General features: G+C 39.1%; 1 protein-coding gene across 1 annotated transcript; it reads left to right on the forward strand.

Annotated features, from left to right (window-relative positions):
* Window positions 1-875: 875 nt before the first annotated feature.
* On the forward strand, window positions 876-49,546 carry LOC120525836. Its single transcript, XM_039748449.1, has 5 exons — window positions 876-1,017; window positions 37,815-38,108; window positions 41,428-41,529; window positions 41,971-42,005; window positions 46,056-49,546. Exons 1-5 carry the CDS (start codon window positions 966-968, stop codon window positions 46,176-46,178), a joined length of 606 nt encoding a protein of 201 aa, XP_039604383.1. The 5' UTR covers window positions 876-965; the 3' UTR covers window positions 46,179-49,546.
* The last annotated feature ends 22,543 nt before the right edge of the window (window positions 49,547-72,089 follow it).

Genomic DNA, 72,089 nt, shown 5'->3' on the forward strand with positions numbered 1-72,089 from the left:
TTGGCTCCAGGAGGACAAACCAAAAATGTTGTATATAAAGAAGCTCTATAAGTCACATGTAGATACATAATTATTCCAACTACAGCAAATTCAGCGAAGCGCACGAGGTCTGCTAGTATATGATAAATGTCAAATAAGCAAGGTCAGGTTTACTGTAAGTCAATGTTGTTTAATAATATAATGTGTAAACTTAAGGGTGAATACTTTTTATAGGTGCTGTCGGGTGCCCCCATTAAGATGAACTAGCTATTCGCCTAGGGCACAGATCATAAGGGGGGGACCCAGCTGCACGGGTTAACTACCAAACAGTCAGTTGGCGCACTAATAAGCTATGCCTAGGGCGTAAAATAACTTAGCACCGGCAATGGGTACTGTATATCATTAAATAAGAGCTCTGCACATTGAAGCTTGTGACAGCTCTAAATATAGAACGGTGCTATTAAAAAACAATGGTTGTCTGCTTATTCAGAGACTATGGTAGACTGCCTCCTACCTGGAGTCTGATGGTGTCTGGTAGACTTCAATCACATGCAAGCTTAAGAAGGTTTTTGGTACCATTATGGGTTGTTTTAAAATCTAACCATAAGCAACCCATTTGAAGAGACAGATTTCTAGTCCCAGATTTCTCTCAGTTGATAAGATGTAGTTGGATCCATAAGTTAATTTTATTGTTTTTAGTGACACATTGTTTTAATTAGGCCCAACTATTTGCTCACCCTCTCTGATCAAACATGGAATCAAACAAAAGAAGGAAGAAGGAAGTATGGAGCTGATACTGTCAGAAGGTTTTCAATACATTATTTTGTTTGTGCTCTATTTATAACCCATGACTGGTCAGACAGGTTTACATTTTATTCATTCCTTCTTAAGACACCTTTCCACCATGAGATCTGTCTTACTGAGACTCTCGCTGGTCTGCGGTGCATGTAGCTCTCACCTTCTGAAACGTATCTGCTGCTCCAAAGATGAAACTTCATTTTATTTTCAGTACGCTTGTAGTGGCCCATGTAATAACTGGTGAGTATGGTATTTTTTCGCACACTAAAGTATGATATTCTTATATTTAAACTGTGCTCATATTTGAAATTGAAAGAAATTTTTTGTTTACTTATATCGAGGTAAAGATTCTTTGACTTTCATTTTTATTAGTGAAATCAGTAAAGTGGCCAGCAAGACTGTATTGCACCTAAATCAATTTAATACATTTAAAGAGAAATATAAAAATGTAAGCAAAAGATGATTGTAAGCATTTTTAACTTTAAAACATCTTAATAATATGTGGGCTATTGTCGGTGTACTGGACTGGTGTCCTATTTAGGGTTGGTTTCTGATTTGTATCCGATGCAGTCAGACTCCTCACTACCCTGAAGTTGATATGTAGGTTTGAAAATAAGTGCATGGACTGTTATGCTCTGTGAAAGACGCTACATAAAATAAAGATTGATATTTATTGCGTTGATCCTGATTCCACTGCATTTTCTACTTCCTTTATTTAGTTGTGTCCATTCTAAGTTTGTTACCTTGTGATTCATTAGGTATTCATGATCTTGAAGTTTGTCTTGTTTGAATTGTCTTTTTGTTTTGCTTTGTAAAAGGATTTTCAGTGATATGCACTGTAAAGAGTGTTACATAACTTGTAGAAAACTGACACGGTTAAAGTACCACAGCTATTCTTCTAGAAAGTCTTTGGAATGAACTGGCTTAAACAAATAATTTTAAGTGTTGGAATTTTGTGTTATGAGTGACACATCAGCTGATGTTATATATATTTTCACTAGATATAAATAATGTATGTGGTAGGAACTGTAGAATACAGTAGAATACATCTGGTTAGAGGCTCTTGTGAGCAGTAATATACAAGCAGCGCAAATGTGGTGACAGCTGAGACAAGACATGATGTATGAGCACCAATGAGACATTCTTTTATTTATTGCAAAATTTGCTCAAATGTACTTAATTCTAAATAGCAGTACAGCCCTATTTTTAAGGAGTATTTGTTCTAATTCTTTAGACATTTGTCTCATTAACATTTTATATGGTTACCTTCCCCTTAACTGCCCTCAAGAGAGCATAGAGACAAACAGACAACTTGAAAGTGGTCTGGCATGCCTCTGACAGGGAGGGCTACATACACAGGTACGTCAATCCTTCCATTCATTGACTAAACTTATATAATCCAATTTTAGGATCACAAAAAGCCTGACCCGGAAACATCAAGACAGAAACCATCACTGCATGGGACATCAGTCCACCCCAAATCATTTGCATGCACTTACACTAGTCCAATGTATAACTGTCAGTAAACTTGAATAAAAAAAATGGACTACTTGATGATTATAGATGGGAGAGAATTTAATACATACATGTAGAGATCTAAAGCCCAAACATATATGGGCCATGTTTCTAGGCTGTCCAGCTGTATTTCAAATAGAATCCTGTTTGTAAAGAAGTCCAAAGGCATGGTTTCCAGCTTCAGTATGATTGGGAGTCCAGGAGTAATGTCTTAGGGTATTTTCTGAGTATCATACATCATACATGTTGAAATAGTGTCTCCTCATATATCAATAAAACAGGCAGCATAGTTAGCCTTCCCTGTGCTGGATTTTAATATGGTAAAATGATTCATCTGGATGTTGCATTTAGCTGTAGCATTCATTCTCAGAGTTCATGTCTTGCTAGCAGTAGGCAGGTTTGTTTAAATCTCTACCACAGCTTTGCTTATTGGGGGTAGACATGATCATAGACAACACCCTGTTTTGGTTTTATTTCTGCATACCGAGGGTGCTGTAGGAAAAGCTGAGTGAAGGGTTGGAAGCTTACTGGGCTAAAGCAGAAATCATAATCGCTTAAAATGACATGCAGGATGTTTGGAATGCACTGGGCAGAATCACTGGACTCCAGGTAATACAGGGCTCAGGTGCTGGAGGGGTATGTAAACCAAGCCTATACCCTGAACCACAGCAAATAGCCAGTCCACCTCTGACCATCTTTCTGAGAAGTGATATCTAATGGCTAAGTGAGAAAACGACTGAAGACAACTACTACCTGTTTAGTCTTTCACTAGGACTCCAGAAAGTGCTGCTGCTGTGGACGACATCCTGAAGGTTCCTGTTTACCTAATGATTACAGACCAGTGGCCTTATGCCCTGCAAAATAAAGACCTTTGAGCAGCTGATCCTGGGCTTTATTATTCCTCTTTTGAAAGAACACCTGGACCCAACAGACTTTAGCTGGTTGACAAAAATTGGAGTGGAGGATGCAATTACCTGTCTGCTTCACAAAGTTTATTCCATTCTGGACAAAGCTGGCAGAACCATGTGTGAACGCTGGCCCTGGCACAGACAGACGGACAGCATATTTTCACCCACACACCGTTTATTGACAATAACATTATTTACAAATTGCTCACGTGCACCCCCAGTGCCTTCTTGCACCGATTTCCCCAATGTCCAGGCCCACAGTCTCTGTGCCTTCCTGGCCGCCTCCCATCCTCTCTCTCCAGCTCTGTCTGCTTCCTCCCGACATCCTGGTGTGGCGGAAGTGCCGGGCTCCCGGGATAAACAGGCACTGGGGCGCCACCTGGCGGTGGCCACGGGTCCCTACAGGGCTGGGCTTCAAAGCCCCCTACCCGAGGCCCCCTGCATAACCAGGATGGACGCCCCCACTCGGTCTGGAGGAGGCACACGCCCTCCTCTGGTCCTCTCTAAGGCGCCCCGCCGGGCTCCAGCCCTGGCCGAGGACCACACGGGATAAACCGGCATCGGGACGCCGCCTGGCGGTGACCACGGGCCCCTACAGGGTAGGGCTTCCATGCCCTCGACCCGTGGTCCCCAACAGAACCAGGACGGACGCCCCCTCGCGGTCTGGAGGAGGTACAAGCCCTCCTCACGTCCTCCTGGGCGTCCCGGCCGGGCTCCAGCCCCAGCCGGGGACCACACATGACAATTATATTTTCTGATTTCTCCAGTGCCTTCAGTTCTTTCCAGCCGTCTCTGTTAATGGATAGGCTCAGAGATATACATGTGGATGAGCCTATGGTATCCAAGATAATAAAGTATCTGTCTGACCAGCCATTGTGTGCAGATCAAGGACTGTATCTCTGATATGGATGTGAACAACACTGGGGCCCCATAAGGAACAGTCCTCTCTTATTTTCTCTTCACACCTCAGATTATAAATATAACACCAAGTTAACTAACAGGGTGTATTGGTAAAGGGGAATAGAGTGAATACAGGAGTCAGCTAGAGAACCTGATAGATTAATACATACAGTAGTTACATATATATAATGCTTTTCTAGACATTCAAAGTGCTTTACAGTGGAGAGCCATTTCAGTCACCACTAGTGTACAGGTGGTATAGCTGCTTACTAGCTTGGTTTCTTTGTGCAGAAAGAATTGTCTGCAACTCAGCATCAGCAAAACTAATGAACTGCTTATTGACTTTTGCCCTACCAAAGAGCCTATATATCCGATCACTATTCAGGGAGTGGATGTGGAGGTGGAGCACTGCTAAAATTCTTGGGTGTCTACATCAGGCTGGACTGGTATCAGAACACAGATACTGTGCTCCTTAATGTGGGTAATGACATCCTTTACATGTTCTACAACTCTGTGATGGCTAGTGTGGTTTACTATGATGTGTTTTCTTGGTGTTAATAACATCTTTTCAAGATAGGTCCACCAAATCAACAAGCTAATTACATGGGCAGGCTCACTTATGGTATTCACTCTTGACCCCCTGAAGGTGGTAGTAAAGGAGAGAATGAAGACAAAACTGAGTGCCATTATGAACAATTCTGCACATCCTCTCTCTGACACACTAACACTGAGTACTTTTTGCCAAAGAATCATTTAATAATTTAATTAATAATAATTATTAATTGATTTAATAAAAGTGTGTCAAGAAACATCATGGAGCTCCTTTATACCTGCAGCAATACACCTTTATTGTGTCTCACGGTGACTCCTCTCTCTTGTTGTTTGTAATAATGTTTCTATAGTTCATAAGCTTCTGTAAAAGCTAAGTTTTCATTTTGGACTATCTATAGAACAGATAAACATGCTATACTTTCAACTAATATGTCCATGACTCTAGGAGGTAGTGATGGGCAGATGAAGTCCTGTGAAACGTTTAAGGCTTTTTCTTAATTATGCAAAAAAAAAAAAAAAGATCCAAAGTTTCAATAATCGTGACAACTGGTGGATTAAAGAAATCGCAGCAGTAATAAGTTTGACACAGCGAGTAGCCAAAATTCACATACTAGCGCAGACTGACTGCATTTTCTCAATTGGACATATGCACTTAAAGCTTAAGAACACTCTCTGTGTCCATTTTGATCGTATGATAACTGCATTGTCATTAAAATGCTACAAAAAATAAATGTAGTATGGATAACAATTTTCTAAAATAAAATACAATACTTTTTAAATGTATTGTCCTAAAGATGAAAGTTGTTATAGCGACCATTAAGGACACTTGAACACCGCACCTGTGTTCGCTTAACTTGAGTGTCAATGGTTTCTTGTAGGGGCGTCACTAACTTCACCATTTATTAGGGGCTCCTATCCCCACCCCGATAAAACCATTACATTATCATAATAGCATGTTCAAGTAGAGATGTTGGAGAGTGGAGGATGTGGGGGTAATCTCCCATGGAGTTTATACACCAAGCAGTTGTGGGGTTCTTATAGAGTTTCTCTACTGTTAAAGACTGCAATCAGAATGCTAAACAAAAGTAGCAAAAGCTGGGCTCTTGAAGATCAGGGGCTGGGAGCAAATGTTCATTCAGTGGGTAGATGGCAGGGGTCAGATTAATCATTAGCTAAACGCTTGAGATAACAGGCTAAATCCCTGGAAGCCCACCCCCTAACAACACCACTGGTTTCTCACTCATAACATCACTCTTATGGATGGTTCACTTAGGAGAACACCTTATAAGTTCCAGTACAGAAGAGCTGTATGGCATGATATGTAATTTCAAAGCAGTCAGACCGCCTCTGGTGCCTTAGTGATGTTCAAAGCTTCGGACATCATCAGTCATGTGGTAATGAAGCTTCATTCAATACAAGCTTCAATACCCTGTTTTGACACAGTGTGCTTCATTAAAGCAATACAAACTTTGAAGCATTGGTGTCAAACATCCCCTTGTTACTATCAGGTACTTTTCCTGGGACAAAGAAGCTAACTGATTTCTTGGGGCCCCAATATGACACATAGAAGTAGGGCTGGGACCCCAAAAATCTGTAAATGGCCTTGAATATTAGTATAATAGCATACCAGTTATTCACATTTTTGGGGCTCCTTACATTAACTATAAAGCAAACCACTGATCTTTGGTCTATAATGCTCGCATTTCTCACTAGTGGACCCTAGATCTGTGCCCATTCATTTTCTTATCTTTGTTTCATTTCAGAAGTTTCCTGCACCACTCCCAAGCCACATATAAGTGATCTTTGGATTACAAAGACACAAATAGCTTTTCATCATGGAGAACAATATTTGATCTCTCATCACTCTTTGGATGGGGTGACTCAAAAGTTGCAAGCAGCACACATTCCATGTGAGTGACATCAGTCTAAGCTCCCTCTTAGGTCCCATGTTCCTATGTGCAAATAGGAGGTTTCAGTTTGCCATACCGTTCATCCATTGACAGCAATTTCTACAAGCCGTCCTTTTCACCTTTTTGTGTATCAATCCTCACCCTTTCATTGAGTAATTTGTACTGATTAGGCACGAAGGCCAGCACTTACGGATAAGTACCAATAGTGGGTTTAATATGCAGAGTCAGGTAGTGGTTTGACAAAAGAAACATAACAAGCTGATCCTTTGAAAACAATAGCAAAAATAAAATGCAGCACACATACAGAAGTAAAGGAGTAAAAAACAAGACATGTTCACAAAGGAGAAGAAAACTAAACATGTGAAACAAGAAACTCAAAATTGGGTCAGTGAAAGAATGGTTTTAAATGTGAGAAATTGGAAAGTAAATTATAGCAGTCAGTCCAGAAACAGGTTTAAGGAGACACAAAGTAATTGTCGTCATCAACAAACAGGGGTCCTGGCTGTGAGCATGATTTAGTACAAGATATGGCAATCATAAGCTTAAAGAATGTTGCTCTAACAGGTTTGGGAATTTTTAAAGGACTGAACAGCTTAATTCAAAGATATAACTATCTCACCAGAATTGTACTTCATTTTGGATAACTAACAGCTTGTGGAAAAGTGAAAATGGTATTTATGCCATATTCTATGTTGACAGTGTATATTTTTTCTTTTGGACCCCTCCTATTTTAGTGAAAAAATTGAAAATCTAATCCAACACTAAAGTACTTAAACAGAACATGTAGCAGTGATGGTCATACAGTTGCCACTGGTAGGGTAAGAGACTGAGTATAAACTGGCAAAGAGATAAAAGGAAACGGACATTTTGGCAATGTCTCCTCCAATTCATAAACAGAAATTGGATAAACAGACACATTTAAGGGAGAAAATTTTTAATCTCTTGTTTTCATACAGAATGGAGAAAGCAAAGTTGGTGACCAATGTTGGAAAGCAGCAAACAATATCAAAATCTCCATGACAGCTTCTCACGTTTCTTGTGCCGCAAAATCAACACGTCATCATTCAGTTATATGCTCTCAACTTTCCAAACACTTGTATTTTTACTAAAATATTGTTAAAAAATGAACTCTGCTAACCACTCTTGTGAACTGAAATGAAACATGCTCAAGCATGACCAATCATTTGAACTAGTAGACTTGCTACCTCATTCACTGGTCACAAGTCAAGTCCACTAACAGCTTATTCATTTGCTGGCATTGAGCTTCATGTGATATACAACTCAATGTTCACCGAGTGATACATACTGTAAACCTCAAGATTAAACTAAAGAAAAGTGAATGAAAACATTAGCAGGAAAAGATTGTGCCTCGTACTTGTGCATATCCAAGATGTTTCAACAAGTAGAAGATCAACTCACATGTGCTGTTTCACAGACCATTGCTCAATAATCCTGAGGCATTCCAGTTGCAAATATGAATATAAACGTAACAATGGGAGTGCTTTCCATTTTCATTAATGAGAGTGTTTTCCAAAAGTGGTTTATTTAAAAGTATCGTAGCAAAAATCCGTGTGTTTGGGATATTGTGAGCATACAACTGGTTAGCTTGACATGAGGGTTATGTGACTTGAGTAATGTGAGATTTCTTCATGCATGATTTTGATATTGTTTGCTGTTGTCTAGTGTTTGTCACCAAAGATGCCTATTGAATCAGAAACATTGTTATCTCCATTCCTTACAAGCTACATGGGCTAATTTCCGCAACATTTTCTGGGAAAAATAAAGATAGATCTATCTATCTATCTATCTATCTATCTATCTATCTATCTATCTATCTATCTATCTATCTATCTATCTATCTATCTATCTATCTATCTATCTATCTATCTATCTATCACAATGTTATTTTTGGGGTGGGCTATCCTTTTAAGCCTGACTTACAGTATTTTCACTCTAATTTCTATAAAGTTGCTCAAGTGCACTCACTAGCGGCCTGCCATTTTGGTCTGCTAGTTCAACACGTCTTTTGCAGAGCAGGGATTGGGTAGTCTTGCATTCCCAGCTCAGATAACCCATCTTGGAAACTGAATATTTGGTGTTTCCTTCTCAGCAATAATAAAACAAGCAATTAGTAAAAAAAAAAAATGAGACAATGTACCAACTAAATTAGAGGACAGAAAAATAGCAACAAGATGCTGCAATGATCAGAAATGTGCAGTTTGTATTGTATAAAGCATTATATATCACATTTGTGGTGTTTTAAAGGATGAAGGTTTTTAAGACATCGACCACTTAGAGGCAAAATCTGATTATTAACATGCCAGTCTGAGTTTGTACTCTTTGATAGTACCAAATGGTTAACTTTAAATTGCCTAAAACAAGACATTGTGTCAAAATGAAAGAACTTAAAATGACACTGTGAGAAAAATGCAACACAAGATAGAAATCACAGGAGTGCCAGCACTACACATAGACTGAAATACTCAGGCAACACGTTCAATTACTATTTTCTGATTTGCTTAAAGAAAAAATGTGATACCAACTTCTCTGGATAGTAGAACGATTGTGAGATATTTATAACAAGCTGAAGAAAAACCTTTAATTACCACTTTAAGGATGTAAAAAGGTAATATTTACTCTGTAAAAATGTCAAGAGAGGCTAGGTGTTAATAAACTATTTGAACATTTTAATCAATGCTAAGGCTACTTGTAAAATACTGTAATTATGTAAACAGTGGCAGTATAATTGGAGACTTCATTGTTTATTATTGTTTATATTATGTTTGAGTGCAAAAGAGAAACTGCTGAGTGTCGTATTATTGCTAATGTTGGACAAATCAATAGATATTACCTGATGTCACATAAAAGCACAAACATACTTTAAAACATTTTTTAGCGGATTAAGCAGCCCAAACAATGAGTGTACATCACCGAGAAACAAACGCATTACTCAAGTTATGAGTTAGTGACGCAGAAAGAATAAATGCTGGTATGGAGGTATTGTGGAAATAAAGCCCATAGCAAATAGGGAGGTTGTGTAACAAAAGACAAAGAGCGCTTGAAATGAGGAAAACAAAATCATTACTGCCATGGTGTATTGTTTCAGCCAAAGAAAGGAGCTCAAGTTCTTACAAGTAAGTTGAACAGATACAATACAATACAATACAATTCAGTTTATTTTTGTATAGCCCAAAATCACACAGGAAGTGCCGCAATGGGCTTTTTAACAGGCCCTGCCTCTTGACAGCCCCCCAGCCTTGACTCTCTGAGAAGACAAGGAAAAACTTCCTAAAAAAAAAAACATTGTAGGAACAAATGGAAGAAACCTTGGGAAAGGCAGTTCAAAGAGAGACCCCTTTCCAGGTAGGTTGGGCGTGCAGTGGGTGTCAAAAGAAGGGGGTCAATACAATACAATACACAGAACAGAACAAATCCTTAATACAACATAATAATAACAATTTTAGAAGCACGTAGCAGAATTCAACAGTAGATGATATCACATAATAAGATTTGGATATTTTTAGAGTCCTGGAGACCTCATCCATTAAGCCGCCTCCCCATTTGGCCATTCCACGGCTGAAACGTTGCTCGGCCAACCAATCCAATGAAAGGACCCCTCTTTCCCATGATTCCTGTGATCCTCCATCAGGGATGACTTTACCACAGGCAGGCAAACAACTTGTCAGGCGGGCCGTAGCACCAATTGCCACATTTAAGTACCGAGAACAGAAACAGAATACGTGAGGGTTAGTATTCAATTATAACTATCATGTTACTTATGTTTTAGTGCTAATGACTGACAACAGAGACGCAGTATGTACAGTTAATCAGCAGCTCTAGTCAGAATATGCTAAACTGAAGTAGTTAGTCTTCAGCCGAGATTTAAAGGCTGAGACTCAAGGGGCATCTCTTATTGAAGCAGGAAGACCATTCCACAATTTAGGGGCCCTGTAACTAAAAGCTCGACCAGATGTATGTTGATGCAGTGTTATGGTGAAGGAAGGCCTTTGATATTGACCATGTTCTTTTAAGTTGATGATGGGGAGCAGCTGAAGATTAAAAGTGCATTTATGCTAAAATTCAAATACAAAGATACGGAAGCACTTATGAATTTCTTCATAGTGTCTGCTTGTGCACTTCCATTATTAGATATGAAAGTGATATCTATTTTATTTGTAAAAGCAAAGCCAGTTATGGAAAATTTGCAAAGTTACCTAGTTAATGTACAATCCTTGATAATCCAAATGTGATTCTTGTGGTCTACCTACTTCCTTTGTGTATCCTCTTGCTGTGCACTCATTTTAAATAAGAACGACAGAGCATGGAGCAGTCATTGCCAATGCAGAAATAACACGATGAGCATTGTAATGGAAAAAGGTGCACACATGTACAATTGAAATCAATCTCGGCGACTTGAACAATATTATAAACTGCAATGACTATCTTTTCCCAGTGCTTGATGATATTATACCCTAGCTGGCTGGCACATGATACCTGTGACATGAATGCTGTATCAGTATATTAATCCATCAGGATTCAGTGGGCATCACATCTTAAACCATTGATTGATCTACAGTCATTATGTACCAAATTCTGGTCTAGTCAAGGACAACAGAGGAAAATGGCAGAATGCTTCTTGCAATCTTACACCTGGACTGTGAATAAAGAATGTAACTCCACCTGCTCAAAAAGAACACCTTGGACATCAGTTACTTTGAACATTGTCTCACTTTTGATGGCAACAAGCTAGATCCAGCCAGCCTAACTGCCTGGAAGGACAGAGAGCCACCCTCTGGCAAACAAGAACTTGACACAATAGGGATGGTAAATTACTTGTCAAAACCTGCACCCTGTCTCACCGAGTTTAGTACTCCCTCCAGGCAGTGAATTTAAATCACCAGCATAACAGAGAATTCAAAGATGTGAAAGACCAATAAGGGGTTATAACTCCAGATACATGCATCAAAATTGGGTGTGGTGCTCTACTCCTGATGAGTAAACATTTTGGCTATGCTTCCAAACTTCACTTATAACACAGGTATGGGTTGACTCCAGTCCTTAAAGCCAAAAGTGTGAATAATAAACCTTTTCTATTTATTAAATCAGGAGGAATGCCATAAAGATATCACACTCCATGATTGGTAAACAGTGATATGTGGTGGGGTTCATCGCTGGTGAGGCACTGACTCCTTCAGAGTCAGATTTACAAATATATGAACCTAAAAGAATAGCTTATTTACAATTCAACTGGTAGCATGCACATTGACTACTGGTTATGTTTCATATCTCATCAGCATTCTTTAAATACACGTAGGTAAGGTACATATTTGGCTAAGAAAGGACGTTACATTTATAGTGGTGAGAGAGAGCAGAGAGAGCGCATTTGCTCTGCACCCTCCATGTGTTCTAAAGTAGCCATTGCAATTCCACAATTCAAACTCATTCAATACAAATGAAAGTACAGAGTGCTGTACAAAAAAAAACAGCTTTCAATTTTGACCATAATTGAAATATTTTGTTGTTTTTCAAAGCTTTTAATTCTGATTTTTAATCAATTTTAATACAGACCGTTCAACAAAAGGATAACAAGAAAAACAAAAGAATATTTTATTTACGGTCAAAATTTTGTTTTTAAATATTGGATTGTTTATTCTTAGTCTGATCTCATTTTTTATAAAATTGAAAACCTTTATTTGTAAATGAAGCCCATGCACCTATCCTTCTCCTTGAAAATCTCCATCACTTTCTTGTCCTACTTATTTTCCTTTATTTTTAAAAATCTTAATCTTCCATTTTGGCAGTCAGTGGGAACAAAAAAAAATAAACGGACAGCTACAGTGCACTTGACTTTCTGATATTGCTAACTTATTGATGCCCAGAGCTTCTGCGTAAAATAGCAGCAGGAACAAGCACCTGTTGGGTTCACATCCGCTCCCTTCAGGGTGGCACGGTAATTACTGTCTGCCTCACCTTGTGCCTTCTCACTGCGGTTTTATGTCCGATCTGCAAGACTAAATATGTCACACACATTCATTAAATATATTAGCCAGACTGTGGAAAGTCAGGGTGTATAATAAACGTGTCTGCAAAAATTATATTGGCGACATATAGAGAGACAGCAACAGGCACGCGCCAATTGAATGCATCAACCCAGTGTGTGAGGGACAGCGCAGTCCGAGGTGAGATGAGGCTTGTCGCTGCCACATCTTGCATTCCTCCTCTGTAATTGAACAGGAAATGTGCCAATTCAGCGATTTTGACTATTTAAATTATAAAAATTATTGGAATCATACAGAAAACAAATTTATAGTACAGACCAGTGGACACATTTATTTTATGTCATAATTATTCGTTTTTTTACTTTCATGAGCCTCACCTGCTTCCCCTGACCACACGTCCCTGCTGGTAAACACTATTGGTCTGGGGTGTTTTCAGTGTTTGTAAGCTACCAGTATTAGTGAACTTTTCATGTAGGTATAAAACAGAATCACTCCCACAAACTAATGGTATTTGATATTTATACTACATTGAGAGCTATTGTGCAATAATAATGTTATAAACACTTTTCCATTGCAGATCTACTTTAATATAAGGACATATGTCTGTCTGTGTGCCCATCCAGTTGCTATGTCTCTGCTATCCAACAGATGGCGCCTTACAAACATTAGCACCACTTTTTTTTTTATTATTAATTTTATTACAATTCATACATAGCAATCAAGTTTTTACAAAAAGAAGAATTATGTTAAGAACAGATCGATCCCCACCCTGAGAGAGAGAGCAAGCCAAACTGCGTAAAATTTAAGGCTTGTAAACATACCTAAATTAATAAATTCTCTGTGCTTTATAAACTTATTTTAAAATATTACTGATTAGATCCTGCCATGTTTTGAAAAGAGTCTGTACGGATCCTCTAACTGAGTATTTGATTTTTCCAATTTCAAATAATATAACACATCAGTTTCCCACTGACTTAAAGAGGAGAGTTTGGGTTCTTCCAGTTTATCAGAATAAGTCTGCGTGCCAAGAGTGTAGTGAATGCAATCACAATTTGTTTGTCCTTCTCCACTTTAAGCCCCTCTGGAAGAACCCCAAACACAGCTGTTAATGGGTTAGGAGGGATTGTGAGTCCAAGGCTGTCTGAAAGGTAATTAAAAATTTTTGTCCAGAATAATGTTAATTTGGTGCAGGCCCAGAACATGTGACCCAGTAAGGCTGGGACTTGTTGCAGCGTCGCAGGTTGGATCATGCCCTGGAAACATTTTGAGAGTTTTAGTCAAGACAGATGTGCTCAATATAATTTTAAGTTGTATAATTCTATGCTTTGCGCATATGGAGCTCGAGTGAATTCTCTGCATTGCTACTTTCCACTCCTTTTCTGATATATTAATTGAGAGATCTTTTCCCAGTGTCCTCTTGGATCTTTGAAAGGAAGGGATTGTAAAATGATTTTATATATTGTAGAGATAGAGTCTATTTCCTTGAGATTGAGCATTATTTTTTCCAGTGGATGAGGGTGCAAGATGAGGAAAATCTGGAAGGTTCTGTTTAACAAAGTTCCTGATTTGAAGATAGTGAAAGAAATGTGTAGCTGGAATGTTAAATTTGGAATGTAATTGTTCATAGGATGCAAAGACGTTGTCTATATAAAGATCTCTAAGCAAGTTAATTCCAAATTTTTCCAGATATTAAAACTGCATATGTTTGTGAAGGTTGAAAGAGGTGGTTCTCTTGCAGAGGTGCCACAGATAGAAGCTTCTCCGTCTTAAAATGCTTTCTACATTGGTTCCAGATTCTAAGTGAGTGGAGCACAATTGGGTTATTAGTGTATTGCCGATAACGTGTGTTTATTGGAGCACAGAGCAAGGAATACAAAGAAGTACTGCAGGATTTTACTTCTATTGCGGTCCAAGCCTGTGTATGTTCTTCTATTTGTGTCCAGGTTCTTATCGACTGTATATTTGCGCCCAGTAATAAAACTGGAAGTTAGGTAGAGCCATGCCTTCTGCCTTTTGTCTTTGTAGGGTCGCTCTTTTGATGCGTGGATGTTTTGAATTCCAAATAAATGAGGTTATTGTTGAATCTAATTGCTTAAAGAATGATTTATTAATGTATATTGGGATGTTTTGAAAAAAAGGAGCTTAGGAAGAATATTCATCTTAACAGTGTTAATTCTTCCAGCTAGTGTGAGATGAAGGGTTGACCATCTATGCAAGTCTTGTTTAATTTTTTCCATGCAGACGACGAAATTTTGTTGATAAAGAGCTTTATGTTTACTTGTGATGTTTACCCCTAGGTATTTAAACTGTTCTGCAATGATAAAAGGTAGGGTGTCTAATCTAATATTATATGCTTGAGAATTCACTGGAAAGAGTACACTTTTATTCAGATTAATTCTGAGACCAGAGATCTTTTGAAATTCTGTGAGTGCTGCTAAGACTGCAGGCACAGAATTTTCTGGGTCCGATATATACAGTACCATATCATCTGCATATAATGAGATTTTCTGTTCCAGTCCTTCTCTGCTAATCCCCTTTATCTGATCAGTATTTCGACAATGTATTGCCAGTGGTTCAATGGCAATAGCAAACAGCAGCGGTGACAAGGGGCATCCTTGTCTTGTGCCACGTTCTAGTTTAAAGTAGTCTGAGCAAATGTTGTTGATGCAAACTGAAGCTTCTGGGTTAGTATACAGTAATTTAATCCATGCACAAATGTTCGGGCCAAACCCAAACTTCTCCAATGTAGGAAAAAGGTATTTCCATTCAATCATGTCGAATGCTTTTTCTGCATCCAATGATAATAATATTTCTAGGGTGTTTGATTTAGTTGGTGAGTATATTACATTAAACAGGTGTCGAAGATTTGAAGATAAGTGTTGGACCCTAATAAATCCAGTTTGGTCTTGTGATATTACAGAGGGGAGCACTTTCTCCATCCTTCTAGGTATGATTTTAGAGAGTATTTTAACGTCGTTATTCAGAAGTGAAATTGGTCTGTATGATGCACATTTTACAAATCCAATACCAAATAGTATGTAACAGAGACATAGAGTTGCAACCGGATGGACACACTGCACTGCAGACATTAAATATCGAGCTCTGTGTTGATTGCTTAGATTTCAACTCATCTTAGACAAGTAGCACTGCTAGTACTCATATACAGTGGTGATGAATGATTTTTCTTCTTACAAAACATAGATACTAAGCATGCACCTCAAATACTTGATAAATATCTTGTTTTACTGACCTCATTCAAGTGATGACTTTGAGGATAATCCATAGTTTGTACAGAACTTCTAGTTAATAATACAATAACTTAATGCAGGAAACTATTCATTTAAATCAACAGATGTTAATATTTTGCGATGCAGTTAAATCTGTTTTAGACATGATATATAGTTTTATAAAAAGGATTCACCCACTTGGAAGCTTTCACGTTTTATTGTTATTGTCATGGTGTTTTATATTTATAATTAACTAGCTGAAATACCCAGCGTTGCTCGGGAGACAAAATAATTTTTTTATTTGTTTGAGAAAAACATAATTAAAAAAAACGCAACTTTAAAAATAAAAATAAATTAACAAACAATAAACCTGGGTTTGCTTCCCGGGTTCTCCCTGCGTGGAGTTTGCATGTTCTCCCCGTGTCTGCGTGGGTTTTCTGCGATGGGCTGGCACCTTTCCCAGGGTTTGTTTCCTGCCTTGCGCCCTGTGTTGGCTGGGATTGGCTCCAGCAGACCCCTGTGACCCTGTAGTTAGGATATAGCATGTTGGATAATGGATGGATGGATAAAGACTCTCTAATGTGCTTGTCTTGCGGTCTTGTATGTATGTTATTATCCAGCTGATGCTCTGAACCGGCCAACTTTATTTAATTTGAAAAGTATTAGGGGCGTGGTGGTGATCAAACATAAAGAATGCTGGCAGTCACCTCCAGTTCGCCCTCGTGTTTGTTTTAATTGTTTGAGTAAAACAATTAAAAAAAACACATTGTTAAAAATAAATTAACAAACAATAAGACTGACTAATGTCCTTGTCTTGCGGTCTTGTATGTATGTTATCATCTAGTTGACGCTCGGAACCGGCCAACTCAATTTCATTTGAAAAGAAACAGGAGCACGGTGCTGCTCAAAAATAAAGAATGCTGGCAGTCGCCTGGTATATACTAACTGTGTAAGCCGCATGGGATCCTAGAAAGTATTTAAATCGTCAGAACTACTCTGGGCATCTCTCTGCTAGAAGGATTCATGTTGCCGAAGTCCTTGCATCATTTGTGCATTAGCAGCTAAGCAACTGTCTTTCTTAGGAGGTTTCCTTTTGCCGGTGTGCAGGCTTTGCTTCTGTATCCTCGGAGCTGGAGGCCTCACCCTGACTCTACGTCTTGCTTCTGGGCCGGACAGACACACACACTTCCATGCATAGGACTCTATTTAATTTCAAAAGCAACAGGGGTGCGGTGGCGCTCAAACATAAAGAATGCTGGCAGTCGCCTCCACTTCGCCCTCTGGTGGTTGTTCCGAGTGTCAACTGGATGATAACATGCATACAAGACCACAAGATCACCCCCCACCCTACCCAGAAGGGGGTGGGTTACAGCTGATTTCACCCTACAGTATTTTTAGTCGACCAATGAGGAACACGTGTACCAAGTTTCATGAAAATCGCTCCAGCCGTTTGGATGTGATGCTGGAACATACATACACACATTAACTTTTATATATATTGAATAATACTATAATTGTACTATAATACGTGATCCCTCGCTATATCGCGCTTCGACTTTTGCGGCTTCACTCCATCACGGATTTTAAATGTAAGCACATCTAAATATATATCACAGATTTTTCGCTGGATTGCGGATTTCTGCGGATAATGTTCTTTTAATTTATACTGTATGCTTCCTCAGTTGGATTGCCCAGTTAATTTCATACAAGGGACGCTATTGGCAGATGGCTGAGAAGCTACCCAATCAGAGCACGTATTACATATTAAATGAAACTCCTCAATGATATACGATGCGCTTCCCGTGCTGTGCTTGATTGTTTGCTTTATTTGTCTCTCTCACTCTCTCTGCGCCTGACGGAGGGGGGTGTGAGCAGAGGGGCTGTTTGCACAGAGGCTGTTTGCCTAGAGGATATGGACGCTCCTCAAAAAATGCCACTTTTTCGTGGTGCGTCAGCATACTTAAAAGCACGTATTAATTTTTTGATTGTTTGCTTTTCTCTCACGCGCTCTCTCTCTGACATTCTCTGCTTCTGACACGCATTCTTTGAAAAGGAGGATATGTTTGCATTCTTTTAATTGTGAGAAAGAACTGTCATCTCTGTCTTGTCATGGAGCACAGTTTAAACATTTGACTAAAGGGTGTTATTTCATGTCTAGAGGGCTTTAATAATGTTTAAAGTGTGGGAGAGTTTATAAGGGCTTAAAATATATAAAACTAACCATACAAACATATGGTTTCTACTTCGTGGATTTTCATCTATCGCGGAGGGTTCTGGAACGTAACCCCCGCGATCGAGGATGGATTACTGTATTTGAACTGAATTTTTTCCATTGATTACAGTGGAGCTGATTACTACTAGATCAAAACCTATAGTGTGCACAGTTGGCTTATGGTGTATGTCAGAAAACTAAGCAAATAACTTATTACTAGATAATGCACAGATGTAATGGAAACTTAATGTAAAAATATTTACAGTTATTTCTCATTGTGCCAAATTTAAACAGACAGTAATGCCTGTTTTCAGAACTTCTACATCATTGTGTACTTGTTTGTCTTCTTCACCCAAAAGCATCTTTGGCTATGTCCCAACTACTACTTTTTGTTTAAAATGCAGACATTAGTATCCATTTTTGCCTTTCATCTACTGTTTTTAACTCCCAAAAAAGGAGACTTTTGAAAATACTCTCCACAGCATATACTTCTGAAAACACTGTCTCAGGGTTACAATGTGACCGACTCTAATCAAAACTCTGATTTGTTCATGCTTATTAGATGATCCTTCTCTGATTTGGTCCTTCTCATTACAATATATCATTCTTTGACTGGGAAACCTTTATGGAAGATAACCAATTCCAATATATCAGATATAGAGGAGTTGCTTTCCATGGCACTTGTGTTGCTTATCCATATGCATCTAAATTGCTTTTGTACTTTTTGAATGCTGCCTGCATGTGCAAAAGACAAATAACTGTTGCAAATCCTGTGAATGCTAAGGCTCGTTGTATGTGAACGCTAGTAGTGTGGACATAGATCGCAGCCATAATTTTTAAATAAAAACATAGTATCCACTTGAACAAGCCATTCATATAACATTTTTACAAAACAAGGTTTAAATAATTTTCTGAAATCAGTTATGTGCAAGGTAATATGGTTTGTATTATTAATTTAAGATCTTTAGTATTTAATTAAAAAAGTAGATACGGAGTAGAGGATCCATCAAATCATTTCTCTCCATACTGGTATATATTATGGATTGTATGGGTGCTCTTAGGCTTAGGCTACACGATAGCCTAACTGCAGAGGTGTATTTGGGAAAGAATGGTTGTAGTCCTCCCCACTACCCTGTCACACATGTGTATCCAAGGACCTCCTCACTGACTCACTCAAGATATGTGATACCCCACTCAGGCGAGAGCAGGTGTTGTCACTAACTGGTTCTTCATCTTTTCTCCATGCAGTTCCAAGCACTTAACCCCTTCCTTTAAAATCCATATGTTATAAAAAGCCTGGTTGCCCAGAAGGAGGCATCTTTGAGACCCAACAAGGACCTACGTTTATGGCTTTTAATTGCCAGAAACCCTTTGTTTTATTCTTTGCCCATGGGAATTCTTGTTTTTATAAAGGCATTCCAGTGACTATTTAAATTCCAGCCAAGAAATAAATAGGACTACCAGGTCAGTGTCCTAACTATTCTCCACAGTCATACTCCTGTCATTTCCACTCCCAGCCACAACCATCATAAAACTATATCACATTACTCCTAGTTAATTGGGAAATCTGAAACCCTATAGGATCTTGAGTGTCCTCAAAGTATCTCCGTCCACACTTAAATGACAGAAAACAAGTATGACAAAGGTATTTGGCTACACTAGGCACACGTGAATTGGCAGAAAAATCCTTGAAGGGGTGGTAATGCCACAGGTCACATGATTTATTGCAGAAAATTAGTGACTGTTAAATGATTTGCTTTTTGTGAATGTATGAAACATTCAAACTTTACGAAATGCAATTTAGATGCACAGAAGCAAACAACACAACAAGCGCAATGGAAGGCAACTTTTCTATGTCTGCTATTTAATGTATGGTTTCTTCCGTGAAGGATGACCAATCAAGGAAATAGACATTGCAATGAGCAGAATCCACTCAGGGAAGGGCTGCAAAATAAGCACCAACAAATAAGAGAGTTTGCATTTTTGAAAAACTGCATTTTCACTTATCCACATTATATCATTAAGACTATGTTCTCATAAGTGTAAGGCTTTATTGAGCATTTTCAAAAGTCTTAATCATTACCAGGATAGTGTGGACGACAGGCAGAAATGAAGGCAAATGCTTGCGGTTTGACACAGAAACTTTGTAATGTGGACAGAGTCTAAGGGCATGGCTACCCTAATTCATTTCACAGGATGTTTTACCTTTGGAAATAAGACTGAGTGCCTGGTGATTTTTATAGAGTTGTTACAAATGAAGACATTCTTAAGTAGAAAGTTGAAATTATTAAAAAAGACATTTGTGATGTCTTCACAAAAGAAAATATTAAGTTTTACATCAGCTTTCTGTTTTAATTTTGCATGCTTTGCTGCATCTACTTTTAGTTTTTTGTGTCTGGGCTTATGAAAATCAAAGTAGTTTAGGTCACAGAAGATATTTCTGTGGGGCCCATGGTCATTTCTAAGCAAAGGTTTGGATTTACTGATAAAGCTCGATAACACCATGTGGTAAGAGAACCCAGTGACAAGTGCTGACATTTTGTAATTTCACTGCTTGTTCAAGTATCACTGCATATATATATATATATACAGTATATATATCTATACTAATAAAAGGCAAAGCCCTCACTCACTCACTCACTCACTGACTCACTGACTCATCACTAATTCTCCAACTTCCCGTGTGGGTGGAAGGCTGAAATTTGGCAGGTTCATTCCTTACAGCTTCCTTACAAAAGTTGGGCAGGTTTTATATCAAAATTCTACGAGTAATGGTCATAACTGGAAGCAATTTTTCTCCATTTACTGTAATGGAGATGAGCTTCAACGCTGTGGGGGCGGAGTTTCGTGTGACATCATCACGCCTCCCACGTAATCACTTCGTACATAGAAAACCAGGAAGACCTCAAAAAAGCGCTGAAGAAAACCTGCATTATATAATTGAGAAGGCAGCGAAACAATAAGAAGTGAGCGAGTGACATATACAACCATATTCATGAGTTCTGCTACTTCGGAAACAAAGCACGATGTAAACCTACACTTTAAATTAAGTTCATAGACAGGCTGCGCTGGCGTTTGTAATTTAGTGCCTGCCCATATAAGGCCGTCCGTCAGCGGCAATCCAATAGCAAACTGCCACGGGTAAATATTCACGGGTGAAGGACTGTGCTTATGGAGAGGAAGATGAGATGGTCAGGGTGGTGTTTGACACAAACTCAGCGAAACTGCGAGAGAAAGTTTTAAGTGCCAGGACTAAGGTAACATTAAATACAGCCATGGACATAGCACGAGATGGCACCAGCACAGCTGGGAACCTTCGATGCATGTACACCGGTGGCTCACGTGAACTGACGCAGTGCACAGATAAAAGGCAACAGTTCCAAAGAGCTGAACAAAACCGAATTACACAATTGAAAAGGCAGCAAAAAATATGAAGCGTCTCATACATACAAGCATATTCATAAATCCAACTACTGCGGAAACAAAGCACACGTTGGAAAAAGTCAATGTCCCGCTAAAGGAAGACAGTGTAAAAAACCCGTGCATGCAGTGTGTCAGGTCTCAGATAAAGAAGAAGACGAGCTGTTTATTGATGCAGTAAGAAACGAATCGATGAATGAAACCTGTCATCTTAACAACGATTGACAAACACGGAATGTAACTTGAACACAACACATCCTACAAATACGAACCTGATTGAAAGAAATAATGATAATCAAATCCTTGATGACCGCAACACTCAGTAACACTCACAAAACAAATACTGTATATTGACAGTCATGTTACGTTATTTTTAAAATGTTCCCTTTTCTTTTTCTAGCTTTTTTAACACACTACTTCTCCGCTGCGATACGCGGGTATATATATATGTATATATGTATATATATATATCCCGCTCTACATACTCGAATAATGGATACTTTATTCGCCATCAATGATTGTTTTGGTAAAGCCATACTCAGTGTATTCATTAGATGAACGGTAAAAATGTAAGAGCGAGGGGAGGATGACTCATTGAGGCATGCAGGCTGTAGTGCGCGTCAACTCTATCTGAATTGCGCGATCACATTTGAAAAATATATCTTTTCAAGTTCTATTTAGTCCATATGTGTCAAACTCAAGGGCCGCGGGCCACATCCGGCCCGGCGTGTAATTATATCCGGCCCGTGAGATCATTTTATATACTGTTTTATTGTTATTAATGGCCCGGGTATATGAAGCGCTGGTAACACAATATACTACAGATCCCATAATGCAGCGCTTCAGCTGCCTTGCTGAACACTTACCGCGTTAATCAAGTCTACCTTATGATGCTGCAAGTTATTGCGAAGCTAGAGTTATTGCGCACTGAGTTTGCATGGCGCTTTGGTGACTTTGAAGAACAAAAAGTCCGTCTACATGCGGCTCGAACCTTGTGCATGTTTGGTAGCACATATCTGTGTGAGAAGCTCTTCTCAGTGATAAAGACTAACAAAACAGCACACAGGAGTCGCCTCACTGATGAGCACCTGCAATCCATCCTGAGAATCTCCACAACACAGAACGTCACACCAAACAGAAACGAACTTGTGACCAAAAAAAGATGCCAGGCGTCCAGCTCTAAAATGACATGTGAGCAAAGACAACTGAATGATTTGATTTGTTATTGCACGTAAGAGCGGGAGTCAACCGTTTTAACAAACAGCGTATTGCACACATCGAAATAGCTGTGTGTGTATATATGTAGATATATATGTATATGTATATATATGTTTATATATGTGTGTGTGTATGTATGTATATATATATATATGTATTTGTGTGTATATATGTGTGTGTATGTATGTATGTGTGTGTATATATGTGTGTATATATGTAGATATATATATAGTATATATATATATATATATATATATATATATATATATATATATATATATATATATATATATATGACAACAACACTCATCACTCACAACAGTGACAAAACAATTACATTGACAATCAGGTTACGTTATTTTCAAAATGTTTCCTTTTCTTTTCATTGCTTCTTTAACACACTACTTCTCCGCTGCGAAGCGCTGGGTATTTTGCTAGTATATATATATATATATATTATTGTGAGATGTGGTCGGCTTGTCATCTCGGCCAATACCCCTAGGCCACCAGATGGAGCCCTCCCTGCAGTATGGAAGTGCCCCGAAGACCAGCAGGGAGTCATGGACTTTGTAGTTTTTATCCTCAGCCCTGCTGGGTACCACAGGGGCCGCAAGAGGGAGCTGTAGGGAGGACCAAAGACTTATTTGTGCCCTATGACCCGGAAGTTCGTCAAAGGAAGAGCGAGCGGGCTTAAGAAAAGAACATTTTACCTCACCCGGAAGTGATACAAGATTACATGGACTGGGGATTGGGAACACTTCCGGGTCAGGGAATATAAAAGGCTATGAGAGCTCCCAGACGGCGAGCTGAGCTGGGTGGAAGGGTGGCAACGCGTCTGGGAGCTGGAGGATAGGTTTATTGTTTATTATTATTGTTATTGTATGTGTATAGTAATTGTATATAATAGTAATATAGTAATAATGTAATTGTTTTGTCATTGATATGAGTGTTGCTGTCATATCTATCTATCTATCTATCTATCTATATCTATATCTATATCTATATCCCTGTAGGGGCCCGTGGTCACCGCCAGGCGGCGCCCGATGCCGGTTTATCCCGTCGCGGTTGCGGTGGGGCAGGAGCCCGGCGGGACGCTTGAGGACGGAGGAGGCGAGTGCCTCCTCCAGACAGAGTGGGGGCGTCCGCATGGTTAGGCAAGGGGCCTGGTACAGGGCTTTGAAGCCCAGCCCTGTAGGGACCCGTGGCCACCGCCAGGCGGCGCCCGGTGCCTAATTATCCGGGAGCCCGCACTTCCGCCACACCAGGAAGTGCGGGGAAGCTTTGTGTGCGCCGGAGAGCTGCCAGGAAGGCAGCCGACACTTCCGCACGCTGGGCGTGGCCAAGGAGCAGATGGCGGAAGCACCTGGGGCTCATCCGGGAGCCTTATTTAGGGCAGCCTCCCTCCAGTCGGTGGTGGAAGTCGGGAGGAAGCAGGCGGAACTGGAGAGAGAGGCGGGGAGGCTGCCAGGAAGGCACAAAAGACTGTGGGCCTGGACTTGGGGAGATCGGTGAGAAGGCACTGGGGTGCACGTGAGCACAATTACTGTAAATAATACTGTAAATAAATGGTGTGTGGTGACAATATGATGTCCGTCTGTCTGTGCCGGGGCCAGCTTTCACAGTGGCGTAGTGTGCGGATGATCCGTCTGGTACAAGGCGGGGACCTGCTTCAAAATCAAATATTTCTGTGAGCGGCCCGGCGCGGCAGCGGACCCCACACACTGGCGCAGGAAGCGCTTTTACCCGGAAACGCCGCCGACCGAAGAAAGGCCATCCCGGTGCGGAGGAGGAGCGGACCTCGCTGGAGCGCAGCGGGCTCCGAGCAGCGTTGTTGCGTGGCTTCGATGAAGGCCACACCGAGGCAGGGGCCTCAGCCGCACGGGATTCGGGAGGTGAGTACCCTGCCCTGCGGGTTGGATGTACCTTGTTCTCCGCGGGGAGGGGACGAATGCTGTCGGCGCGGCGGCGGCCGCTGAGAAGACCGCGAAGTCGAAGCGCAGCGCGGTGCGGCGAAGAGCACGTCTCCGCAGCCAAAACAGGGAGACAAGATGGCGCGGGCTGGAAGTCCCGCCAGCTGACAGGCACGGGATTGGCCGGTGTGTCTTGCGTGCCGCCGATGATTGGATAGAGGCGGGCCCAAGGAACGCCAGTCTCGTGCCAAACCGAGACCCGATTGGGCCAGAGGGGTGGCCCAGAGGAGGCAGGCGTCGCGTGGAGCTGATGGACAGGTAAGCCCACCGGCGTCTGTCTCTATATATATATATATATATATATATATATATATATATAGCGCCCTGCGCTTCAAGCCGCAGCTGTCTCCTGTCTCCTTTGCTCAGGGCCCAGACCGGGTGCGGTTCCTCCGATAGGAAGCAGCTGTCCCCTGGCGGCTGGGCGAGCCGGGGTGCAGCGGCAGGCGGAATCCATCGAGGAAGTCAGGGGCTGTCGGAAAATGCGGAGACCGGCAGGACACTCCGGGTGAAAAAAATGGATGACTCCTGCTCCGCGAGGCCAATAGTTATGCCGAAGGCGGATGCACTTACCCTGGGGGCTGTCGCCGGGGGCGTGCTGCCCTTCGGTTGTGCCGTCGGACCCACGATATTATGCTTCAGGAGGACAAGGGCTTGCCTCCTATCCTGGTTCTATCTGTTCAAGTTCTATTGCGGTCGGGGCAGGAATTTTAAATATAAGTGGCCACCGCCAATTTTTATTTAGTCGACAGAAATATGTTTGGTAGGAATGAAAGGTAAATTTAGTCAGCATTGCATACATCTTTCTTCACCGAGCATAGAAATTTAAAGAAAAAGTAAATTCAACTTGCATTCCTACCAAGCATTGCATATTTCTGTCAACTAAATACAACCTACTTATATCCAAATTCGAGCTACTGAGCTGTCGCCTGCCTGACTGGATATGTCAACCTCGCTTTGCTCTTACTTTTTTACCGTTTATGTAATCATGGCTAGTCGCGAAAAAATTAGAACATAGAAGGAGGATCACACTGAGTATGGCTTTACCAAAATAATTATTGATAATTATAAGCTTTATTCATAAAGCTTCAATTGGTGATCTTTTTTTCTGCGTTAACCTCATATTTTTTAATACTTCTTTTCAAACCAAGGGGTGCGAGGGTAAAATGAATCAGGAAGCGCTGATTTATATATATTGAATATACTGAAATAGTTTTACTGTCAAATAATTCAAACAATACGCGGCACATGTTTCACCCTAATTCTGGGCTCATCAGGCGTACACACTCACTGCACCCTGTCTCGGGAATCGAACCTCAGATGTCAGCGCTAGAGGCTAAGCTTCTCGTGGTGCACCACGGCGTGTGTTTCGTTTATTTGACAGTATGTAGATCGGGGTGTGTATATATATATAAAAAATATATATATATATATATATATATATATATATATATATATATATATATATATATATATATACACTAGCAAAATACCATGCCATAGCGGAAAAGTAGTGTGTTAAAAAGTAATAAAAAGAAAAGGAAACATTTTGAAAATAACATAACATGATTGTCAATGTAATTGTTTTGTCACTGTTATGAGTGTTTCTGTCACATATATATATATATATATATATATATATATATATACAGACACACACACACATATAAACATATATATATACATATCCATACATATATACATATAAACATATACACATATATATACACACACATACACATATATGTATACATACATATATACACATACATCCATCCATCCATTTTCTAACCCGCTGAATCCGAATACAGGGTCACGGGGGTCTGCTGGAGCCAATCCCAGCCAACACAGGGCACAAGGCAGGAATCAATCCTGGGCAGGGTGCCAACCCACCGCAGGACACACACAAACACACCCACACACCAAGAACACACTAGGGCCAATTTAGAATCGCCAGTCCACCTAACCTGCATGTCTTTGGATTGTGGGAGGAAACCGGAGCGCCCGGAGGAAACCCACGCAGACACTGGGAGAATATATACACATACATCTACATATATATATACATATCTACATATACACACATACTTATACATACACACACACACACACACACATATAAACATATATATACATACATATCTACATATATACATATACACACACACACATATATATATATACTAGCAAAATACCGCCAAATGGAGAAGTAGTGTGTTAAAGAAGCAATGAAAAGAAAAGGAAACATTTTGAAAATAACGTAACATGACTGTCAATGTAATTGTTTTGTCACTGTTGTGAGTGATGAGTGTTGTTGTCATATATATATATATATTTACACACACACACATAAACATATATATATATACATATCTATACATATACACATATATATACATATATATCTACATATATACACATACATATACACACACACATAAATACATACACACACATATATACACACAAATACATATATATATATATACATACACACACACATATATAAACATATATATACATATACATACATATCTACATATATACACACACAGCTATTTCATTATCAGTGCAATACGCTGCTTGTTAAAACGGATAACTCCGCTCTTACGTGCAAGTCTGCGTGGATATTATGAACTATCGTATTTGTTCAAGTTCTATTTAAATTTTAAATAGAAGGAATTTTTATTTAGTCGACAGAAATATCTTTGGTAGGAATGGTAAAACAGACAGGAATATTATTCATGAATAAATCAACTCAAACCTTAAACAACTTATAATATTTTGCTCTCCATAAAAATTTATCCTGTCTAAATTATACAAGTTAGAAATAAAGTAAACGTTAAAAGAACAAACATTCACATTTCTTTACTCTTATGTAATTTTATATAAAAATAAACTTAGATTTTAAATATCCCAAAAGATTTTGCTCTCCATAAAAATATATCCTGTCAAAATGATACAAATTCAAATATGAACATGCTGCATAACAAAACCTAGAAATATAAATGAAATGTGTTCCTTTCAGCAATAACAAATCAAATCATTCAGTTGTCTTTGCTCATATGTCATTTTAGAGCTGGACGCCTGGCATCTTTTTGGCCACAGGTTCGTTTCTGTTTGGTGTGAGGTTCTGTGTTGTGGAGATTCTCAGGATGGATTGCAGGTGCTCATCAGTGAGGCGACTCCTGTGTGCTGTTTTGTTAGTCTTTATCACTGAGAAGAGCTTCTCACACAGATATGTGCTACCAAACATGCACAAGGTTCGAGCCGCATGTAGACGGACTTTTTTTGTTCTTCAAAGTCACCAAAGCGCCGTGCAAACTCAGTGCGCTCAGTTTATCAGCAAAGTGCGTATTTGGGAACACCGTAGTGACGACTTGGTTTAACATTACTTGGCAACAGGGAAAGTGAGGCAAGTTGCACTGGTGCATTTGTGTCTCCCATAAAAGCAGCTTCACTTGAAATCACTTTGTGATTGTGCACGGGTTAAAACGTCCGCTGAAGTGTCAGATTCTTATTTAATTATGCTGCTTTCTGTATCTTCTGCATTGCATTCAGGTTAACCTGATGTTTTGTCTCATAGTGCCGTCTTAGATTAAATTCTGTAATTACAGCCACATTAGCTCCACAAATGAGACACACGGGTTTAGTAAACATATACTCAGCCTCCCATCGGTTTTTAAAGGCTCTATTTTCAGAATCAACTTTTCTCTTCAGCATCGTGTGAGCTAGCTTCGCAATAACTTGATTAACTCGGTAAGTGTTCGGCAAGGCAGCTGAAGCGCTGCATTATGGGATCTGTAGTTTATTGTGTTACCAGCGCTTCATATACCCGGGCTTTAATAACAATAATACAGTATATAAAATGATCTCGCGGGCGGATATAATTACACGCGGGCGGATGTGGCCCGCGCCCTTGAGTTTGACACATATGGACTAAATAGAACTTGAAAAGATATATTTTTCAAATGTGATCGCGCAATTCAGATAGAGTTGACGCGCACTACAGCCTGCATGCCTCAATAAGTCATCCTTCCCTCGCTCTTACTTTTTTACCGTTCATCTAATGAATACACTGAGTATGGCTTTACCAAAACAATCATTGATGGCGAATAAAGTATCCATTATTCGAGTATGTAGATCGGGTTATATATATATATATATATATATATATATATATATATATATATATATATATATATATACCCGCGTATCGCAGCGGAGAAGTAGTGTGTTAAAAAGCTATGAAAAGAAAAGGGAACATTTTAAAAATAACGTAACATGACTGTCAATATACAGTATTTGTTTTGTGAGTGTTACTGAGTGTTGCTGTCATCAAGGATTTGATTATCATTATTTCTTTCAATCAGGTTCGTATTTGTAGGATGTGTTGTGTTCAAGTTACATTCCGTGTTTGTCAATCGTTGTAAAGATGACAGGTTTCATTCATCGATTCGTTTCTTACTGCATCAATAAACAGCTCGTCTTCTTCTTTATCTGAGACCTGACACACTGCATGCACGGGTTTTTTACACTGTCTTCCTTTAGCGGGACATTGACTTTTTCCAACGTGTGCTTTGTTTTGGATTTATGAATATGCTTGTATGTATCAACGCTTCATATTTTTGCTGCCTTTTCAATTGTGTAATTCGGTTTTGTTCAGCTCTTTGGAACTGTTGCTTTTATCTGTGCACTGCGTCAGTTCACGTGAGCTTCGGTGTACATGCATCGAAGTTTCCCAGCTGTGCTGGTGCCATCTCGTGCTATGTCCATGGCTGTATTTAATGTTACCTTAGTCCTGGCACTTAAAACTTTCTCTCGCAGTTTCGCTGAGTTTGTACCAAACACCACCCTGACCATCTCATCTTCCTCTGCATAAGCACAGTCCTTAACCCGTGAATATTTAGTGGAGTTTGCTATTGGATTGCCGCTGACGGACGGCCTTATATGGGCAGGCACTAAATTACAAACGCCAGCGCAGCCTGTCTATGAACTTAATTTAAAGTGTAGGTTTACATCGTGCTTTGTTTCCGAAGTAGCAGAAGTCATGAATATGGTTGTATATGTCACTCGCTCGCTTCTTAATGTTTAGCTGCCTTCTCAATTATATAATGCATGTTTTCTTCATCGCTTTTTTTAGGTCTTCCTGGTTTTCTATGTACTGCGTGATTACGTGGGAGGCGTGATGATGTCACACGAAACTCCGCCCCCACGGCGTTGAAGCTCATCTCCATTACAGTAAATGGAGAAAAACTGCTTCCAGTTATGACCATTACGCGTAGAATTTCGATATAAAACCTGCCCAACTTTTGTAAGGAAGCTGTAAGGAATGAACCTGCCAAATTTCAGCCTTCCACCCACACGGGAAGTTGGAGAATTAGTGATGAGTGAGTGAGTGAGTGAGTGAGTGAGTGAGTGAGTGAGTGAGTGAGTGAGGGCTTTGCCTTTTATTAGTATAGATACACTGCTCACAAAAATTAAAGGAATACTTTAAAGAAACACATTAGATACATCAGATCTCAATATGAAGTTGGATATCTATACAAATAACGACAGGGCAATGTCTTAGGAACAAAAGGATGCCAAGTCTTTTAATGGAAATAAAAGTTTTCTGCCTACAGAGGGCTCAATTGTGTAGAGACCCTAAAATCAGAGTGAAATGAAGATGTGGCAGGCTAGTCCATTTTTTCAAAAACTTAATTTCTGCTACTCAAAATGCTTTTCAGTATCTTGTGTGGCCCCACAAGCTTGTATGCATGCTTGACAGCGTCGGGCATGCTCCTAATGAGACGACGGATGGTGTCTTGTGGCATTTCCTCCCAGATCTGTATGAGGGCATCCCTGAGCTGTTGTACAGTCTGAGGAGCAACCTGGTGGCGCCTAATGGACCGAAACATAATGTCCCACAGATGTTCTATTGGGTTTAAGTCAGGGGATCGTGAAGGCCATTCAATTATTTCAATTCCTTCATCCTCCAGGTACTGCCTGCATACTCTTGCCACATGAGGCCGGGCATTGTCGTGCATTAGGAGGAAACCAGGACCTACTGCACCAGCGTAGGGTCTGACAATGGGTCCAAGGATTTCATCCTGATACCTAATGGCAGTCAAGATGCCGTTGTCTAGCCTGTAGAGGTCTGTGAGTCGCTCCATGGATATGCCTCCAAGATCATCACTGACCCACCACCAAACCAGTCATGCTAAACGATGTTACAGGCAGCATAATATTCTCCACGGCTTCTCCTGACCCTTTCACGTCTTTTACATATACTCAAGGTGAACCTGCACCAGTGGTGGACCTGCCAATTCTGGTATTCTATGGCAAATGCCAATTGAGCTCCCCGGTGCTGTGCAGTGAGCACAGGGCGCAGTAGACATTTGGGCCCTCAGGCAACCCTCATGAAGTCTGTTTCTGATTGTTTTGTCAGAGACATTCACACCAGTGGCCTGCTGGAGGTCATTTTGTTGGGCTCTGGCAGTGCTCATCCTGTTCCTCCTTGCCCAAAGGAGCAGATACTGGTCCTGCTGATGGGTTATGGACCTTCTATGGCCCTCTCCAGCTCTCCTAGAGTAACTGCTTGTCTCCTAGAATCTCCTCCATGCCCTTGAGACTGTTCAGGGAGACACAGCAAACCTTCTGGCAATGACACGTATTGATGTGCCATCCTGGAGAAGTTGGACTACCTGTGCAACCTCTGTAGGGTCCAGGTATCGCCTCATGCTACCAGTAGTGACACTGACTGTAGCCAAATGCAAAACTAGTGAAGAAACAGTCAGAAAAGATGAGGAGGGAAAAATATCAGTGGCCTCCACCTGTTAAACCATTCCTGTTTTGGGGGTCATCTCATTGTTGCCCCTCTAGTGCATCTGTTGTTAATTTCATTAACACCACAGCAGCTGAAACTGATTAACAACCCCTCTGCTACTTAACTGACCAGATTAATATCCCATAAGTTTCATTGACTTTATGCTATACTCTGATTAAAAAGTGTTCCTTTAATTCTTTTCAGCAGTATATATACACATATATACAGTCTTTGGGGTGCGAGCAACTGTTGCTGAGGGTGCCAGAATCCATGAAGGAAGAAAAATGAAAAACATTATTTGTACAAAATCTTAATTTATTTATCCATTCCTAAATAATTAAATGGGCAGGCTATTTCGTATCAGTGCAATACGCTGCTTGTTAAAATGGATGACTCCCGCTCTTACGTGCAAGTCTTCGTGGATATTATGAACTATCGTTTCTGTTTAAGTTCTATTTAAATTTTAAATAGAAGGAATTTTTATTTAGTCGACAGAATATTAATCCGGAATAAATCAACTCAAACCTTAAATAACTTATAATATTTTGCTCTCCATAAAAATATATCCTGTCTAAATTATACAAGTTAGAAATAAAGTAAACGTTAAAAGAACAAACATTTAAATTTCTTTACTCTTATGTAATTTTATATAAAAAATAAAGTTAAATTTTAAATATCCCAAAAGATTTTGCTCTCCATAAAAATATATCCTGTCAAAATTATACAAATTCAAATATGAACATGGTGCATAACAAAACCTGGAAATATAAATAAAATGTGTTCTTTTCAGCAATAACAAATCAAATCATTCAGTTGCCTTTGCTCTTATGTCATTTTATCAGAGCTGGACGCCTGGCATCTTTTTTTGGCAACAAGTTCGTTTATGTTTGGTGTGAGGTTCTGTGTTGTGGAGATTCTCAGGATGGACTGCAGGTGCTCATCAGTGAGGCGACTCCTGTGTGTTGTTTTGTTAGTCTTCATGACTGAGAAGAGCTTCTCACACAGATATGTGCTACCAAACATGCACAAGGTTCGAGCCGCATGTAGACGAAGCTGGAGCATTTCTGCGGGAATGGAGTGAATAAACTGTGCGGGCCCTGCTGTATCGTACTTTGCCTTCAGTGTGCCATTACACTGCAGCTCAATCACCTCCATCTGAATCTGCACAGGTGCAGTTTCCACATCGATGGCAAATGGGTTGCAAAACAACTCAAAATTCTTTTTTTATTCTTCAAAGTCACCAAAGCGCCGTGTGAAATCAGTGCGCAGTGCGCTCAGTTTATCAGCAAAGTGCGTATTTGGGAACACCGTAGTGCCGACTTGGTTCAACATTACTTGGCAACAGGGAAAGTGGGGCAAGTTGCACTGGTGCATTTGTGTCTCACATAAAAGCAGCTTCACTTGAAATCACTTTGTGATTTTGCACGGGTAAAAACGTCTGCTGGATTTAGGGTTGCCACCCGTCCTTTAAAATACGGAATCGTCACGTATTTGAGAATGAAATTGCGCGTCCCGTTTTGAATCAATACAGGACGGGTTTTGTTCCGTATTTTTTTTAAAGCAGAGTCTCATGCAAATCATCCCACACGCATTTTATGAAGATGCCTCCTTTCCTACTTTTGATTGGGTAATACTTGATGTCATCGTTAGTTTGATTGGTCTTTTTAACTGTCCAGTGAGGAGGGCGGGTCTTTTAAGTAGAGTCTGCAAAGTGTGCGTCCCTTATTTTTTTGTATTAAAAGTGGTAACTCGAGTTGGATTCTTCTTTAACTCTTCTGCTTTCTATATCTTCTGCATTGCATTCAGGTCTTTCAAGTTATCGTGATGTTTTGTCTCATAGTGCCGTCTTAGATTAAATTCTGTAATTACAGCCACATTAGCTCCACAAATGAGACACACGGGTTTACCGGGAATGTCAGTAAACATATACTCAGCCTCCCATCGGTTTTTAAGGGCTCTATTTTCAGAATCAACTTTTCTTTTTGGCATCGTGTGGACTAGTTTCGCAGTAACTTGCAGCATCATAAGCTAGACTTGATTAACGCGGTAAGTGTTCAGCAAGGCAGCTGAACTGCTGCATTATGGGATCTGTAGTTTATTGTGTTACCAGCGCTTCATATCCCCGGGCCATTAATAACAATAATATACAACTCTCGTTTATATCCTGCGTCCTCTCATTAAACTTGTATCACGCATTACCCATGGGCATGCACACCAGCGGCAGCCTGTCTATGAACTTAATTTAAATTTTATGTTTACACCGTGCTTTGTTTCCGAAGTAGCATCACTCATGAATATGGTTGTATATATGTCATTCACTCGCTTCCTATTGTTTCGCTGCCTTCTCAATTATATAATGCATGTTTTCTTCAACGCGTTTTGGAGCTCTTCCTGGTTTTCTGCATACTGCGTTAAAAGTCAGTTCACGTGATTAAGTGGGAGGCGTGATGATGTCACACGAAACTCCGCCCCCACGGCTTTCGCGCTCAACTCCATTACAGTAAATGGAGAAAAATCGCTTCCAGTTATGACCATTACGCGTAGAATTTCGAAATGAAACCTGCCCAACTTTTGTAAGGAAGCTGTAAGAAATGAGCCTGCCAAATTTCAGCCTTCTACCTACACGGGAAGTTGGAGAATTAGTGATGAGTCAGTGAGTGAGTGAGTGAGTCAGTGAGTCAGTGAGTGAGTCAGTCAGTCAGTGGGGGCTTTGCCTTTGATTAGTATAGATATAAATATATATATATATAGTGGAAAACGTACCCCCAAACACAGACAGACCGACACCAGGATGTCCAAACACACTCCTTTATTTTTATTTTGACCACCACAATGCCTTCTCTCACCAACTCTCTTCCTTTCTTCCTCTTTCTCTTCTTCTTCTTCTTCTTCTTTTTCTCTTTCTTTCTCTCTTTCTCTTTGACCTCCTTCCTCCTCCTCACAAGCTTCGTCTCCTTCCTCCCAACTCTGGCTCCTCCACTGGAAGGAGGCGGCCCCTTTTATTATGACCCGGATGAGCCCCAGGTGCTCCCCTAGACATCACTTCCTGGTGTGGCGGAAGTGTCAGGAAAGCACCTGGAAGCCCTCCGGGTGTCCTCGGAATTACTTCCGGCAGCACTTCCGCCACATCCAGGCTTCTCTGACTGTCCGGACGCCCCCTAGTGGTGGCCACGTCCTCTCATAAAGAGCGTCCCAGCTCCGTCTCTGTGGCCCCCAAATAGCCCCAGGCGGCTGCCCTCTCGTGGCCGAGGAGTAACAATGGGCAGTGTCCCTGGACATCTGTGACAATATATATATATACCAATGTGAACAGCCACCCCATGCTCTCATTCAGATTTTTCTGATGAAGGAAGTCAAGGAGATCAGTGGGAGATTTTCCTGCAAAATCATCCATGGCATACATTACAGTCAGTTCCGTTTTTAGCCGAGACAGATCAAAAAGCGCTCCGTGGCTGTTGTGTTAAAGTGTAGAAGGCTGCATGCGTGAAATTTTTCTTGTATTCCCGAAAGTTTTGGGGCTCGAGTAGCGTGAAAAACCTTGAAATGTGGTCTGTGTCTGGCAAATAATATTGTCAAGAATCCTGCCATGGAGTTGTCCGTAGTGCACGCGACAATCTTTCGTTCGGAGCGTTTATGGTGCGTTCAATGGAGTTGTAGACTTCCTCATATCGGCTTCTATCCAATCTATCCAATCAATGGGTCGGAATACGGTGACGTTGCCGTACTCCTGCTAAAGGGCCCTACTGACACCAACTCAAAATCTGATTGGTTGAAGTCCGTCCTTTCTCCTTGCTTTGCGGTTCTCTACTGTTTTATTGTTCGTTTATTAAGATTGTTATAGTTATTGTGTAGCTATTTTAGACTTAGTTTACTGTTCAGATACCCATTTCCTTTATTTAATCCGTGGGCTCTCCGCTATTTTTTTGTTCCTTTATTATGATTATAGTTATTTATTGATTCCCTTCTTTGGCTGACTGCCTGCCCATATAAGGCACTCCACTGTTTTTTTGTGAGGCAGCCTTTACACAGCTTCTCCACTGTTTTATTCTCCTTGCTTTGCGGTTCTGTACTGTTTTATTGTTCGTTTATTACGATTGTTATAGTTATTGTGTAGCTATTTTAGACTTAGTTTACTGTTTAAGTACCCATTTCCTTTATTTAATTTGCGGGTTCTCCACTATTCTTTTGTTCCTTTATTACGATTATAGTTATTTATTGATTCCCTTCTTTGGCTGACTGCCTGCCCATATAAGGAGCTCGCTGTTTTTTGTGAAGCAGCCTTTACACAGCTTCTCCACTGTTTTATAAACAAACGCCATATAAGTCCATCATTTTTCCTTGCTTCGCCAACTAAGCAGCCTTTTTATTTAATCCATGGGTTCTCCGCTGTTTTATTGTTGGGAGCTCTTCCTTCTTTTCTACGTACTGCAGTCACAGTCAGTTCACGTGATTACGTGGGAGGCGTGATGATGTCACACGCAGCTCCGCCCCCCCACGGCCGTTGAGCTAACGTCCATTACAGTATATGGAGAAAAATAGGTTCCAGTTATGACCATTACGCGTAGAATTTCGAAATGAAACCTGCCCAACTTTTGTAAGTAAGCTGTAAGGAATGAGCCTGCCAAATTTAAGCCTTCAACCTACACGGGAAGTTGGAGAATTAGTGATGAGTGAGTCAGTGAGTGAGGGCTTTGCCTTTTATTAGTATATATATATATATATATATATATATATATATATATATATACACACACACATACATACTGGCCATAACCAGTGCTCTACTGTAGCCCATAATGACCAGGCTTGCCTGTGGGTCGACTGCTCTGAGTCGAACCTCCACTTTACTTACCTGCCAGTCTGGGGCACCCCTAGGTGGAAATCGGGCCTCTGCCTTCACAGGGAGACAAGCACTCTCCCCCAAGAGAGCATAATAAGCCCACTTTGCACTCCCCCATCCAGAGCAGCCCAATTCTGTGAGCCCCTCCCACACACTCCCTGGCCTGCCCAGGATCTCCAGCTAAGTGTGCCAGGAGAGGAGCCTGCACCGGGTCTCTCCGAACCACAGGACACCCACCCCGCCTGAAAACTCGGCCACGGTATGCTCCCACCTGGGTACATTGCAGGTCCTGTCCCCTTCTCTTCTGCGATCCAACCATCCTGCCGACTATGCCAATGTCAGAAACTCCACACAGAGTCATAGCAAGGTTTGGGGCAGCCACTCGTATATTTGGTATCCTGGCTGCAAAATCGTAAAATACAGCACTGATGTGCACAAAAATGAGTCCAAAACACAACTGAGAGAATAAGGAAAAGGTGGAGGCTTTTAAAGGGGAAAACAGGAAGTGAAGTCAGACAGATCAGGCTCATAAGGGTCTTCAGCCATAGGATCGAGCCCAGACATGACATCAAAGGGGCCGGAGCCAACAAGGTCTTCCACCATAGGCTTGAACCCGGAAGTGACATCAACAGGGCCAGGTGGAATCTCCCGTGGATGGTCTGCAGGAAAATGAGAATCAGTGCACTCTGCCACATCCCGGTCTGACTCGGAATTGCCCTTACTTAAGCACCTTTAGCTGCCTCCCATGCACACGTGTATGACAATATATACATGTGTATATATATATTGTATATCTACGTTTTGGAAACAAATGCTATATGAGAAGCAAAACATTCAGAGATGTTTAAATCGCAGAAGAAACAAATGCACTGTGTATTTGTGCATATTCTTTAAAAGTTTGTATTTCTATAACTGTGAGCCCAGATGATGAGGAATTTATCAACAAATATTACTTGGTTTATAAAACATCGAAAGAGTCCAATGCAAATCATACATTTAGGGAATCCTTTGAATTGTGGAAAGAAACTCAGACTTCTGTATGTTTTGTGCTATACGTCTTATAATCCTTGTGTACTATACATTAATGATAATCAATTCTTCATATTTTTTTCCAAGTTGCATTCATGTTTGAAGTTCTGGTACAGCTGTTCAATGAGAAAATAGAATTGCACACTTAATTCCACTTACTGTACAGTATGTGTTCAATTATTCATCAAAACTATGGAAAAAAGCCTCCTTCAGGCCATGTAAAAAGTTCTTGGCATTGAAGGTCTACTATGCACATGTGAGTAAGCCATGCACAAGATAATAATGTGTAAAATTCTGGAGCAGTCTGACCTTAAACACTATTTAGTCATTGAAATTCAGGGTTAGGTAAGTAAAAGGAGTTGAAAAATGTAAAGAAATTGTGGTGATACTATGACCTGTTTCTTTCACAACGTTTTAACATAACTGCCATCACCAATGTCTAAAGAGTATATTGTAAAAATATACTTGATGTCTGCATCTGTTGTTTTATCACCTGAGAGATGTTCAAAGATTTATTTTTTATGTTTTTCAGAGTGTGTCTGGGCACATTACACACCAACCACAGTGGTGAAATGCCAAGGAGATTCCTTCAACCTCCTGTGTACTGACAATTTGAATGATGAAGATGATTTTAATGATTACTCGTGCATTATGGTACCAAACAGAGGTCATAAAGATGAGATGAGTGGACATGAAGTGAAAAACCACCAAGAATATGAAACCTTATTGTTGTCATTTGAAAATGTGCAATCTACAAGTTCAGGGACCTATACATGCAAAACTAGCAAAGGCGACACTCTGTGCAGCATAAATCTGACTGTTAAAGGTATGGAAGTCATAAAGTAAAGCATTTATATAGTAATTATGGTGTTGCATGATTTATAAATTTAATAGAACAGAAAGTCGGATCTTTTGGCTTTTTACTGCTCATTGACCTAAGTAATGCTATACTGTGTTGGAGTGAAAAAATTGATTATTGAGTATTTTTAATGAGAAATAATTATCATTGAGGAAATAAAAACGGAAATAATTCAGTAGCTAAATAACTTTCTTTATTCTAATAAATATGATATTTGCTGGATGGCTCAATGAACCAAGGATTTCCAAGGGGCTGCTATAGTCAAGTGATTATACTAAACTTGTGGCCCATGTCGGGTCTTGTCTGAGAATGAGAATCTTCTTGTTTGACCCATTTGAATCTTCACATTTCTAAAAAAAAACTTTGAACTCAGAACAGAATTTCCTTTGAACAGAAATAAAAACAGAATGTGTTCAAAGACAGGAAGGTCATGGTTCCATTTAATAGCACCTTGGTGGGTTTCACCAGGCATCACTAAGACTACCAAGGAGTCATGGTAAAATCAATATTTCTTAATAAGTGTTTCCATTAGTTTAAAATGCCTAATCATGTTCACTGTAATATTTATCTGCTCAGATAAGTGATTTTTTGAGATGTAGCTGTAACTTCTGAGATGATATTAAATAACATTCAGGGTCATTTGGATTATCTTTAATTTTATGGATTCCATGAATTGTATGGAGGAATATTTCGGAATATTCGCAGCTACTTTTTCAAACAACTCTACAGCTGTGATCAGTGGCAAAGTTGTTTGAAAAAGTAGCTGTGAATATGCACCTGACTTTATACTCGTAAAAACAAGGATCAAATACTCAGTTCAAAATATTAGGTGGAGCTGCTTTGGGCATTCCATGTCAAAGTACCTAAACTAATACAGCCGTTGCAGCTTACCGTATATCAAACTGGCTCATTCACATTGTGATCGTCTTCTCCGATATACCATATAGATATGCAATCTGTGGTACTTTTAAACCGCATAACAGAAGGTGTTCTGTTGACTCAGCTGGAATGTCAAAGGATGGATGTCCAGAGCAGGGAACTGTGTCACCTGAACTGGAGTGTAGTCGAGTTCGTTCCACCTGTTCTTCGATAATTTCAAAAATAGTTTCATCTATATCGAAGTCTAAAAGGGACACCAACATTGTAATTTCTTCCGATAAATCTTCAGTTCTCTCTCTGAAATATGTAATATCTTCGTCAGAATCCATTTCATCGGCAGTAGTAAGCATTTTTCTAATTAATTCTTGTGCTATCGATTCACTAATCAGTAACTAGAGGGTGTGTTAGAGCCCACCCTCTCAACTTTGACGAGTGAAAGTGACAGTTTTATTTCAAGTCGTACTTCATGATGGTTTGGAGGAATGTTATGGATAAAATTAAATAAATAAGCAACAAAAAACATATTTCATGACACATTTATTTATTTATGCTCTCATTTCATGACATATTTATTTATTTAGGCTGTCATTTCATGACACATTTATTTATTTATGTTCACATTTCACAGTATTATTTATTTGCGCATTTATTCATTTATTTAATTTTGTCAGAAATATTCCTCCATAGAATTGTGCTTGTTAGACATTATTAATGGAAATTAACAATCTTCTTCAGTGTTCCTTTAGTTAGTCCCTCCTGACATCCTCCAAGGTAGCAAACACTCTAAAAGTTGGCCTTCTAAAGTCTACTCCTTCTGGTATTACCAGGATCCCTATTCTGGTTATGTATAGCATACATTGGCTGCTTAAGGCTTAGCCCACGCTAACATATATAAATTTGAAAATATTGTTTTCATTTTAAATGTTTTCCATCCACACTGTATGCACAGCCCACCAGCCAAGAAAGAATGCCGTTTCATTACAGCGCAAACTCAGAACAAATCAAAATGCCAAAAGAACAGAGAAAAAAAATACAAATCAAATAGACAATATGAGGACAGCTGATGAAGTACAAATGCTTTTATTGCTTACAAATGAGTATAAAGGAGCCAAAGGTGGAAGTCCTGCTGAAATGAGTACAGGAAAATATTCTAGTGTTTCAATACGCAGTACCCGTCGGTCGATGTGGAGAACTTAGGAAAGGACAATCCCCACAGCAAAGATCTGATCACAGGAGACAGTGCCTGATCACATGACAATTATATATCAACATTTTGGAAAGTCTCTGTTTTTCCCTTCCCCTCTGCTGTGCGAGACCCTGCATTTTCAAATTTACACACTTTGGAAAGTATTTCAAAATGATTAATTTTCATTTGTCAAAAGCACTATTTCAGGGTGACCAGAACACCAAAACATAAAAAAAATATATATATTTTGAGATTTATCCATGGTAATGTGGACAAGGTCTAAATTTGTCCCGGTTACCTGGAAGTATAGGGCAAGGCAAGTTATACCCTCTTACCTTCTAGACACAGAAGGCTCTAAGTCTCTAGTGTCATGGATCTTCACATGCAGACTGACCCTTCTTTTGTGACATATATTATGAATGTTGAGGAAAAGTGATAGTATATTATTAAAGACATATGTCTGCTAAATCCAGATCTTGAGATCCATGATATGGAAACATAACATTGCAGGTTAATGCAACTTTTCCTAGTGTTATTTCTCCCCAGATGAATTTGTTGCTGGACTCTGAGACATACAGGACCCCTGCTACAGTAGGTGTTTTATGTAAAGTCACTTGGGAGCATTGCTAACCAATTGGTCATTTAAATGGAAGAGTAGCTCAATTGTATAATGAAAGCTAGAACTACCAAGAAGCAGCTATGGCAAAGTCATATTTAAACCATCTTATCACAAGAATAAAGAAGGCCAGATTTTGGTGAAGCTCAGGTTAGAAGAGAAATGGCAACTCACCAACAGGAGTGGACAAACAGTGCTGGCATTAAAATATGGGTAAATATAGGAAGCAGGCCCATAGTTCCTACTAGTAACAGACCATGGAGACACATAGAGTTCAGATATTTCGTTTTATGATTTTGTCTTTGCCTTGGTTTCTATTGTATTAATGCCTTTTTTAGTTTCACTATATAAATGTATACCCTTGTGAGTAAAACGGCAAGCTTGTTTTTTCCAAAGTGAAATCTAAGGCCAATATATTGGAGTCATGGGGCTTACAGCAGAACATTGGCACAGTGTATGATAATATACTTGAGACAATAGTTCTTAATACTGTAATTAAATTCATGTATTTGGATATTTATAAATGTCTTTAACAGTTATATTATTTATTCACTTACAACGTGAAAAACAAAACACATTTTTTTTTGTTCGTTTTCTCCAAATAGCTGATGGCACATGTACGAGTAATGTTAACGATGTATCTTATGGCATCATTGCTGCTATTGTGGTTCCAGTGATCATAGCAGTTATTATCAGCATCATTATGTGTAAGTGTTCAAAATATAAATGCTAATTATATTCACAGTATATAGATAGCTATGTGGAAATTAGTTTTGTAGTGTTTGTATATTTTGGTTAAGTTATATTGGCTTTAATTTTGTTTTATTTTAATGCTATTGCCATATTTATTGATCAAGGTCATGCAGTATTGTTATCTGGTAGTATGACAGTGTATCATACCAAACTAATTTGGATATATTTTTTAATATAATTATAATAGTGTGAACTATATAATACTTCTTAGAAAAAATGGTAGGGTTTAGTGAGGTTAAGGGTACCCTACTTGATCAAACATATTATTCAACCTACTGTCTAAATATCTAAGCTTCCTAAATGAGTGACACAGTGAAGCTACTGGAAGACCATGACCTGCATCCTGAAGTAAACATTGCAAACTCTAATTTTAAAACATATATTTTCTTTCTCAGGTTTGCTTTACTGGAAAAGAGCATACGTGTCACAGGTAACAGAATATTTTTTTTTTCTTTTCTCTTCTGAAAGTTCTAATCAAACGAACGCCCTCAGTGTATAAAGTGAAAAAAGTGCAAGGACACATTGATAGATATGTAAGTTGTACTTTGATGGTTCAAGACTCACCTACAACCTGTGTTCTTATGCAAACACACTGAAAACCCATTTATCTGTAGTGCTGTACTTACTGCTGCCTGTTTTCCACCTGTTGCCTATCAGATTTCATGAATAATCATTTCATGTAAATATCTAGCACGTAAACATGAGCAGTCTGTACTTTCCAAAGAAATCTCAACTTTGCACATCAAATTTTTCTTGACAAGTGCACTGTGCTCTGACTTGCCTGTAGAAACAAATCCAGGAATTTAATACCATGATTACATAAGAACAAATACTGTAAGGATAGGTTACACCAATTCTGCTGAAAAGAAAATGTAATGTAAAGTGATTGTATGATTTCAGTATGTTATAATAGATTATTTTATTGTGTGCAAATTTAAATTTGATCCATACAGTATTTAGTTTCTTTTATTGCTCCTTTCATCATGTTACAGCTTGTAACACATGCCAAACAGCTGTTTTTTTTAAATATAGACAAAATATGGAGGTAAATGCCATTTCCGCTTGAAGCTGGCTGCACAGAAAATGTACCATTTTATTCATTGCATATCCTGTAAGTGCATTACATGGCAAAGCAGTGGAACTATCAGGATGCTATCTTGGGGTGTGCATTTGGATATATAGAGGGGATAAGTAAATACCAAAATAAGCTTAAACTTCATTTTTAGTGATTTTCATTGGGTGGGTAGATAACTATTTTAGATGTGCACTGCCCATCCCCTACCCAACCTTAGTTACAGACATGGACAAATTTGTTAGTATCCCTCCATGAGAAAAGAAGAACCCATAATCATCTCGGAAATAACTTGAAACTGACAAAAGTAACTGGCAACTATCATTATTCCATATCTATCAAAAATCAGACGTTTTTTAGAGTTTTGATTTAGCAGAATATTTCAAATAATAACACAAATGAAAATGGTATGGAAAAAATGATGAACCCTTAACCTAATATTTTGATGCTCAACCTTTAGAGGCAGTCATTGCAAACAAGCAATTCCTGTAGCTCTCAGTGAGATTTCTACACCTGTAAATAGGTAGCTTGGCCCACTTTTCATGAGAAAACTGTGACAGTTGTCAGGTTTGAAGGTTGCCTTCTCCAGACTGCATGTTTCTGTTTTTTTCCATCAATGTTCAATAGGATTCAAATCAGGACTCATAAAAAGGCCATTTCAGAATAGTTTCGATGTTTTGCTCTTAAGTCATTCTTGGGTGCTTTTAACTGTGCCTTTTGGGTCATGTTGGAGGATCCATGATCTGTGACTGAGACGGAGCTTTCTGACTCTGGGTAGTACGTTTGCACCAGAATGTCTCCAAGAAGCATTGTCATCTGTCAATATATATATATTTAAGCAAATTCCAATCCGGCTTTTTTATATTTTTTCTTTCAAAAGTGGAGTCCTCCTGGGCCTTCTCCCATTGAACCCAGTGTCACTCAAAAAGTGACAGATGGTGCGATCAGACACTGAGGGGCCTTGACCTTGGATTTCTAGGTTGTATCTCTTTGGAAGTTGTCCTCTGCTTTTTGTCTAGCATTCTCACTGTCCTCCTGCCCATTTTGGGTCAATTTTCTTCTTGTTGCTGCATCTAGGGAAGTTGACTACAGTCCTTTGGACCTTAAACCTCTTAATAATAATTATAGCTCTTGTCACAGGAACATCAAGCTGCTTGGATATGAGCTTATATCCTTTGTTTTTAACATGCATGTCTGTAATTTTTTTTTTCTGATCTCATCAGAGAACTCTCTCCTTTGCTTTTCTGGCCCCATGCTCAGTGTTGGACACACCACAATATCCAATAGCAGAGTGATTACAATTCTCCATTTAAATAGGTTGAATGCACGATTGGAGACATGTGTGATATTAAGTAAAGAAAATGGCTAATTTGAAAAATCGCAATGATCCAATTATTTATGATCTTTTCTATGGGCACCAACAAATGTGTCCAGGCCATTTTAGAAAATATTTGTAGGATGAGCAGTATTTTATCTCTTTTCACGCTTATTTTTCTTTGCTTGGTGACAAATCAAAGGCATGATGGTATACACAGGACAATTGCTTTTCATTTAATTGCTTCTTAGGAGGCATTCAATAAGCCATCAGTAGTCAGTGTACCAACAAATTTGTCCATGTCTGTACGACCTTTTGGTATAAACCATAAATCAGCATTGAAAGGAGGGGATTGTCTTTGAATGAACTGTATGTGCAGCCACCATATACCATTGACTACTTTGTTAAATTTGTCTTGGGTCATCCTTTTTCTACAAGGAAAATAAGAAACATGTCTTTTACAAATACATATCAGTTTTGCTGTTACGCAGTCTTTAATTTACATAGCACCTTTGACTGAACAAAATACACAAAATATTCCTGTTTTTTTTAGTCAGTTTAACTCTTTAAAAAGCCAACACGCAATCAAGACCTAACCTGCATATTTTCATCTTTTTGTCAATCTTCTGGTAAGGGCAGGGAACATCCTGTAAGTATTTGTGCCCGCACACCGCCATGGCCTACAGGCCAGGTAAGGAATTGGAACCCATTCTGACAGAGACTCCAGCCCATGCATGCTCTCCATCACAATGTCCAACCAAGCTGATTTATTTCTGCTTGATTCTTTCCGTAGTCTCATAATACACATATCCACAACTGAGTAGTAGAACTGAAAATAGTTAGCATCCATGCCTTTTTTTTTTTTAGATTTCGAAAGATTTTTTTTTCCAGGACCTCATAAAAAAGCTTTATTTGCAAGTATTTAAAACATTTAAGTGCCCATAAACTCGATGAACTACATTCTCAAGTGCAGCAATGGAATTTCTAAGTCACCTTTGCTTTCGTTTTTTACAGTGAAGGAATGTAATCCTCTGAAATCAGAAGAAGCCAAAGAACAAAATAATCAGAACTAAATATTTGAATTGTTATATGGCAGAAAATGTGCAACAAAAAAGAAAAATGTTCACATTGTTCATGGAATGTACTTGAAAGGAATTAACTGAATAAATAGTATTATTCACCTGGTTGTAGAAAGAGAATAAAGTGCATATTCTTCTGGCGAGTATTTGACATATTAAATGTCTCCATAAATACTTGCAATGTACAATAGTAAATCAAAAGTAAAGACAATTCAAAAATTACACTCTAACTACAATGGGTAGAAGCTGATGCAATACAACACATTCGTGATGACTTATGGGTTGTTCAAATAGGCACAGCACAGCCCTCTGCCATTGGTCTAGTTGAAGTGAAAGTCAAATGAACATGGGAACTCCACTGCAGGATTGAACCATTGTTGAACAACATGACATAGGAGAAAAGCTTGCTAAAATTCTCTGAAAGTTATAAGTTGATACGACGGCACGGTGGCGCAGTGGGTAGCGCTGCTGCCTCGCAGTTAGGAGACCCGGGTTCGCTTCCCTCCCTGCATGGAGTTTGCATGTTCTCCCCTCTGGGTACTCCGGTTTCCTCCTACAGTCCAAAGACATGCAGGTTAGGTGTATTGGCGATTCTAAAATTGTGCTTGGTGTGTGGGTGTGTGTGTGTACCCTGTGGTGGGCTGGCACCCTGTCTGGGGTTTGTTTCCTGTGTTGACTGGGATTGCCTCCAGCAGACCCCCGTGACCCTGTAGTTAGGATATAGTGGGATGGATAATGGATGGATGGATGGAAGTTATAAGTTGTGTCTTCTATCCTTAAGGGTACAGTCTGTCTTTTACTCATGCAAAATATCAGCTCTCATCTCCAGCTGTGGTTAATTTAACTTTAATACTGAGACATTGTCACTCAGGATAACTCTCCCCTGAGGACTGGTATAAAATGTTTTGGGAAATCCATCAAAACCACGCTGTATTGTTTGCTCTTGTTTACAGCCACTGTTGTCAGGTTGAAACACATTTCTTAACAATACTATTGTTTTCACGTTACTTTTAGGTGGTGAAGAAAACCCTAGAAAGTCAGGTGAATCCATCGGTGGACAACATTTATGAAGAACCCAAGACTGTTCCATACTACATAGACATTCATTCATTTCCTTTTGAAAAAGAAAATGTGTAAACAGTACACAAATGCATAAAACTCGAGCAGTTTCATAAAGATACTTGTCTAAAAATCTCTTTGGCTAAATGCCACTGTATTTTAAAAAGATATATATGCATATTTTGTCGGTCGCTAATAAAGTCTTGGAGGAAATTATTTATTATTTAACAAATGTGCTACCTTAATAAGAATATTTTTAAAAATGTGAGTCCTATCCTTGCTTGTGGAGGCTGAATTAGATCCATACACCACCTGTTTAAAGCCTTATCCAATATAAAAGGGTCAAAAGAAGAAGACAGATCTGTATGGGTGGGGTGAAGATCAGAATTTAAATGATAAAGTTTTACTAGCTTTCCAGGAAACTATAGTGAACTATGAAAATTGTCTACAGGACTTCTAATAGTATGAGTGACAGAAAGTTGCTAAGACAAGGGCAATATTATTAACTCAGGTATCAGAGGAGGCTTGTCATTAACCAAATGCAACACTATTTAATGTGATATTTAAGGATACTACTAAAAGTAGTAAAAATAGAAAAATCCCAATGCTGGCAGATGACCAACAACCATTATTGGCATTGAAATGTTAAGGAAGGACCTGCCTTGCAAATTCACTCTTTGTGGTTAGAAGTTTGGTGGTGAAAGTTCCATTAAGAGGGAAAACAAGTCACAAGCACAAACTTGTACTTGAATACATAGATACATTTTTCATTTGCTGAATAATAAGGACCTTGAGTTCTGTGTGGAGATCGATGAGATCTTCAGTTCCACTTACATCTAAAAAACACAGGGATCACATTGCAACTGGCTAGAACTGTCCATACATTTTGTCAATCGAAAGTGGTGTTGTGACTAGAAATTATATTTTTTATATGAAGGAATATTTCAATGGTGAAATGCTGAGTTTCAGAGTTTGAAGACAAAATCCAGAAACCAAAACCAAATACGAGTGAGGGGCAGACAATTGTGTGAACGTCTTTAAAAGGGGCAAGACAAGTGCATACAGCAGAAATCTGAAATTCTTAACATGGGAAAATGTTTTAGCTTTGATCACAAAAAGAAGCTCTTTTTAGGTAAAGTTCAGACCAAGGAATCACTGCAGCCTCTTGACTTTAAATACTATGGTGTCCATTCCATACCTGATTGGTGTTTGGAGCAACCAGTATGGCACAAATATTAGTTGATATCATCAAATCCTAACCAAAAGAAAGTGAATAGGATTATTGAGTGGCAGTAATTATTTATGAATATTAGACAAAGTCATTGTCAGAAAATAGACACAGTTCAGAAACAAGGTAAAAATCATCCTTTATCAATCACAGGCAAACCTTTTGTAGGTAAAACTTTTTTTTTGTTTTAAGCTGAAGTCTTGAAAGGTTTTATTTTTATTAAATAATAGAAAGATGCTTCAGTCATTTAATGTTAACTTTAAACTAAGATAAGGAGAGCTCTGTATATGGCACATGTTATCCATGTCAGTGCATTTTTTTCATGCCCCAGCCATGAGCAAATAAGCTTAGAAAGTCTTATATGCCCAATATTAAAATATTTAAACAAATTCTTAACTAAAATTAAACTAGTAACACACAAACAATGTTAATTTTGCCCAGAGCCTGACAGATTGGGGCCTAAAGTGTCCAGGTAGGAGTGGCAGGAGATGGTCTAGCGTCCCATCCATGAACGGTTCTCACTGTAGTGAGAAAATCTGGATTCAGAAGATAGGTGGGTAAGTTAAACGACTGGCATACAGAGGCTGAGGACCTTGAAACTTGTCAGGAAGTGAGGGGATTTCTCAGCTAATTGTAAGAAAGGAATATTTACATATAAAGTATAAAGCTAGGAGGTATATATTAATTTTTAGGATGACCATAGGAATGAAGTGTATAATCTGAAATGACCTGCCTACCCATGTGTAATGGCTGGGGTGAGTGCAGCAATGGCTGGCTGAAAAAGAAACTACTGATTCGTAAAAAGTACCCTCATAGTACAAAGCTCAATTGGCTGATGGGACCGAGGAAATTCTTTTTTAGGTACAGTGGCGGATAAGGGTGCTCTGTAATCCAGACCCCCTGAATTCAAGTCCCACCACTGCTATCTGTGTGTGAACAAGCATCTTAGAGGGAGGCATCATCCTGAGTGAATTCACCAGCAGAGACACCACACTTTCCCCTCAAAGAATTCACTTTCTGCTTTTCTTTATGATTTAGAAGAATTGATTTTAAAATGTTAACCAATTTACTAAATGAACAATTGAAATGTGAGTTTTAAAAAAGATGAAAGCAAACTATTTACCTAGAAAAGTTTATTTTTTTAAGAAAGAGGAATGAGAGATTTATCAGAATGTTTAAATACAGAACTAGAAGTTAAAATAAATATATACTGTAGGATATACCAGAAATACGGATGAAAGAAAATACCACAATGCTGATGGATCTATGAGATTTAAAATGATAAATGTCAAGCTTTATTCAATGTGTAATAGTGGAGAACTATTGGAATTGGATGAGAGGACCACAAGCTGATTAGAAGAATGGTTCTACTCTAGTCAGACAAGATTACTAAAAGAGTCTACTTCTTGTAGTCATTAAAATAAATATGAAAAGCTTATCAGAATAGTAGTTCACACTTATGAAACTATGGCTCAGGCAATGGAATTTAAAACCCAACCTGGTCACATTCTGTCGAGGCTGCACGTTGTCTTTTTGTCTTTGTGGCAGATGTAAACGGTGTGTATTTCCTGTGACACACTGATATTCAGTATTGTTACCAAATGGATGTTATCTTTTATACAGAGAATGAAGCATGGGTTGACTTCACTACATAATGCCCTTTATCCAATTAATATGTATTGTCATTTTAACTACATTTCTTTGATTTCTGCTAATTAACATATAAATTAATCATAGTACATGAATGAGATTGTTTTTTACCTATTTAGATCACAAAAAAGTGGCCTAATGCTGCCCAGTGTATCACAGCTGTTTCTCACTTGAAGAACTCTGCCTCATTTTCTGGTGTTATTCTCCGTTCTCCTCGTGTTCATGTTGGGATTAGTGGACTGGCAACTCTACACTGTCGTGGTGTCTATGTGAGTCAAGTCCAGTTATGGAGTGGCATTCAAGCGTTCTGTCCAAAGGCTCCTCTTGCTGTTGAGAAGAGCCAGCATAGAAGACGAATTAACAGAATACCACAGGAGGAAAACTATGTCCCTACTATGTAGACTGTTGTGGAGATGTTTTGTACTACTGCGTTGAGCTCTCTCATATGGTGCTCTGTCTGTTCATTTATTGTAATTCTCTATGGGATGTAAATCTTTTTGTCTCATTCGGGTAAATTCTACTTTACTAGTATGTGGATAAGTTAATAAAAAATTAGTAAAACACCAAATATTTAAGTTTTTTTACTTATTTTTCACTCGTAAAAAGGCAAATATTCTGTACGTAATGCAAACAATAAGGATAATGTGAAATATTAATAACTGGTATGGAACATTGGAGTTTCCTAGTGGTTATTGAAAGTCCAGCATAGTGCAAGGGGTTTGTATAACAACAACATTTATTTATATAGCACATATTAATAGAAATGATGTAGTTTTACAGGATGAAGAAAGAGAAAAAAATAAATAAAATTAGGCAATACTAACTAATGTTAGAATAAAAGTAAGGTCTGATGGCCAGGAAGGACAGAAAAAAACAAAAAAAACTCCAGATGTTTGGAGAAAAAAACAAAATCTGCAGGGGTTCCAAGGCCACGCGACCAGCCAGCCCCCTCTGTGCATTCTACCTAACATACAGTGTTATCCTCAATCAGTCCTCGTGGTATTCAGGTTTCACATGGAAGAACTTGACGATGACGGTCATGTGGACTTCTGGCCTTTAATCCATCAATGTAGGGACGTCACGGTCCATTGATCGGGTGGTGGTGGCGCAGATCGCCAACACAGAAAACCGGAAAAAGAACAGCAGAGAAAGTAGGGGTTAGTAAGGATTTTGGAGCCTCCATGAATAATAATGATAATTAAATGCATATATACAGAATATCAAGATTAAACTAAATTGAAGTTATGAGAAAGCCATGTTAAAATAATGAGTTTTTAGAAGTTTTTTTTTAAAGCACTCCACTGTGTTAGCCTGGCGATATACACTTCTTGGGTAGTACACCATATATTTCTGCTTGTATTTGTATTTATTGTGAAGACAACTAGCATGTTTCATTTCAATGAAAATTTTGTGTAGGATGTTTCACTGGATATTTTTTTATTTATTTACTATATGATATATTGCAACATCATTTACAAGGAGAGCATAGTAAATAGATGTCTAAAGACATATTACTCCCCAATTGTGTTATGCAGGAAGAGACAAGCTCCTTAACTACTTCCTTGTATTACTTAACTACTTTCTTGTATCATTTGTTTACCTTTTACCTTGTCAAGACAAAGGGGAGTCAGGAATTTATATTTAGAAGGTTAGAAAGATACCTTTTTATTATCTAGGAAAAACGAAGTTGCTGTTTAAATGCTTGTACAGAAACATGCAAAGCTGTGTTGATCCATCCTTTGTCTTGACAAGGTAAAAGGTAAACAAATGATACAAGAAAGTAGTTAAGTAATACAAGGAAGTAGTTAAGGAGCTTGTCTCTTCCTGCATAACACTTGGGTGTAATATGTCTTTAGACATCTATTTACTACGCTCTCCTTGGGACTTGGGAGTGGTCTCTGAAGGAGAGAGATTCCAACAGGACATCCCTCAAATGGAGAGACACAGTGGAATGAGTCTATGTTAGCAGACATCTCTTGGTCATCCCACAGTGAAACACCTTTAGAGGATGTGATGGATACCTGGGCGCCAGCAAGCTTAAACCCCAACACAAACACACAAGCACTGTCCTGGGTTCAAATAAAGGTAGATTTATTAATCAAATCACCTCAAATATGTCACACAAGCACAAAACACAGGTTTTCTTTCCAAAATATTTTCTTCTTACCGCACTACCCCACTCCATTCGGGGGTTGCTCCATTACCTCCCAGCTCTGACTCGCCTGGTTAAGGGAGTGCGGCCCCTTTTATTTCAGACCTGGGAGTACACCAGGTGCCAGGGTGATTGCCCGATGGTGAAACTTCCGGGTCACATGGAAGTCCATTATAATAGGGAGCTTGTCTCCCTGCAACACCCTCTCATGCCCCCCCCCCTGAGACTCCAGCAGGTCTGCTCTGCCAAACTACATCTCCCAGTATACCTTGCTGGTTTCCTAGGGGGCCCCGACATCTGGGGCTGCTGCCATTAGGGTTGCTGGGGGAATAAAAAGCTTCCAGTGACGTCTCTCTTTCCTAGTGAGCTGTCTGACCATCCCTTTTGGTCCCCCAGTCTGAGTAAGGAACCATCCCCTGTCCTCTACAAGAATTATAAGAGTTATAAACAACCCAAGTGACTACTTTTTTGTAAGTAATAATAATACTTAAAACAATTATATGTATAATTTGTATTTTTTCAAATCTAAATAATTAAAAAATAGATTCAATTTTTCCTCTAAAATAGTGTTTTTCAGGTTAAACCTTCATAACCAAAAAACTGGATGTGATAGAGCAATTATGTTGAATTCAGCACACTAAAATCTATAAAGAACACCTACAATTTATTTTTTTTTGCAGACAAGTGACATTAACACAAATACACAATATAAAAAGAACAGTAATAATTATTACTCATTAGCTCCCAAAATAAAACAAATTAAAAATGTTTTGACATTATCATAAAATTATATACTACTTTAAAAAAATGGAGTGCAAAACTCCTAGATGAAAATGCTACATTAATATATTATCTCGCCACTTGTAGGTAAGTAATCTTACCTAAGCCATTTAGGAAATGGAAAGGGAAAGAAAACTGAGGATGGTTGGAGTGCAAGAAGTATATAAAAATCTTCAAGGCTTTATACGTCAGTGCAAAAAGAGCAGAATGAATCTACAGAGAGTAGATGGCATGATTTGAGAAGTAATGCCATTCTTGTCCTTAGCAGTAGAGAGACTGACATACCACAAATCTTTCAATTAATGATCTGTGCAAATGACACACTGTCTGTTACTTGAAAGTTCTTTAACTGTCGCAGAGACAAGCTGATGAGTTTTCCTGACCATAACAGATGTTTTCTCCTTTCATGTTACAGTTTGGGATGCAGGGACTTGAAATCATCCACTTCCTCCACAGCATGACCATTGATGTATAAAAGTGGATTGTTTTGTTGTCTCACTTAAGGTTATTTTATTGATATGTATTTTTTGTGGATTGCATACTGTAAGTGCTACTGCATAATGGATCTGAAATCCCGAATCCTGTGCCCAGTAATTGTCCATGTGGACAGTGCATGTTCTTCCTCAGCATGAGTGCATTTGCTTCAAAGTAACTAGTTTTTCATTCCTCATCTTCAAATAGTGCAGGTTAGGTTAATTGACCACTCTAAATTGGAACTTTATCAGTGTGTGCATAAGTGGGTCCTGTGATTTACTGACACCTTGTCCCAGTCTGACTTTTTTCCTTTTTCCAAATATTGCTGGGATGGCCCCAGCCCCCTTGACTGAACACAGTTAAGCATGTTTTTTAATTTGATAAAGTTGGCAACCTCATTTCTGTATGCTCATTTGAACTGAGCCTCAGAAGAGTGGTGTCATCAATAATCCACATATAAAATCCATTTGAGTATAACAAATAAAGGAATAGCAATAAGGCATACCCCTGCAGTGCACTTGTAATCAGAGTGTGGGGATTGGAGACAAATTGACCTCACCAAGTGCTCATGTCATCATATCAATTTAATTACTCCAAAATAACATCAAGTCAAGATTCAAAGGTCTCTAAAGTCCTTTTGTGCTCCACACTACTTGGTATTTTGTTCCATGTAGTAATGGTTCTTTAAATTAAGAAAAACTTTCTAACATTTGTATGAAATTTTTCTGAAACCTTTATATCTGTGCCCCCATTTTCTTGTTACAGAATTTATTTTAAAGTAACCATTGGGATCTATTGTACTCATTTCATTTATAATTTTAAATGTTTTCATAATGTCCGCTCTTAATCTCCATTTCCTTAAACTGAAAAGGTTCACCTCCTTCAGTCTCTCCTCTTAGTCCAGGAATCAACTCATTTGCTCTTCTCTGGGCTTCTTCTAGTGCTGCTATGTCTTTTTTTGTAGCCCAGAGACCAAAACTGTACACAGAACTCCAGCCGAAGTCTCACCAGTGCATTATAAAACTTAAGCATAATCTCCCTTGACTTGTATTTCACACATCGTGATATTTAACCCTACGTCCTATTAGCCTTCTTCTGCACCTAAGGTGGGAAGTTGATTATGAGTTGCTTAAGTACTTTCAATATGACTGTGCTGGTGTGGAAATTCTTCAAATTCTGAACTGCATACTGCTTATATTACATTTTAATAATTTTGCTCAAACAAACCAGGATGAACTAAATTTTCACAACTTTAATTACAGGCATTGCAAGCATCCTCTTGTATTGTACTAGTAATTAATGCATTTGTTCCAGTCAGTTTCTTTTCTTATTAGTTTATTACCTGTGAATGGGAAATAATTACAGATACCACAGAGCCTGTTTTGCTTCATTTATATCATGGGTGTCATAGGGCTGGGAATTACTGACAAGCTGATAGAGATGGGCGTAGATTCATACCTGGTGGCATGGATCGTGGATTATCTTACAGACAGACCTCAGTATCTTTGTCTTGGGAACTGCTGATCTGACATTGTGGTCAGAAACACAGGAGCACCGCAGGGGACTGTACTTTCTCTGGTCCTGTTCAGCCTATATACATCGGACTTCCAATGCAACTCGGAGTCTTGCCACTTGCAAAATTTCGCTGACGACACTGCTATCATGGGCTGCATCAGGAGTGGGCAGGAGGAGGAGTATATGAACCTATTCAAGGACTTTATTAAATGGTGCGACTCAAACCACCTACACCTGAACACCAGCAAAATCAAAGATCTGGTGGTGGATTTTAGGAGGCCCAGACCCCTCCTGGACCCTGTGATCATCAGGGGTGACTGTGTGCAGAGGGTACAGACCTATAAATACCTGGGAGTGCAGCTGGATGATAAATTGGACTGGACTGCCAATACTGATGCTCTGTTTAAGAAAGGACAGAGCTGACTATACTTCCTTAGAAGGCTGGCGTCTTTCAACATCTGCCATAAGATGCTGCAGATGTTCTATCAGACGGTTGTGGTGAGTGCCCTCTTCTACGCGGTGGTGTGCTGGGGAGGCAGCATAAAGAAGAGGGATGCCTCACGCCTGGACAAACTGGTAAGGAAGACAGGCTGTATTGTAGGCACATAGCTAGACAGTTTGACATCCGTGGCAGAGTGACGGACGCTGAGCAGGCTCCTGTCAATCATGGAGAATCCACTGCATCCACTGAACAGTGTCATCTCCAGACAGAGGAGCAGCTTCAGCAACACACTGCTGTCACTGTCCTGCTCCACTGACAGACTGAGGAGATCGTTGCTCCCCCACACTATGCGACTCTTCAATTCCACCCAGATGGGGGGGTGGGGGTAAACGTTAACATTATACAGATTTATTGTCTGTTATACCTGCATTTTTATCACTCTTTAATTTAATATTGTTCTTTATCAGTATGCTGCTGCTGGAGTATGTGAATTTCCCCTTGGGATTAATAAAGTATCTATCTATCTATCTATCTATCTATCTATCTATCTATCTATCTATCTATCTATCTATCTATCTACTGTACATAATTAGTTTACAGTTTGGGAAAAGAAGGAACACAGATGTACTTAAAAAATCAAACACTTTGATCAGAGTCATTAGTCATCAGGACAAGAGAGTCAAGCAAATGTGTGCAATTTCACATGTCTCAAAACCCCATGTGTTCATTTTAACATAAAAATGGACCAAAATGAAGAAGAAGAAAATAACAGAAAGACAACATAGGTGGTGACATCCGAGATCAAGAGATGTGAGATCATCTGATTTGGACATAAGTAAACGTAAGCTATGAATAACATCGATCACTAAACCAAAAGCTTCCCAGGACAACATCACACCTTGACACTTCTAATTTTCAGTAAGCTTTTCCAAGACTGTTTATATCCAGACTTTGCTATGTATTTTTTCTATTATAATTTCTTCTATTTGGTATTGTTCTACTTTAAAAAATACCACGTTGCTCTTTTTATATTTTCTATATTTTATCTTTTATCTAGAGTGGTTGAAATTATAGAAGGGTACCAAGTGTGAGTTACACAGTTATTTTCCCATTCACAGGGTTTATCAAGGCTGTTGAGGTCACACTTCAATAATAAGAGCAACTGAGGTAAAAGTAATACATTGTTTAGTTAGTTAAGTGGCATATAGCCAAAAGAGTTGTGCTTTTCTGTGTGTCGCAACAACTCAAGCATGTTTGATAGAGTTGCTGATAGTGAGTCTCCATATAGAGAATCTTATGCAGAATATTGCAGAGTGACTGGTACTTGGTACCCCTTTGCTGTGTGTATGTGTGTATATCTGTGTGTGTGTCTATGTGTTAATCTTCAAAAGTGAAATTAGATGAACCCAATAAATGTTCCTGGTAGAACTCGAAAAACTTCACGATAATACAATGACAAAATTCAAATACAATAGGACTATAGTTATTCAGGTTGCACGTACTGTAGTAGGCGTTTTTGAAACAAGTATTAGAGTGGCCATCTTAAAGCAATTTAGAACTCTTGAGTGTTTAAGTCCGAGATTAAAAATCATAGATTCCAGTGTCATTGTCCAAATAAAGACAATCACAAAAAAAAAACCAATATTGTTTAAAAATAGAAGACGACCAACAGACACAGAACTTCTGTATTGTTGTCTAAAATATTCTTTGCCTTTGACTCCATTTTCTGGTTTACAATTTCATTCTTTGACTATATGACCATTTCTCTTTCAATTGTTTGCCATTTTTCCATTGCAGCACAACTGGCAACTGATTTTAATTTCATTGTGTGCTGATTTTGAGGGTATAAAAGAGAAAGGCAAGCAATGCAAAGATCCATAAGTCTAATAATTTGGACATGAGCTTCAGTAAGCTTTGCACCCTAGGAACCAAGTTACCCAAACTATTCTGTAACATTTCAGTAATTATTTACAGCTCTGATACTGCTCTTTCTGATCATAAAATAGGTCATTACGAATGCAATTAATGAGAAGAAATTCATAATTTGTTGCAGAATTGCGGTATTTGAAGGTTCCTTTAAAGTGTCTCTTTCTGTTGCCCAATTTGGCTCCAAAACTAATCAGCACATCATCATCTCATAACAGGCTTAAGTTTCGAGTTTGGCATTTTAACTCTAGAGTTTCTTCAAGAAACTGTGACAAACAAACACACACCCATCATCATCATATCAGGGGACCCTAAAACATTGAGATTGGTCGAAAGCCGGAGATCAAAATTTTTGACGAATCTAAAACTTTCACTTCTCCCCTATAGACAATAGGCTATGGTGGGGAAGGGTGCAAAGAAAAAATACAGTTATACAGAAAAGACCAAGCAAAATAAAGGCCAAAATTTTGAAGAAAGGGCAAAACTATACAATACATGTAACAATTAAAGGCAAAACAATATAAAGTTTGAAATGCAATAAAGAAGTAGTACTAGTAACAGAAGCATTGTCACATGTACAGATACATTGTTACTTACACATCTGAAAATCCAATACCACTCTCCAGCACCATGATGAAGAATAATTTATTGAAACACATAATTTTATTTAACAGGAAACACACATCCATATTGCTGATGTTCTCCATACACCTATTTTCATGGCAGTGGTCAGTTACATAACTGCTCATGGTAGATTTGATTTTTATTGTACCTACAAATGTGATTTTTTACTCTAAGCTATTCATACATTGCAATAAAATATAGACTGTGAAACAAAAGTCTTCAGAGAACAAAATTCTGAAAAATACAAAACAGCACTAAAAAATGATACAGTAAAAGGTAGTATTTCAAAAAAATTTACAAAATCAAACTAACCTTAAATGAGAGATCCATATATATTGAATAGAGAGACAGAGAGAGGGAGAAAAGGAATGACAGACAGAATCTCACTCAATGTCCCTGGCACAGGATCTCAGTATCACTGGTGAACTAAGCACCTCTCATCTTGTTGTAGCTTCCAACACATGCCAGGGAGTACTTCTTTTAAGATATAGACAAAACATAGGAATATTTAGGCTTCCCACAAAATGTGGCTTTTAATCCAGTGCACATCATGTCAGTTAGAAGGCACAGCAGTGGAATTATCAGGATTTCACCTAAATTAACTGATTTTACACTGGTTGGACAGACAATACTTTTAGGTAGGCACTGCTCATTCCTGCCCAGATAGATTCATACCCCTGATCCGGATGCCTTTCCTATATTTTGTATTCTGAGAAGATACCTAATATATTCCTGCTGAAAATTAGAGAAAACAAGAAGAAATCTGCTGTTGCCAGTATAGACTGTAACCATAAATTGATCAAAGAAGGTCTGGTAATGGTTAGGTGAACAAACGTTAAGAATCTTTAGTAAGTAGAAACACTGAGCAAACTCTGTGGATAAAAAGAGGAGGATGATTAGTAGCCCTTAGGATCCTTTTGATTTTTTCATTTCCTTGTTGTTCATTTACCTTTTGTTTTCCATTTGTAATGTAATCATTTTGTGCTATTAAATGAACCTAAGGGGTGGGGGCCCCCAAATACTCAAGCATGCTGCAGCCAAGATTATGATAAATGACAGATTATCCCATTTAAGACAGGCTGCCAGTGTTGTGAAAGTTCACACCTCACAAGAACTAGCTCAAAGTTCAGTTCACACAGATTAAAACGAATAAATTTACGTTCATAGTTCAGCATTTCAATTCTGAACTAGTTCATGTTCAGTTCATTTTGTATTTTTTAAGGAGTGAGAATAAATGACCCATGAGTTTACTTTTTTCAATTTTTCATGCCTTATATTAGGCTATTACAGTGTTCTTGAATAAAATACAATACAGTAATAATGAAGACTTTTTATATTTAAATACCCTTTATTGAGTTATACCCAGCAACAAACATGTATAACCATATACGTTAATATCCTCCCGGTCAAAAATGAAATTAAATAGATGCAAGTATGCATATAAATTACTGCTCTATTTCCAACCGTGTGACACAAATGATGACTATGGAACCAGCATGTAGGTGAACCGACCTATTACGCTGCCGGTCAAAATTCGCGTCACATATTGCATGTCCAACAGGAAAAATATAAAGTTTCTCGTGAAGACCATTTTCCTAAAAGCTAAAACAGAGTTTCACTGCGTGCTTGTGTCAGCTGGGGTGCAGCTTAAGCTCAAGCAGGCAGATACGGACAGTGCCTGTTTGATTTTACATTACTTTTTCCGAATACAAATAAATGGCAAATAATTTGTAAAAAATAAACATTTGTAAAAATCCACTATTTGTGCCTATCCGAATACCGTATTCGGATTCGGCTCCACCCCACATTACAGGGTAAGGCAAAACATTTAATCTGGACCTAAACTAGATCCAGAATGTCATATAAAACTGAATTAGCTCATGTTCAAGTTCTTCACTTGCAAATACGTTACGTTAAGTTCACCGTTCTTAGAAAAATGAGCTTGTTCAATGAACGCGCTCTTTTGAACTAATTCATGTACAACACTGCAGGCTACAGTACCATTCTGACTGCTGGGCCACTCAGATTTCATGTTGCTTACAGCTGCCCTTTCTATTGCATCTATTAGTTTTTTGAAAGTATTTGGATGTTTTTTCATTTTCTCTGGATATTTTGTTTTTGGATGTAGCAGAAGAGTTTCTTACTTTTGTTTTGTTTTGTTTTGTTGTTTTACTAACATTTAGAAATCCCCTTTAATTGATGTTAATTCGGGTTATGCCCTCTGCCCACCTTTGTGTTATTATTACTAATGAAATATTTCAGGTATTCAGCTTTGATATGGATTATCTTTTTAGTAAGTTAATGTACATGTATTTCATTCATAACATTTGGTGCTGGTAGTGATCAGTCCACGTGGTTTCTTTCCATCCCGATAAATTGTAATACACATACCTTTAAGGAAAACAATGACTGGTCACACTTACCATATAAGATACTCTGTCTAGTGAGGATGGTAAACCACTGGAACATCAGGTAGTTTTAATGTAATAATAATACATTTTATTTACTCGTAGGCACCGTTCTAAACACTCAAGGACACGAACAATAGATAAAGCAAAACTAAAATACAAAAATTTAAATCAGACAGAGCAATTGTAATTAAAGAGAAAAAGCAGTCTAAAACACATGAGTTTTAAGTTTAGATTTCTAATTTCAGATATTCCTGGTGGAAAATCACCATTATAGAACAACAACCAGTTTTAGTGCTAATGGTCATGGTAAGTGGGTGATACTAGACAGAATGAGGAACTTCTTGTAGAAAAATACAATTTGGAAATCAAGTCCCATCACATGCTAGCAGGTTTTACTTCCCCTGAAATATTAACTAAAGAGTTAAATGGTATTTTAATTATGATAGCAATACAAATGAACAAATGCAGAAAACTTCATTTCTTTAGTGGGTATAATAAAGAAAAATATCCACTAAAACGTGACTCAAAAATGAAATAAAATTAAACTTTGTGTATTGTGGAGAGAAATTTCTTTTCCTGCTCTCAGCATACTTTAAACTTTGAAATGGACGCTTCTGAAAGACTAACTGACCGGACAGTCATATGACAGGCTTATAAACTTTTTTTGTGTGACTCTAATAATGAAAGAAGAAGTGCTAAAATATGACACACAACTAAAAGTCTTTTTTTTTAAAGGGAGAAATACAAGTGAACTTTAAGCATGTGTATAACTTATGATAACTGTATTTAAACAATTTGCAAGTTATTGCACAAAATTTAAAACCACATGTATTTTTTCAATTTTCTACAGAGCCCCTGAGGTGACACAGTGTATGTTTTCTTTGGGAATCTATCTCGTGCCCACCACTTACGATCTTGTGCCCATCACTTTCTGTACCCTCCACACCAGATGCCATAAGGTTGCATCAGCTACTATTGCATGTGCGCCACATTCAGATGAACACCAAATCCCATCGCTTGCATATGTGGTGGGCACAAGATAATAAGAGGAGGATACAAGATGAGTTCCCAAAAAAGTTTTTTTACACCATGTCCCCTCAGGGGCTTCGTAATTTTCAGAATTTTTGGAAAATTGCATTTTACATGTTAAGAATACTAAGCAATAAGCACCACACTTTAAGATAGGAGCAACAGACAGTTACTCTATGTGCTAATGTGTTCTAATGCTGAATAAGGCTCCATATCTCTTTGACTCTAAATTCAATTAAGTGGGTTTTTAAAATTTTATACATTTTTAGTGAAGCTAAATATTAACATTAACTTAACTGTTTCTCTATTAAATGTTGCATGCCATGGTGGCACTTTGGTTAGTGCTGCCATCTCACAACACCAGGCACAGGAGTTTAATTCCAAGGCCACTGACTTTGAGAAGATTTCATGTTCTGTCCATGTCTTATTTCCTCCAATATCCCAAAGTCATGACTGTCAAATCAACTGTGCTGGTATGAGTGAATATCACCTATGGTACTGGGGTTCTTTCTTCTTTGAGATGGATGCTACCAGAATAGACTCCAGTTTACCATAACCATCCATCCATCCATTTTCTAACCCGCTGAATCCGAATACAGGGTCACGGGGGTCTGCTGGAGCCAATCCCAGCCAACACAGGGCACAAGGCAGGAACCAATCCTGGGCAGGGTGCCAACCCACCGCAGTTACCATAACCATCCAGGGAAAAATTAAGTTCAGACAATGTGTGAACAGAGGAACAGGAGGACTGTGACTAACACACTCATGCACATTCACATATACTAAGAAAGTTTTACAGATACTGATCAATGACATCTGTTCAATTTTGGAATGAGAATGGAAGTTAGAGGATTGGGAGAATCATGTCTACCCATGTGAAAACAGAACGATGGAAAGTGTACATTCTTATACTCAAACATTCTCAAAAATTCTTAATCCAATTCGGAGACATGGAGGTCATACAGAGCATACCTTGATAGCCTTGGGCACAAGGCAGAGAACAGCTTCAACAGTCCATCTCAAGGCTCAATCAGCCACACTGACTCACAATCACACTAGGGACAGTTTGAAGTCTTTAATTAATCTTGCACACACATCTTGAGGAGAAATGGAGTACTCTGAGGAAATCTTATACATCGTATCCTATAACATTCACACTCAACAGTTTAGTTCAATTCAGTTTATTTAGTTATTTAGTTCAACTCTGGTTTGGTGAATTTCTGTCTAATTGATATCAGCTGCTGGATTTTGTAACCAAGGAGCTTGTACTTTGCTGTGAACACTTCACTTGCAGTGATCAATTTTTTTAAACTTGTCCTGTACTATTTGTTCCCAAACAATCCCACAGACTGATATTTACTTGATTATGTTGACCTCTTTTGTAAGCTGCTTTCAATAAAAGCATCTGCTAAGCATATAAATATTAAATGTAATGCAGCGTTTCTCAACCTTTAAGTATTTACGACCCGAGTTTTCATAACAGTTTTAATCGCGTCCCCCAACATTTTTTTGAAATGTAGATGCATATTTTATTTTACCTACTTAACTTTTATCAACATTTATCTAACTCTATATTTATTGTTCTAGTATCAGAATGTAGTTTAAGTTAATTTGTTTTGGTTTTAACAGATGTTTTTTTCATATTTTTGATTCTTGTTTTCTTTTTTTCACATCTTTGCACCCCGCTTTTTGTTACTTCGTGCCCCTTGAGAACCACTGATGTAATGTAAATGTGAGTGGATATTTGAAAATGGAGGAAAGGAAAACAAAAATGCCAGTCAGCAGCATCACAATGGACAACTTAGCTCTGGAGGGTTTGTGGTCGGTTATAGCAGACAAAGCCAAAGACAGAATCAGACACAGTCACAATCCTTGGGGCTGCCCACTGCCTCCTGGGCATTCTACATTAGAGTCTGTGCTGGGCCATCTAATATGGGCAGGAAAACACATTGGAAGTAGAGCAGTAGCACAACAGAACAGAACAGAATACAGGAGGGTTAGTAATGGTCAATAAGGACAACAACCAAGTACAAGATTTCAACATAGTGAGCTGGATTAGAGAGGCAACGTCCTTAAACACTTTGCCACATGTAGTGGTAATGATTAGTAAATGTTCATGAACACACATTAGTTTGGAGGAGGGATCTGTAATAGACTGGCATCCAGGCCAAAGTTGTTTCCTGTCTTAAATATTGTGTGGCTGGGATGGTCTCTGAAATCTAGCGTCCTTTTATTGAATTAGGTCGGTTAGAGAATAATTGGCTGCATAACATCCACAGTGTGGATCAGTAACTATCACCGTTGCCTCTAGTTTTCCTTCCAAATCCAAGTCCATGTTTTAGATAGATAGATAGATAGATAGATAGATAGATAGATAGATAGATAGATAGATAGATAGATAGATAGATAGATAGATAGATATAAAATAATTACATTTATAGAGTGTTTTTTCCACTCTTCAAAGAACTTTACATAGACAGAGGAGAACGACTTCAACCACCACCAATGTGCAGCACCAACCTGGATATGCGATGGCAGCCATTCTTGTGTCAGTACTATCAGCACACATTAGCTATTAGGAGGTGAAAGAGTGAGAAGAAGTTAGCTAATTAGAAGCAGGGGATGATTAAAGGGCCAGAATGGATGAGGTCATAATGTGCAATTTAGCCAGAACATCAAGATAAACCCTACTCCTTTCTAATCATGCCCAGAGGTCTTTAATGACCACAGAGAGTCAGGACCTTGGTTTTACATCTCATCTGAAGGATAGCGCCATATTTAGAGCACAGTGTCCCCATCTCTGCACTGGGGCTTTTGGATCCACACACACACCTCAGGGTAAGTGCTCCTTTCTGGCTCCCCCAACACCTCTTACAGCAGCAACCCAAGCTTTCCCTAGATGGTCTCCCATCCAAGTACTGGCTGGGCCCGAACATTGCAAATATTCAGGTGGATTACCTGGTTTGAACTGAAATTGGTATGGATGCTAATGATAATTGATTGATGAACCCAAGACTGCATTGGCTGTATTGGGTACTATTGTGTCTGAGGTTTGGGGCTCAGTGGCAACCCCTTGCAGTCATGATAGATAGATAGATAGATAGATAGATAGATAGATAGATAGATAGATAGATAGATAGATAGATAGATAGATAGATAGATAGATAGATAGATAGATAGATAGATAGATAGATTCCCAGGGGTAATATGGCTTTTAGCAGAAACTTCATAAAAAGTAATCAAATGAATAAATAATATCTTTATACTATGATAAACCTCAAATATACACCGGAATGACTAAGTCACAGTGATGCATTATGCAGACATATTGCTATACCTGTAGGTATAAAGCAGCACCAATAGTGTTTCTTGACACTATGTGCTAATGTCATACAAGTTAGGTTGATTATGCAATTATATTTCCAATTGGTAAGATGTAATCTTTTAATTCTGTAACTTAACAGCTCAATATGAATGAAGGCATATTTTTATGTCAACTATTTTCTTCCACAAAGAAAAAATAACTTAAGTGTGTCCCCAGCCAGACCTGATTGTTATAAAGAAAAGAAACTCTCTGACTGAAGGTGCCTATGGCTGCCAAGAAATTACTCTTAGCTTGCTGCCTGGGCAATCATTAGGTGTATACAAACACAGATACTTGGAGCACTGGTTAGTGCAGCTGCCTCAGAGCTCGACGACCTGGCTTCAGGTCATTGTTTTTGTACATTCTGCCCTTTTTCCTTTTGTCTCAGTGGGTTTTCTTTGATTGTTCCTTCCTACTGCATAACAAGGTGGGGTAATTGTAAACTTTGAAATAACTTTGTGTGAGTGAGAATGCATGAGTGTACACTATAGATGACATCCCATACAAGTTTGGTGCCTCTCTGCAACAGCACTATGGAAACAGAGTATTAGGAAAATAAAGTAATTGAATGCTCATTTCTTGTCAGTAGATAACTCCATGTGTCTTAGATTTTAGGGTTTTTCAAAAAATCTGAGTTCATTCCACCTTAGTTAATGTTTATCTAATTTCAGGAAATGGAGAGATATATAAATAAGTTTTAGTTCTCCAATGCCAAGGTATTATCTCACCATGATTTACAGTAAGGAAGAGAGTAAAGTATACCAAAAGGAAGTTATTTGTCAGTTGTGGTTTTGTTTGCTGGGCAGTGCCAATTCCTTTCTTCTCTGTGTGTGTTTTAATCCTATTTGGTGTTGGCAACTTGAAAGAACTGGGAAACTGCCAGTCATAATACTAAAGTGGGTGGGGGCTCATATTATGCATTTTCCATAAGAATCAAACCATTCACAATCCTGTGTATATCTTCTTATACAATACACAACTGTGGCTGTCCGTTTGTCTGTCCAGCATTTTAAATCACCTGTAGCTTGCAAACCGTTTGACCTGAAATTAGGTACAAATATATTACGTGACATCTACTATCCGCTTTTGTGGTGATGATTGACCTCCAAGGTTATTCCTTTTTTTATTTTTATTTCATTTTATTGTAGAATCAACTCTCGGCAGTGGCCAGCAGGGTGAACGTTCTCATCCCTCCTACCTTCGCCATCACTTCCTCTACCTCTTCATATCTTAAATCAATATGGATGCAGATTGAATACTTAAGTGCCAGCTTAAGTGGAAAAATTAAAGAAAGCGTACTTAGTAATTGCAACACAAACGCTGATTTAATCAGCTTTAATGTGAAAAGATGCGGACGAAAGAAGAGAAGAAGCAGGTCGCTATGGTGGAGAAAAGAAGTGCTGCTCAGGAAGCAGCAAGCGCATCAATGTCTGAGCAAACGAATGCTAAACATACAGAGAAAGAGTATGAAAACTATGAATGCTCAAATCAAGTTGTTGTGCAGTTCGCTGTTACTGGTATTATCATATTACAGACATGGACAAATTTGTTATTACCCTTACAGTTCATTGAAAAACTGCTGTATGCCTCCTGATATTCTAAAACGGCCTTGGCACATTTGGTGTTACTGCTAGAAAAGATCATAAATAATTGGATTACAGTGATTGTTTCAAACTATCTGTTTTATTTAATTAGTATCACACATGTCTCCAATTGTGCAATCGGTCATTCAGCCTATATAAATGGAGAACAGTAGTCACTCTGCTGTTTGGTGTCATCATGTGTCCTACACTGAACCAGAGAAATTAAATGGAAGAGTCATCTGAGGAGATCACAAAGAAAATTATAGACAGGCATGTTAAAGGTAAAGGCTGTAGGACCATCTCCAAGCAGCTTGGTATTCTCATGACAAAAGTTGCGAATAATTTTAAGATGTTTAAGGTCCTTGGGATTGTAGCAACCTGGGCGTAGCCTCAAAAGGAAAATCGACCCCAGAATGGGCGAGTGAGAATGGTTGTCAAGAAACCAAGGACAACTTCCAAAGACATGCCAGCTGAACTCCAAGGTCAAGTTTCATCAGTGTCTGATCAAACCATCGGCTTCATTTTCAGTGACAGTGGGCTCAATGGAAGAAGACCCAAGGAGGACTCAGCGTTTTAAAGAAAAACAGAAAAAATCCAGACTGGAATTACTAAAATAAACATATGCAAGCCACAATGCTTCTGGGAGAATGTCTTTTGGACAGATGAGATAAAACTGGAGATTCATTTTGGGAAGTCACATCAGCTGTATGTGCACAGATAAAAAAAATTAAGCTGTCAAAGAAAAGAACATTATACCTACTGTGAAATATGGAGTAGGTTATGTTTTGGGGCTGCTTTGCTGCATCTGGGTCTAAGCAGGGAACAATGACATCTCCAGACTATGAAGACATTACAGAGCAAAAGGTAGTGCCCACTGTGAGAAAGCTCTGCCTCAGTCACAGGTCATGGATCCTCCAACAGGATAATGACCTAAAACGTACAACTAAAAGTACCCAAGAATGGCTAAAAACAAAACCATTGGACTATTCTGAAGTGGCCTTCTATGAGCCCTGATTTGAATACTATTGAAAATCTATGGAAAGAGCTAAAACATGCAATCTGGAGAAGTCACCCTTCAAATCTAGCAAAGCTGGAGCAGTTTGTTCAGGAAGAGTGGGCCAAACTACCCGTAGACAGGTGCAGAAGTTACAAGGAATCACTTGTTTGCAGTGATTGCCTGTAAAGGTTGAGCAACAAAATGTTAAGTTATGGGTCCCGTCATTTTTGCCATGGCCGTTTGTGCTATTATTTGAAATATTCTTTTGAATCAAACTCTAAAGCAAAGTCTGATTTTTGTTATATCTGAAATAAACAATGATGGGTGCCAGTTACTTTTGTCAGTTTCAAGCTATTTCAAAGACAATTGTGGGTTCTTCTTTTTTATGGAGGGTTACCAACAAATTTGTCCAAATTTTGTATTCATATTGCTATCCAAACAGTGACCTCATTTAAAACTTATGATTGAAGAAGACATTGAGTGACCATAATATGAAGAAGATAGGAACATTAAAATTCCAGTAAGTTGCCTACAGTTTTAAGCACATGGCTCTAAAACCATTACACCTGTTTATTCAGTCTGTGCAGTGGACTTCGAGATCTTTGTCTTTAGTTTAGAAGAATGATTAACAAGGTATGTGAGACTCCATTCAGCAGTCCCATTCAAGTGCCAGGTTTTACTGTGCTAGATGCATTCGGCAAAAAGAATATTGTGTGACTTGTTTACGTCAATCCAAAAAGTGAAGAACAAGTTTATCCACAGTTTCTGTTACACAAGAGGAAAGTAAAAATGCTGTTTCATGCAACTAACTGCTGAGGTTTGCAAGCCAATGAACAGTAATGCTCATGTTTTTTTTTATTTGTGACTGTCTCAATGTTTTCATTTCACATTTTGTACTTCAATCTTTCCAAGTCTTCATCTTTTTAATTATGGAAACTGCTTAATCCATCCATCCATCCATCCATTTTCCAACCCGCTGAATCCGAATACAGGGTCACGGGGGTCTGCTGGAGCCAATCCCAGCCAACACAGGGCACAAGGCAGGAACCAATCCTGGGCAGGGTGCCAACCCACCGCAGAACTGCTTAATTCAGTTCATATATTTTTATTGTAACTATACCTCACATTATAATGAATAGCATTTACTACTTATTACTCCTTCCACTGGAGAAGAAACATGTGGCATCAACATGGAACCTGGTAAAATGACAAATGACTACACATGAAAGTAGCAATTAAAATCAAAAATAAAGAAATATGTTCCTGTTTCAAATTAAAGTGAATTAATAAATATCAGATGAAAGCATACAAGATATATCAGACAGATAGATAAAATAGTAAACTTAAATTGCCACATTCTTCATTCCTGCTTAATCCAATTTAGGATTACAGGGGCCAAAGTCTGCCATGAAAACAACAGACATAAGGAAAGAACCATCTTCGGACATAGCACCATTTTTTTGTATAAATATGCTTAAACAAGCTCAACCCAGTTTTGGTTTCTGGGGTCTTCATTCAGCAAAAAGATAATAGCCATCTCTGGACACTCCTGCCAGTTTTTGGGTTTAATACACATGAAAACTAAGTGGTTCTGCGGTGTGCTGGCACCCTGCCTTAGGTTTGTTCCTGCCTTGCACCCTGTGTTGGCTAAGATTGGTTCCAGCAGACCCCCATGACCCTGTGTTAGGATATAGTGGGTTGGAGAATGACTGACTGACTAAGTGGTTTGTTTTCTTTATTTATAATAATTCACTTTTAAATCTATTCCATAAAGAATACCATTGGGTGTCGCTGTAGGTGCTGCTGTCTTATAGATTGAAGTCTGTGTGACTTTCCTTCATGTATTCCAGTTTTCGTCTCAAATCTAAAACGGTGTGCATTTCTGCAATTCTAACTTGGCACCAGTAAATGGTTGTATTGGTGTGTGTGTGTGTGTATGAGAGGGTACTGTAATGGATTGGCACCCACATACAGGTTTGGTTCCTGCCTTGCAACTCTCGCTGCAAAAAAAAACTGGCTTCCTTCTGCCCTTAACTAGATTAGAATGTCATGATATGCTATGTTATATTAAATGCTTTTTGGAAAGCTTACAATTAAATGGGGTCATAAAAATTTCATTTAAATAAATGTATAATAATTCTTTATGACCCTGACAATGAAACAGATGATATAAATGACAGTTCACTCAAATCATTTAACTGATTGCCACTTTTTGTACAGTTATCCATCCTTTCATCTTCTGAAATTTGCTCTTTCTCTAAAACAAAGTCAAAAACAGCCTTGACTATTGTGGCCTCTGTAGTCATAAGCCATTAATCAATCCTGAAAGCGACACCAGTTCATCATGGGGAACAGTTGCTGAAACAAATACACAAATTGCAGGCTGACGTACTTTTGTCATGTGAGATGAAAGCAGATACTCACACCAAACTAATACAAACACAGGAAGAGTATGCCAACACCACACAGAAAATGTGACTCAAAGGGAATTTAAAATTGGAGGTGTGAGGTAGCAACTCTAAAATATGTGCCATAATGTTATTGTTACTGTTATTGTTTTTTAAACATTTTGATAAAAACTTTTTTGGTGGATCAGCATGGCCCCTTTTCTCTATATTGCACCTCTTTATAGTGTACACCGCTAAGATGCCTTGCAGATACAGATCTGGATTTCAATTGTTTCTAAGAATTTTTTACAATTGGTGCACATGTAGATTGAGGGGCTCACTCAAAGTCAGGCTTAATGTTCAGTGCTTTTACCCATGATGCTACACTTCCTGCACAGATTAATAATTTTAGCATGTCATTTACATGTATGACCCCCATTAGAATGCTGTGCAACAGGTTCAGCAAAAATAATTGTGACAACCGGACAGATTTGGATTATGCCAGCTTCAGGACAGCAGCACTGCAGCTACAGTAGGCCAGCAGTGTCTTTTGTTTGGTTGACTTTTTTATCATACAAACATCTGTTTGACTTGAATGGGGGGTCACATCAGCAGCCATACCACCTGCAATTCAGAACATGTAATCCACCTGAAGCAAAGCATGATCAGGCCCAGACCATCTTTGGATGGAAGAATATCTAGGAAAAGATTGAGTTGCTGTTGGAAGAGGTGTTGCTGAGGCCAAAAGAGTTGCTTACCTTGTGTTTTGTTTGTAGATCCCAGTGCAGTGACAGGGACACAGTGCTGTAAAAATGGCGCTCTTCTTCGGATTAAATGTAAAAATAAGGTCCCGACTTTCTGTAGGCATCTTTCAAAAAGAGTAGGGTGTTTTTTGAAGTCCTGGCTAAACTGATCATCATGGCCTCACCCATTCCTGCCCCCTGATCACCCCCTGTCTCCAATTGGCTAACAATCTCTCTCATCTCTTCGCCACCTAAGCTAATGTGTGGTGAGCATACTGGCGCAAGAATGGCTGACATCACATCATGCAGGTGGATGCTGTACATTGGTGGTGGTTGAAGTGGTTCCCCACAGTCTATGTAAAGCTCTTTGGGTAGCTAGAAAAGTGTTATATGAATGCACGATTCCCCGAAGGTGATCCATCTTACAGGATCCTCATTGTTGAGGACTCAAGCAGCAGGACCAGGCCAAGGGGACTCCCATGTAACACCTGGTTGCGACAGATAGATGGTCATTTCTGGAGGGTGGGACTGGACCATGTCTCTGTGTGGGGGGTTGCCAACCAGGATCTCAAGCTGTTTCGTCGTGTAGTGGGTGTGTCAACATGCTGTACCAGTGCATGCTCCCCAACCTGACCTGACCTGACTGTTATTATGTTTGTGAAGCCAAGTGGTCAACTCAGCACACTGAGGTAAATATTGGCTAAAACAGCAGGATTATCCTGATGATTAAAGCTGCAGACAGGAAAAACCAGAGGATTGCACAACAGATCATCATGGCAACTAAGCTAATACTTTGCACCATGTACAGAGGTATATAAAGGATGGACAAGTGGAAACCGGAGGCTGAGAGTAATTCCATTCCCCATACGACAGGTAGCAGTGTTCCTCCCATGGTGTCCCAGTTTGTACACCATCCATCCATCCATTATCTTCCTCTTATCCAAGGTCAGGTCGGGGGGCAGCAGCCTAAGCAGGGAAGCCCAGACCTCCCTCTCCCCAGCCACCTCCTCCAGCTCCTCTGGGAGGACCCCAAGGCGTTCCCAGGCCAGCTGGGAGATATAATCCCTCCAGCATGTCCTGGGTCTGCCCCGTGGCCTTTTCCCATTGGGGCATGCCTGGAACACCCCCCCAGGGAGGCATCCAGGGGGCATCCTAACCAGATACCCGAACCACCTCAACTGATTCCTCTAAATGCGGAGGAGCAGTGACTCTACTCCGAGTCTCTCCTGGATAACTGAACTCCTCACCCTATCTCTAAGGGAAAGTCCAGCCACCCTGCGGAGAAAACTCATTTCGGCTGCTTGCATCACGATCTTGGTTTTTCGGTCACTACCCAAAGCTTGTGGCCATAGGTGAGGGTAGGAATGTAGATTGACTGGTAAATCGACAGCCTCACCTTTTGGCTCAGCTCTCTCTTCACCACGACAGACCATTGCAGAGCCAGAATTACTATGGATGCCGCACTGATCTGTCTGTCAACCTCCCACTCCATTCTTCCCTCACTCGTGAACAGACCCCGAGATACTTGAACTCCTCCACTTGAGGCAGTAATATGTTCCCAACCCAAAGAGAGCATTCCACCCTTTTTTGGCTGAGAACCATGGCCTCGGATTTAAATGTGCTGATTCTCATCCCCACCGCTTCACACTCGGCTGCGAACCGCTCTAGTGAGAGCTGGAGGTCACTGTCTGATGAAGCCAACAGAACCATGTCATCCGCAAATAGCAGAGATGAGATTCTGAGGTCACCGAACCAGACTCCCTCCGCTCCTTGGCTGCGCCTTTGGACACCAACAGGGGTAATTGGGAGTTGGAGGAGTACAGAAGTGCAGCCCTGTCGGGACTCTGGGTGCCTTTAGAGGGCACTGTCAGAGGAGGACCTCCCTGGTTTTCACATGACTCAGAAGTTCTTCCAAGAGGACACACCCTGGCACTGGAAGCATTCCCTGGTCCAGCTTTAAAGGAGCCTGCTGCCTCACCTGGATGAGTCAGATTGCATGAGGTAACAGGTGACACTCAACAAGGTGAATGAACAGAGAGAAAGAGGATTCACTAGCTTTGTAATTGTGGTTTTGTTGTTTGCGCATATTTGTTGATTCATTTTGTGAATTAAAATCCTTTATTTGAACCCAAGACTATATTGGGTACTATTGTGTCTGAGGTTTGGGGCTCGGTGGCAATCCCTTGTGGTTATGATAGATAGATAGATAGATAGATAGATAGATAGATAGATAGATAGATAGATAGATAGATAGATAGATAGATAGATAGATAGATAGATGTACTTAATTCATCCCTGATATGAGTTCACAATGATTAATGATACAGCACCATATTTATAATACTAGCTCAATACATTGGGCAGAGTTTACAAGGGCACCTCAAAGGCAAGTATTAATTTCTTGTACCTGACAGATTAAATGTTGTTGAGGCACCTGGAGTCTAATTTCTAAAAATTTGCATGGATTCAAGTGTGAAAATATGTGTACCACAAAAACAGGAAAATGTGCACACTAAAAGATTTATAAAACCTGGCATAAGCATATTCCTATCCAATTTATGCTTTATAAATCACAGTTATTTTGTAAATGTGCATAAGTGAACATGCCTTGAACCCTGCCTGCATACCACCCTGAAATGACCATATATGGACTATGCTAATCAACCTCGTACATATGCAATCAG

Source organism: Polypterus senegalus, chromosome 3 (genome assembly GCF_016835505.1).
Source record: "Polypterus senegalus isolate Bchr_013 chromosome 3, ASM1683550v1, whole genome shotgun sequence".
In the NCBI taxonomy this organism is placed as follows: Eukaryota; Metazoa; Chordata; class Cladistia; order Polypteriformes; family Polypteridae; genus Polypterus; species Polypterus senegalus.

Bases quoted from the DNA above. Each gene is read 5' to 3' on its own strand.
- LOC120525836 (XM_039748449.1), top strand. From the start codon at position 966: ATGAAACTTCATTTTATTTTCAGTACGCTTGTAGTGGCCCATGTAATA. The intron at 1,018-37,814 runs GTGAGTATGGTA...TATGTTTTTCAG, and splicing joins AGTGGCCCATGTAATAACTG to AGTGTGTCTGGGCACATTAC. The intron at 41,530-41,970 runs GTAAGTGTTCAA...TTTCTTTCTCAG, and splicing joins TATTATCAGCATCATTATGT to GTTTGCTTTACTGGAAAAGA.